Genomic DNA, 65408 nt, shown 5'->3' on the forward strand with positions numbered 1-65408 from the left:
AGATATAATCAGCTAAAGCTGATAGTATTTCTTTCCTAATGAAATAAAGTCTAAAATATATCTTGACTAAGTGATCTGTCATGTCCTCTATCAGTATATAATGGACACTGATCGAATGAGTTTATTCTCCACCTTTTTACTTTTTTCAAAATACAACTTTATTCTAAATATTTTATTTCTACATTCTTTCTCGAAATTTAATGTTTTGTCTTGAAACAATGACTTTATTCTTAAAATTTAATGAGTTATCAACATTGTATTTCGACTTTCTCAAAAAACTGAGTTTAATCTCGCATTATAATGACTAATCTCAAGAAAAAAACAGGTTAACTGATATTTCCTGTTATTAGCCCCTCTTTAAAGTCTAGGGGTAAGAAGAGGCAAAAAGAGAACTTGCCATCTCCAGGTCCTAGGGCAAATACAATAATGCTCAATACCACAAGATTCAAAAATAACAAGATTTATTAAACAAATGGTAGGAATTAACAAAGAGACTTCAGGAGGGGAGAGGCCAAAATAAACTAAATTACTCTTAAAGTGAAGGGATAACTTACCTACCAAAAGAAAATGAAATAAAAATACAAACAATTCCCTAACTCCCTTTCTGCATAAACAGGAGAAAATGATTCTTTAATAAAATAAAGGCATCCAACTCCCTACAGAACTAGAAAGAAAAGATTTAGAGTAACAAGAAAATTAAAGCAACACAATAGAATAACTGATGTTAACAAATAACTCTTAAATTAACTGAAAAACTCAGTACTGCTCAGATTACACTCAAGTCTCAGGATTGCAAAAATTAGCTGAAACACTAGACAGCTCAGGTAAACCAGACAACTGAAGCCCACTTAAATACACCCGTTAGCTGAAACACTTCACAGCTCTTTACCTGAACACTACAGGCAAAACAATATACACAAAAGAACAGCGCTGGGACCAGACGATGGCAGCATCTCTCAGAGGAAGCCTCAGTCTCTCTCCTGGACCGGAAGTCTTCAGATTCATTTGTACTCCACCTAACGAGCTGCAGCAGGATTCAGGTGGCGCTCATGAGCCTGTCAGGCAGACAGTAGGAGGAGCAAGAGCAGCATAGGAAAAACACAGAGCACACATGGAGAAAACAAACAAAAAAGATACAATTCATAAAAAAAAGAATTTTTCATAGCAAAAAAGAAATAAATAAGATAAATTCCTACGTCCCTATGGACGTAACATCCAAAAACTCAAAAATCAAAACGGGTCAAATTGACCCACAACAGCACATGAGGGTTCAGCAGGAGAATCTCTGCATCTGCTTATGGAGATTCAATAAAGTGAACTTTTCACACAAAAATAGTTGCTCTTAACTGTATATTATATTATTTTATTTACATGCGACTGTAAATGTGGTGAAAGAGAAGATTATAATTTCTAATCAAAAAGCATTAGACTTTCTAGACCAGAGCAAGTGAAGGAACAAAATGATGTTAACTGGTAAAAATGTTTAGATGGACCAAATAAATGAATCTATATCATTTACATGCTATACTTGACAATCACATTTATGATTAATTTAATCATTATGGATGAGTTTAATCCAAACATTATTATATTTGTAGGCCTGATACTGAAGATTTCTGCTGACAGACTCATCTGAGCTTCTTCCTCCTGTTCCTCCTTTAAATAACACAAAACCATCATCTGAATATTAAAGCAACATTAATCATTCAATATCACATGTTTCTGATACTCATGCTAACACACATGCTGCTTTATTTAACTGTAAATCTGAGTCTCTTCCACCTGTATGAAACACATTTACACATTAATCACACATTTATTTCTCCTAATAGACGCAGTAGAGACTCTTCTGTGGATCATCTGATGGTCACTGATCCTCTCATGATCATTTCACAGATTTAAACTGATGTAAACGATCCATCAGGGATGTTTGGTGATTAAAATACACTGTAAGGAGGAACAGAAGAGAAAACAATCAGTGTTCAGTGGAACAAACTGCAAATTACTTATAATTAATGTTTTTTGAGTAAAAAGAAGTTACATTAAATTCCTGTAATCAGATTAATTACTGACTTTACATGATCTTGCAGAGATTTTTCTCAAACAATATTTGAGTTTTAAATACATTTAAAACATGAATGACTTTTCAAACTGAAATGATTCACTTCTACTGACACAGTTAATAAAGCAGGTGTTGTTGAATAAAGCTTTATATTTTGTTCTCACACAAACCCTTTATTGCATTAAAGCTTAAAGATAATTTCCTTCATGAATATCTGAAAGGTTTGTTCTTATATCAGAGGTGATGAAGATCTTTAATATCACAGTGATGTTTCCTCACCTCAGGACACAGTTTGAGTCTCGTAGCACGTCACGGAGCCGCTGCTTTGAGTTTCCGATCGTATTGATACTCAGATCAAGATATTTTAAAAACTGCAGTGCTTTTGATTTAGTCAAAGACTGAGTTAAAGAAGAAACATCTCTAATGCCACACCGCTGTAGACTAGAAACAAACAGAGGAAGAGAGATTATCTTACAAACAAATCATTAAAGTGAAGAATTTTACTCAAATATAATGTGAACTCAGACTCTTCATGAGATATTGAGTATAAAGTGTTTGTTTAAACTGTTAAAGTGTTAACTAATAGTATTTCTGAATCTTTCTTCAGATGGAGAAACACAGAAAGTGCAGCGCTATAAATAATGTGACTTGAGTCCAGTTGTGTTAAACTAAACAGTGAACTTTAATCACACTGTAACTGCTGTACAGTATAATGATACTAACTATAGTTTCTCCAGCTTGGATTGTGGGTTCATCAGTAGATCACTGAGGTTTTTCACTCCAGAGTCTCCTAGTTTATTATAGCTCAGGTTCAGCTCTCTCAGGTGTGATGGGTTTGATTTCAGAGCTGAAGTCAGGATGAGACACTGTTCCTCTGTAATACTGCAATCACACAGACTGAAGAGAGAAAGAGAAAATTACTCAAATCCATGTTCAGTTCATGTGTGAGTTAAATGAATCATTAATAAATGTCATACAGTCACTAATACACCAGCAAAATCATGGAAACTTCATGATATGAACAAACCAAGACAGGAGCATTTGAGGACACTAGTTACAATCCAGGTCTGGATCCGTCCTCACTCCACAAATAAGTGAATTTATCACTGCAGATTAATATATAGGATCAATATAGAAACAATAGAAAAGTTCATATTTAAATGGACAGATTTCACATTTTCAACATAAGAAAATCTTATACATGAATCAATTTATTTTAAGTCATTTAAAGTGTAGTTTACAACCTCTAAATACACATTTTGCTCAATAAATGAAGATTTAGTGAAAGTAGCATTAGTCCAGTATAACTGTAACTCTGTCAGAATAATCTACTGTCATTTGTTACGCTGTTTTTAGTCTGTTCTCACTTCTGTATTGTTTAAAAGATAAGATTTGACAGATTTCAGCATATGAAACTATTTTATATCCACAAAGTTTAATGCTCTTTCTACTGATACACATAACAAGCTGTTAACTAATAGTATTTCTGAATCTTTCTTCAGATGGAGAAACACAGAAAGTGCAGCGCTATAAATGATGTGACTTGAGTCCAGTTGTCTTAAACTAAACAGTGAACTTTAATCACACTGTAACTGCTGTACAGTATAATGATACTAACTCTAGTTTCTCCAGCTTGGATTGTGGGTTCATCAGTAGATCACTGAGGTTTTTCACTCCAGAGTCTCCTAGTTTATTCATGCTCAGGTTCAGCTCTCTCAGGTGTGATGGGTTTGATTTCAGAGCTGAAGTCAGAGCAGAACAACCTTCATCTGTCATATCACAGCGGCTTAACCTGCATTAGCAGAGAGAGAGAAATTTTTCTATTTTGAAAAAGACTTTATTATTTACATTAAGCACTTTAAAAAATATCCACTGTCTACATTAGTGGAAGAGAAAAACATATCAACAACAGAACATAGACTATGGAATAAATAAATTAAAACAGTAATTGTGACTTTTGTCTCACAATTGTGTGAAACTTTATTTCTCACAGTTCTTTGCTTGCGTTTCCTTTCATTGCGACTGACCATCAGGATTGCTGCTTCGTTATTATTGTACATAAAATGGAAGACATCATAAAGGATTATTTTTAGCGCGGATTTACCAATAAAGAAATTTTGATTTTACTGGAGGAGACACATAACATAAAGATTATTCTCCAGACATTAGAGAGAACATTAATATGCATGTTTCCACAGTAACCTTGTGCATAAGTACAGCATTTCAAGGAGAAAAAACAGCTTTTACTGCCATCTAGTGGGCTTAATACTAAAACACCAATACTGCAAATACTGTAATTCTGCAAATTAGAGTGGAAGTATTTGGTGAATAAAAGTTGTTTTTAACAGAATGGATACACTAATGAGTTTGACAAGTTTTGAGCAAATGTGTTGTGATTACACAATAATATCAATATAATAGTAATAATAATAAGAATCAGCTGTGGCGGAGGCTGAAGTGGCACATTTTATACAGCAACAGCTTCAGACTTCAGGACGGCAGCACGGCTGTTGGATGCACCAGAAATGTTACAGACAGAGAAACTGTCCGTCAGTTATTTGTGAGAAAAAAAGCAGAATTCTGAGATAAAAAGTCACAATTAATCTTTTTATTTTTTATTTAGTGGCGGAAACGGGCTTCCATAATAGACCCTCATTTTTACACCATTTCATTTAAAATGTGAGAAGATAATCCATGGAACTGAAATGAATTTTATGAAATCAAAATAATTTTACTGTAACTAAAACATAGCATTAATATTTTGATCTGATCCCAGTTCTAGTTTTTCTACTCATATAAATCGTTAACTTTGACCTATAATAAAATGTAAACATTGACAAATAAACCTCTTCTAACATATTTAAAACCAACAGTAAATACGTCTGTAGAAAAAGATTTATTAAAACTATAAAATAAATTTTGTAATAAACTAAAACTTTTTAATCTAAAACAATCGATATAAACTGCTATTGTAAAGTCTCCATTGTACGTCCCCAACTCTTGTACTTAAAATTAGCTTATAAAATGATGTCCAATCTGGTTTATCATCATCACACAGAAACATTACATCATGGTGTGTCAACCCTCTTATCAAGCACCTTTTTGTTAAAAACCAGGAGCCTCATTTATAAAACTTTGTGTAGAATTCATCCTAAAAGTGTACGTACGCACAAAAGATAGATTCTGCACACAAAAAAACAATCTGATGGTAACACTTTACTTGAAGGGGTGTGCATAAGACTGACATGACACATTCATAATCATGACATGACACGTGTCATGAATATGAAGGAGGTTTTATGAATGTTTATGACAACTGTCATTAAGTGTCATTCGCTCAATTATGTCATTTTTAATGCAAAGATGACATTGTTTGAGATGTCCGAGTTATGACAACTTGACATAAACCAACACATCATAACCTGTCAGGTTATGACATTATTTAGCTTTATGGGTTAACATTTACATTAAACTGTCATGTGGTTGGTTTTGACATTGGCTGTCATGAGGCCATTATAATAGTGTCATAAATATGTATCTTGAGCTAAAGTACAGTGGTACAAATTGAACTTGTCATTAAAATGTCATTAAGTGACAATACTCTGACAAATAATTGTATAACAGCGTCATGACTATTTTTCATTTCATGTTTTTTTTTGTTTTGTTTGTTTTTTTGTTTTTTGTTCTTTTAAGTTTCCTCCAACAGAAGGTCAGATAATAGACAATTTCAAATTTCGTAAAAAAGATGACACTGTTATAAAATAATGGTAACACTTTATTTTAGGGTCTTTTACTAGTTGCTTATTACTTTTAGCATGCATATTACTAAAATATTGGCTATTTATTAGTACTTATAAAGCACATATTAATGCCTTATTCTGCATGATCTTATTCTACATTCTTAAACCTACCCAATACCTAAACCTAACAATTAACTATAATAAGCAGTAAATTAAGAGTTTATTGAGGGAAAAGTCATAGTTAAACATTTATATATGTGTTCCCTATACTGAAATGTTACCAAAATAATGTAATGTAATGTTAACCCATAAAGCTAAGTAGTTTTTTAAGTTTGATAATTAATCTGCTATGTCATTTTTATGACAGGTTATGATGTGTTGGTTTATGTCAAGTTGTCATAACAAAGACATCTCAAACAATGTCATCTTTACATTAAAAATGACATAATTGAGCAAATGACATTTAATGACAGTTGTCATAAACATGCATAAAACCTCCTTCATATTCATGACATGTGTCAAGTCAAGATTATGAAGGTGTCATGTCAGTCTTATGATGGTGAGTAATAATTTCTTTAAATTAACCTGTTTGAGATCAAATTAATGCTAGAATTTCTGCTATAAATTATGGACATGGCATTAGACAACTAATTCTCATTTTCCTCAGTTATTTTGATTTATTTCCAGATTAAATCAAATGCTTGTTCTGACATACTAGAGCACGTACGCACATGCGCACTCTCCAAAAACAGTGCTTTAAATCTCTTGACAAACTAAAATATATAATTAACATTTGTATATATTCAAAATAAAAGATATACATTGTACTTAAAGGTGCTCTAAGTGATGTCAAGCATTTTTAGGCCAAAACATTTTTTGTCACATACAGCAAACATCTCCTCACTATCCACTAGCTGCCTGTCCCCTGAACACACTGTAAAAAAACGCGGTGTAGTCGCCACAAGCTCCAAAAACGGCAACAAAAACAAACTGGTGCAGCCTGGACCACTTAACATAATAAACATTCTCCAGTTTATTATGTTTGTAGTTACATTATGTCGTGAGATATACATCGAGTTTTTTTGTTTTAGTAGGCTACAACTGTTTTGACTTTATTTTAGTTCGTTTGAGAAGATAACTTGTATAAATGTATCAGTGGTTGCATAATAAAAGTTTCAGTTGTGATTGTGTCATTCCCTATTGCTTTCTCAGATAGCCTGCATAACTTTAACCAGACATTATTATTTTTAAAACACATTGAGAGTTATCAATGTGTTTTAATTAATTATCGCCTCAATTATCACCCCTCAAGAACAGCTGCAGCGCTTTACAACTATAGGACAGGAAGAGCTAAATAAACTTATCACTGCGTCTAAACCAACAACCAGATCCAATATCTAGATCCAATACCCACTAAACTACTGAAAGAGTTGTTACCTGTAGCAGAAGAGCCTCTTCAAAATATTATCAACTCGTCTTTATCTCTAGGTCACGTCCCAAGACCGTTCAAGCTAGCAGTTATTAAGCCTCTCATTAAGAAACCACAATTAGATCCAAATGTATTAGCAAATTACAGTATACAGACCCATTTCAAATCTTCCATTTATGTCTAAAATACTAGAAAAAGTGGTGTCGGTCCAATTGTGCTGCTTCTTGCAAAAAAACGCTATCTATGAAAAATTTCAGTCAGGATTCAGGTCTCATCATAGCACAGAAACTGCGCTCGTTAAAAATTACAAACGACTTACTTCTAGCTTCTGACCAAGGCTGTGTCTCAATACTAGTGTTACTTGATCTCAGTGCTGCGTTCGACACTATAGATCATAAAATACTCCTAGATCGACTACAAAATTACACTGGTATTCAGGGCCAGGCATTACAGTGGTTTATGTCGTACCTATCAGACCGTCACAATTTTGTCTATTTAAACGGGGAAAAATCTAAGACAACAATAGTAAACCATGGAGTGCCGCAAGGATCTGTGTTAGGCCCTCTGCTATTTTCAATATACATGCTGCCACTCGGCAATATTACAGTGGGTACGGAAAGTATTCAGACCCCCTTAAATTTTTCACTCTTTGTTATATTGCAGCCATTTGCTAAAATCATTTAAGTCATTTAAGAAATATCACATGGTCCTAAGTATTCAGACCCTTTGCTGTGACACTCATATATTTAACTCAGGTGCTGTCCATTTCTTCTGATCATCCTTGATGGTTCTACACCTTCATTTGAGTCCAGCTGTGTTTGATTATACTGATTGGACTTGATTAGGAAAGCCACACACCTGTCTATATAAGACCTTACAGCTCACAGTGCATGTCAGAGCAAATGAGAATCATGAGGTCAAAGGAACTGCCTGAAGAGCTCAGAGACAGAATTGTGGCAAGGCACAAATCTGACCAAGGTTACAAAAACATTTCTGCTGCACTTAAGGTTCCTAAGAGCACAGTGGCCTCCATAATCCTTAAATGGAAGACGTTTGGGACGACCAGAACCCTTCCTAGAGCTGGCCGTCCGGCCAAACTGAGCTATCAGGGGAGAAGAGCCTTGGTGAGAGAGGTAAAGAAGAACCCAAAGATCACTGTGGCTGAGCTCCAGAGATGCAGTCGGGAGATGGGAGAAAGTTGTAGAAAGTCAACCATCACTGCAGCCCTCCACCAGTCGGGGCTTTATGGCAGAGTGGCCCGACGGAAGCCTCTCCTTGTCACAGATCCCTTGTCTCCAGAACTCCAATTCCCATGATCCTCCTGTTCTCCACACCTGCACTCACTTCCCTTGTCATCTCCCCATCATCACTCATCATCATCACCTGGACTTCCTCGTTTGCACTCCCTATGTATATATGGACTCACTCCCTTCACTCCTTGTCTGTTCTTATATGTTATTCTATGTGTTGATGTTGGATCTCTTCGTTGTATCAATAAACCCATCAATTGTGGATAAGTCCGTGAAAGCTTCATCTTTTCAACACCAACCGTAACAGAAGAACAGACCCATACCGCTGGACCTCCACAATTCAAGAGATGAGTATCTACCTGATCCCCGAGCATCAAGTGTCTCTCCAGGCGGACGAAAGTCTTTGCCGTTTGCGGCAGGGTGGCAGGCCGTTGGAGAGGTATGTGGAGGAGTTTTTGGAGGTTTCCAATTTGGTGAGCTGGACCGATGCCTGTATTAACGTTGTGTTTCTGATGGGACTGGACCGGGACGTAATTCGTTATAACGAACCAGCCTGTAATTTCTCCTTAGTCGATTCTCTAAATTTAATTCTCTCCTTAAATGGTTCTAACTTTGAAGTCAGTAAAATTCAAAGGAACCAGAGTCCCAGTCCAGCCCCATCAGCAACGTATCAGGCATCGCCAGCTCACCTCACCCCAGAACCCTGCACATACCGCTTCAACGGTCCTGCCCACTCCTGGCCGCCAGCCGCCGCCGAGCCATCAGCTCCAGCCGCCGCCGAGCCCTCAGCTCCAGTCTCGGCCGCCGAGCCTTCCGCTCCAGTCTCGGCCGCCGAGCCCTCCGCTCCAGTCTCGGCCGCCGAGCCCTCCGCTCCAGTCTCGGCCGCCGAGCCCTCCGCTCCAGTCTCGGCCGCCGAGCCCTCCGCTCCAGTCTCGGCCGCCGAGCCTTCCGCTCCAGTCTCGGCCGCCGAGCCAGCCGCTCCACGCGCCACCAAGCCAGCACCATGCTCCTCCACCCACATTTCCACGATATTTCTGGGACCCCTCAAGATGATCCTAAACCTCCCCAAGTATTTTTTGGGGGGGGGCCAAGTACCCGTGGGTGGGGGACATGTGGGGGACACACATGTGGGTGGGGCTTTGCCATGGCCGCCCAAGGCTCCTGACCCGCCATAGCTGCCCACTGCACCTGACCCGCCATGGCTGCCCACTGCACCTGACCCGTCGTGGCTGCCCACTGCACCTGACCCGCCGTGGCTGCCCGCTGCACCTGACCCGCCGTGGCTGCCCGCTGCACCTGACCTGCCGTGGCTGCCCGCTGCACCTGACCCGCCGTGGCTGCCCGCTGCACCTGATCCGCCGTGGCTGCCCGCTGCACCTGACCCGCCATGGCTGACCTCCACTCCTACCCATGCCTCTCCCTGCACCGGCATGAGGTCTCCAGGGCGCCCACCCCCCCTCCCCGGTGTTCCATCTACGGCCTGAGGTCACGCCTACCGGGAGGTACTGTCACAGATCCCTTGTCTCCAGAACTCCAATTCCCATGATCCTCCTGTTCTCCACACCTGCACTCACTTCCCTCATCATCTCCCCATCATCACTCATCATCATCACCTGGACTTCCTCGTTTGCACTCCCTATATATATGGACTCACTCCCTTCACTCCTTGTCTGTTCTTATATGTTATTCTATGTGTTGATGTTGGATCTCTTCGTTGTATCAATAAACCCATCAGTTGTGGATAAGTCAGTGAAAGCTTCATCTTTTCAACACCAACCGTAACACTCCTCAGTGCAAGACACATGAAAGCCCACATGGAGTTTGCTAAGATGGTGAGAAATAAGATTCTCTGGTCTGATGAGACCAAGATAGAACTTTTTGGCCTTAATTCTAAGCAGTATGTGTGGAGAAAACCAGGCACTGCTCATCACCTGTCCAATACAGTCCCAACAGTGAAGCATGGTGGTGGCAGCATCATGCTGTGGGGGTGTTTTTCAGCTGCAGGGACAGGACGACTGGTTGCGATCGAGGGAAAGATGAATGCGGCCAAGTACAGGGATATCCTGCACGAAAACCTTCTCCAGAGTGCTCAGGACCTCAGACTGGGCCGAAGGTTTACCTTCTAACAATGACCCTAAGCACACAGCTAAAATAATGAAGGAGTGGCTTCACAACAACTCCGGGACTGTTCTTGAATGGCCCAGCCAGAGCCCTGACTTAAACCCAATTGAGCATCTCTGGAGAGACCTAAAAATGGCTGTCCACCAACGTTTACCATCCAACCTGACAGAACTGGAGAGGATCTGCAAGGAGGAATGGCAGAGGATCCCCAAATCCAGGTGTGAAAAACTTGTTGCATCTTTCCCAAAAAGACTCATGGCTGTATTAGATCAAAAGGGTGCTTCTGCTAAATACTGAGCAAAGGGTCTGAATACTTAGGACCATGTGATATTTCAGTTTTTCTTTTTTAATAAATCTGCAAAAATGTCAACAATTCTGTGTTTTTCTGTTAATATGGGGTGCTGTGTGTACATTAATGAGGAAAAAAATGAACTTAAATGATTTTAGCAAATGGCTGCAATATAACAAAGAGTGAAAAATTTAAGGGGGTCTGAATACTTTCCGTACCCACTGTATAAGAAAACATGGAATTAGTTTCCACTGCTATGCTGATGATACTCAGTTATATATTTCAACACAACCAGATGAAATCTCTAAATTATCCAATCTGACAGAATTAAAGAAGTAAAACATTGGATGACTAGTAATTTTCTTCTATTAAATTCAGATAAGACTGAAATTTTACTTATTGGGCCAAAAACCTGTACACAGAATCTCTCAGACTACAATCTGCATTTAGAAGGATGTACTGTTACTCCATCCTCGACAGTTAAAGACCTGGTGTTATATTAGACAGCAACTTGTCCTTTGAAAATCATATTTCATATGTTACAAAAACAGCCTTCTTACACCTAAGGAACATTGCTAAGATACGGAATATGTTATCTATTTGTGATGCAGAAAAGTTAGTTCATGCTTTCATGATGTCTCGACTAGATTACTGTAATGCATTATTAGCTGGTTGTCCTGCTTCCTCAATAAACAAGCTACAATTAGTACAAAATGCAGCTGCTAGAGTTCTTACCAGCTCAAGAAAATATGATCATATAACACCAATTTTATCATCTCTACACTGGTTACCCATTAAGTTCCATATCGATTATAAAGTATTGCTAATGACCTATAAGGCTCTAAATCAGTGGTTCTCAACCTTTTTTGGGCCAGCGCCCCCTATCCATTATCCAGGTCCTTTACCGCCCCCCAAACACACACACAAAAACAAAAAGGATAAATGTCTTTATTGAAAGTATACTGATAATTATTCTGTATTAATAATAATAATGTGTATAATTCACATCTGTGTTTTCTTCTTCTTATTATTATTATTAGTAGTAATATTAAATCCGTAACTTTTTGTATTTAAAATGTAGGCTACCAAATTTATATAATCGGTGAGTAGCCAACATCATGAATCCATTTTCCAAACTGTGTTTTTGTCTTATCCTGAATCACTACTACACACCTAATAAGAGTTTATATTGGGACTATTAGACTGGTTCGAGTCGGCACCGCTGCAGAGTACAGTACCTGCAGTACCAAGACGCCTGCAGTTTAGTTTATTTACCGCTAGAGCTTCAAAAGTTACGGACTGCAGCTTTTTTAAATTCATTAAAAAGCATGTCACTGAAAGCCAAATAACAGATTTGATTTGACTGAACAGTGGCAGGCAGACCTTAAGTTGTGCCGGGACAAGCCGAAACCTCCGAAATCTGATCCGGCACCTCATTTGGGGGATCCCCCTCTCATAAGACCAAAAGTGGTCCATGCCATGTTTTGTGTTTTCCGACACATACGCAACATATAAAGCAGTGGCTGTCAATTTTTTTTTAAAGAACGACATTTTTTAATTGACGCGACCAAACCAAGTCAAAACAAGCATAAGAATACTAAAATATATAATATACATAAAATGTATAATATACTTATACAGAACAAGAATAAAAACTTATAAGTAGCTATAAACAAGCCCAAACGAATTAATTTGAGGCAATACTGAAAGAAAAAACCGGTGTTCTCAAGCAGCCTCTCGTTCGGCACGAATTCAAATGTTTCCATATTAGCAATGTATGTGGATGCTGTACTTTTATTTATTATGTCAAATAGGATTTGTACTTCACTCCCGTTTCAATATCAACAAAAAAAATCATCCTCTTCACATGAGCAAAAATGTATTTGGCAGGACCAGTTTCAGCGGTGGTCACGCTGAACGGCACAGATAGGATACTATGGAGTAGGCTATGTAAAATGAGCAGTGTAATTTTTATATGTTTTTGGCTGCCGGTATTTTATTTTGATAATGAACAGGCTGCGATGTCAAGTTTGCAAAGAACAAGTTGAGTGCGCACGCGAGGCGCCGGCGCGATCACTTCAACTGTTTCCTTATACCAGCAGAAACAACTTAAATACTCCGTAATTTACAGATATGAGTAAGACATTATTCGATACTACAAAGTTTACTTTTATACACTCACACTAAAAACAGAACATTGTGCTTTTGCAAAATAAAGAAAACAGGATGCGCTTTTTGCCATCTCAGTTTCCTTTCCTTGAACTTGTTTGTGGAGCGCCGCGCTGATACACCCACTGTAAATGTTTCTCTTTGTGAGGTTTGGTTTGGAGTGGCTGAAATGCATCTTTAAGCACAACTGCCAGCCAGCATGGAGAGCTTCTTGAGACTCCAGAGACACCAGCAGCTTCAAATACCTGTTTGCTGCTCAACACTGGCTTTTTTTATAGCTGCCCTTTTAATACAATAAATTTTTTTGATAGGAACTTTCCTTAATAAGCCTTTATCTGACCGAGTTCTGCCGTGCTCTAAATCACTCACAAATTTTATGATAATTCGATAATCTCCCTTCAGTTTCACACAATATTAGTTGTTTTCATGCCTTTTGCACAACATTGCACCATTTCATGCTTTTCATCTTCAGAAAGATCTTTCTTCCTCCCCATATTGCATGAGAACTGTGACTTGCTTAATAATGTGGAACAACCTCTACACTGTTAAATGTCGCTGTAGATTTTGCAGCACAGTACTGTAAAAACCTACAGTACAGTACCATATTTCTATATTACAGTAAAATACTGTAATTTATATTGCATTCTGGGTAATTTTGATTGAGCGGGAATATTTTACAGTACATTTTAGTGTTGCTGTAACCCTGCTGTAACCTGGCTGTAATATACCAGGCAATTATACAGGATTGCTGTAAATAACGCGCCACCTGACGTCACATCACACAGACAGAAGAACACGGCCGCTGGTGACTGGAGAAGCAGAACGGTGTGTTTCTGGAAGTTTGGTAAGTTAATTTTACTATTAGGTTTTTACAAAGTGTATCGTTTTTATTCTGGAATGAAACTGCACATTTAGCCAGCGAATGTTGCTAGCTGTAGTCGAAAACACAGTTATTAGATGTGTACGCGCTGTTTTGCCCCGCTGCTCTCCTGAAATTTTAAAATCTAACTCAGTGAATTAGCTTCGGGTTTATTTCTACCAAACTCGATGTCGATGATTGTTGGAACCGTGGAAAGACGAACCGAAACGGGTTTGGTGAGTTTTAATTTGTTTCTGTCGAGTTTGAACGAAGTTTGTTTTACTAATGCGCGCGAGGTTGGAATCTGCTGGGAGATCGATAGACGGCCGTTTGTGTTTAAACAAAAAGGATCTTGCGATTAAAAAAAAGTATATTCCTGTGGGGATCTTTTCCATAATGTTGTCCGATTCGAGCCTGTCAGTGAGAAAAACAAGCACTTTTATAGTCGTACACTGACGGTGCACACAAGCTCAAACGTAGTTAACTTATATTTGTCGTCCACTGACGGCTGCAGCGGCCGCGGTCTTCAGTTAACGTTAGTGCTTAGGCACAAAAACATGGAAAAAGATGGCCCAGATCGAAAATACTTAAGTTTCACTTGAAACGTACTGTAAATGGGTGGTTTGGGGTCAGAGAGATTGGCTATTGTTAACTTGGCCAGATTATTACTGCATCTGTTTGGGCAAGAAGACCCTGTTCTGTAGCATAGTGACTGTAATGACAATAAACGATTATGATTATTAAAAAAAATATGAATTGGGGTATAAATTACCTTTATCACCGTTTATAATTATCTATTAGACAACAAAGCAAGTATAATGCATGCCATGGCAATATATTCAGCAAGGTCAAGGATAATATTTTACTAACCTAGATGTATTATTGAAGTAGGCCTATATGAAATGCATGTGGCAACAGTGTATGTGTTAGCCTATCCCCAACAAGCAACATCAATGAATAAACATTTATTTTGATTTCTTCCAGCAGTGTGGTCCACTTGTCTTTGCATCCTGGGAAGTGCATTGCTTTCACAAGGAAGCGTATTTGTAAGTATTAGCCATAATAATACAACCTTTTACACTTTAAAAATAAGTTGCATTTTGTTTTGCTACAGAATTTTCATTTGACATTTCTATCTTACACTGTCTGTTCATCTTTATTGGTGCTGTGGATAACAGTTTTTGTAATATGTGTATTTGTGTTTGTGCCTTGACTTTGTTACAGTTTTGGCATTGAAGGAAAGAAATGTACTGCCCGACAGGGAGTGAGCAGAAGATCAGGACGGTGGTGCAGAGTGATGGCCATCAACCCACATGTCAACAGCTTCGTTCGGTCCTTTGTGTTTAAATGGAAGACTTCACACTGAGGGACTGTGGCCTGTTTGCAGCCATCCACGTGCCCTTCAGTTAGGGGTGAATCTTGTGAGACACTTGTTGTTTTTGCTCACTTTTTAAGATAAATCAAATTTCTGATGTACTGTACCAAGACCGTTGCTGATGGGGCGAAAGATGGTGACAATTCTGAAATGTTTTGAAATGTTTAAATATATTGATTGAATAAAAATACATTTTTTAAATTTACTCTGGTTTGCCTTTTGATTTGTAATGTTATTCTGTAGTATAGTACTATTGTAATATTACTAACTATAGTATGTATATAACTATATAATACAATATAGTAAAATACAGTAAAAATTGATCAAATTACAAAATACTGTAAAAATACAGTAAAATACTGTTATGTAGTTATACAGTACTGTTCTTTGTACTGTAAAATTGCATTACAGTACATTGCTGTAAAGTGAAATACAGTACATTGCTGGCAACCCTGCTGCCAGTACTGTACTGTAAAAATACAGGGAAATTGTTAACAGTGTAAGTAGGGTTTCCATAGATCTGGCAAATTATTTTGTCTGAGATTGACACCAGTTATCTAAAAAGACATGGATAAATAAACAAACAAACATTTTCTTAGAAAAACTAAAATCTGAATGTTTATTGTACTGAAATCTTACTGATATGTCAATTGCATAATAATTTGGAACACAGTGTAGACATATGAGACTGTTTATTGACATCTTTAAAACATAGTTTAATAAAGCCGGCATTTAAAAACAATTTGACAGGTTTTTTTTATCCATTTGAAAATATAGTTAAAATATGCTATTATAAACTCGTAGGGGCAACAAATCAACTTCCGACTCTCTTCCATGCCACTCAGAGTATGGGCTGTACAGTCATTTCAGCGCTAATGTGTGCACTTTTTTTACAGTCTATGGTGTGCACTTAGGTTTTATTACGCATTTAGGAGAGTATTGCAAGAAGTTGCTTACATTAATCTTACTTTCGAGTTAATACAATCATGATTTTTCATGAAAAATTATGTTATAATTATAGGCTTAAATACCTTGGTATCAGCTTGTTATCATCAATGGTATAATTAATTCAATTCAAATTTATTTGGTTTGTCATGATTAATTTGTGTCCATAATCAGTAAAATAAAAATAAAAAAATCTTCTAACAAGAATAAACACATATGAACAATTATATTAAATTATTATTTTAGGCTATTATTAATTATTTTTAACTAAATTATCCAAGCAGCGTTTTGCGCTCAGGTGTGATAGCGAAATTAGCCTACAGAATATATTTAAATTAATTATCCATCAAATTGTCATTTTCTCCTTACAGTCTTGCGAGTTAACAATAATGCCCAGTAAATTACTTTGTGAACAAAGAAAACATTTTGGCATTAGGCATTAAAAATGTAAAAGTTTTACCATTATAAATAGAATTTAGTTTCATTAATTTTAAAATTCGTCACTGGAGTGAATGGGAACATGATTTATTGAAAATATTTGAAAATAAAAGTGGTTCTTAAGTCAATACTTTTTTAATGGCTTGACAACTTTCCATTCCTCCGCTGGTTCAGTGCTGGATTCAAGCCACCACCGGATTGTTGTCAGCGCGAAACACATTTTTGTGCACGTGAATTCTTGCCAGCGCTTGAGCGCTGGTCTATGACTAGAAAAAAAGAATCGTTGCAAAAGATACGATACATAGCCTAACATGTTGCGTTAAACTGTTAGATTTTAGAATGTTGTAGGCAATTCTTTTGCAAGTAATTACAAGTTTAATCTTGTCTTGCCTGGATCTTTGGTGTAAACTCGTGAACGCCCCCCAAGAACACCTGAACGCCCCCCTTTTAAAAATCTTGCTTCCAACGCCCCCCGTTGTTCTCTCAACGCCCCCTGGGGGGGCGGTACCCAGGGCCGGGTTAGGGGTGGGGGTGGGGGGTTTTGTGCTGGGGGCTAGGAGGGGCAGTGCCCCCCCAGATTTCTCTTGTGCCCCTCCAACATCCCCAGGATACTCGTTTTTTTGTGATAGCACAAAAAATGTAAAAAATATATCAACACTAATTTAGTTACATACGCAAATTACTAGAGACATTGTGCGGTTGTATTTTTCATCCTTTTACAGTTCTCCCTCACAGACACGCTCAGCTCTTCAGGTGCTCACACCATGCTAGAATTGCCATAATTACAAGATTTCAACTTGTAAAAAAAATTCATGTCCTCATCCACATCCTTTTTATAAGAAGTTTTCCAAGACTTTTGCACACCTTATCTGATCACTTCTCAAGACAGCCATTGACAATCATATGAGCAGATGACATGCAGCTCCTTTATAAATGTGCTCTAGTCTCTATTTAAACACATTGTTAATACATTACTACTACACGATCATGGAACATTTGAGAATTTAGCTTGGAATTTTAAAATTGTGATTTCCAAGTCATGAAAAATCTTGAAAATTAATAAATTAAAAACAAAAAAATATATAGATGTAACTATTCTAGTAAAATATAAAATAGTTTTGCTCAGTTATGTTCAGCTCTAAAATATTCTATCAGCATATTGCACTATTTGTTGAATAGTAGCCTATTATTTGATGTGATAACAACTTTAAGAATCTGCAAAATATCAATAATTTAAAAAATAAATAAGTGAGATCAAAAATATTTTTTTCATTTAGCACTGCAACAAAAATGTATTATTATGAGATGTTTACATATAGTCCAAAATATATAATATCTGCCTTTACACAAATTAAGCAGTTCAAAAGTTTACATACACTTAATTTATTCTCAGTACTGTGTGTCATTAATTTACGACTGTTTTTATAATTTTCTTTATGATAAGATCCATGTTTGGGACTCTTCTCATACCTAACTGTTACAAATGGTGAAAACATTTACTGATACTCCAGAAGGAAACAATGCATCAAAATTCAGGGGGTATAAACATTTGCACAGGATGGTTGGAGGGTAAATTGTTTTTATTTTGTCTTTTTGAAAGTGTTTTATGAAGCTTTTGTAGGACAGAACTAAAAAAAAAGTAGATCTTTAAATAAAATAAGAAATTTCAAGTCTTATGCAGTCAGAATTTCCAGTCATCCTGTTCATAGGTTTACAACCCACTGGCTCTCTTATTGTGTTGTTTTCTTGGGCATCAGTGAATGTTTGTAGCTTTTGATCATCCAGGTAACAATACACACTATTAAGAATCAAGCATATAAACTTTTGAACTAGATCTTTTGTGTAAATTCAGTTATTATTATGTCTTGTGGTTTTTATTTTTATATAGCCAAAATAACTGAGCACAACTCTACAGAAATTAACCAAAAATATAGGGGGGAAAACACAAAAAAGGAAAGAATCATGCAACCAGGTCTTCTAATGGTTTAAATTTCTTCAATAAACCAAGTTTTCTTCCACTTTTAAATTTGACCATTCTTAAAGATTTAGAGTAAATCCAAATCATAAACCTATGAACCATAAATCATATTATGCTGCCCCACCAAGTTTTCGAAATGCCCCCCCAGTCACGCAATCCTAGAACCGGGCCTGGCGGTACCGCCCCGTTGAGAAACACTACTCTAAATGGTTTAGCTCCTGTGTACTTAACCGATCTTCTATCGCCCTACAATCCTTCACACTCTTTAAGATCACAAAACTCTGGACTTCTGGTTGTACCTAGGATATCTAAGTCCACTAAAGGAGGGAGAGCGTTTTCACATTTGGCTCCTAAACTCTGGAATAGCCTTCCTGATAATGTTCGGGGCTCAGACTCACTCACCCAGTTTAAATCTAGATTAAAGACACATCTCTTTAGTCAAGCGTTCACATAACTCAGCTCATGTCAAATCACTTGCATGTGACTATCTTTGCTTAATGTTATGATCAGAAGCTACGCTAATTATTCTCCATTTGCTTTTCTGTGTGATGAGAGAGTACATCAGCTTCAGTTTGGATCCAGACCTCAGATGACCAACACTTATGAAGAGACGGCGCCAACTCCTGCGAGGACTTCAGAAGACGCAATCATCTGGATCAACATGCACATTCCAAATTTCTCCATATCCTAATTATTGTTAATATGTAATTCATTTTTCCAGGAGCTCATTGCTTCTACCTTCAAGTAAATTGCTTACAGTGTTTGTAAATTAATTGCCTAAATTATTACATTATTTGCTAACTGCATTCTCCTTAAATTGTAATGTTGACATGCATAGGCGCCGATTTATGTTTCTGCCCAGTAACACCCGCCCCACCCCTTTTTTTAAATGTTATAGTTTCATTCTTACAGCTACATTACAATATTAGTATCGTACTACTATTATATTATAGAAAAAATCCGCACTTAGGTTTCGTATTCCCCATTGGTCTTGTGGTAGAATTTGTATTAATAGAGTCAGAGGTTCACCCGTGCTCTATTTATCCGCGGTTCGAATCCGTCCTCGCATAGTTTTTTTTTTCTCATTAAAGTCAAAGAAGTTTATTTATGATTGTATATCAATAACAGGGACAAATTTGTGTGCATTTTGATAGTGACTTCGCTGGAAAGAAGAGTCTGGCGAATCGCCATAGATTGACGCGCATGTATGAAGACTGTACACGAGGATGTTTCATTTGAATTCGACCCAAAACAAGCACATTCTTTTCATGAGTGTTGTCGTGCTCTCGCTGAAATCTGATGATCAGTAACGTTACCTGAAGGTAGCCTACACTGTGTTATTTCGTCATTGAAAGTCAGGTGGTTAAAAGCTGCTGGCAACTTTAAATCCAGGAAAAATCAGTTTCCTGGTTTAAATCAGTTTATGCGTGGTTATTGAAAAAACAAAAAACTTAAGTCACTGAAATAAAGCAAAAAAAAAAATAATATTAAAACTTCTGGGTATTGGAGGTTGTAGACTAGAGTTTTTGCTTCAAAATGAGGTAAAAATTATGCTGCCTGCTTGTTCATATAAAACAATAGAGAGATTTAAATTTTCTAAAACATCTTTGGTCAAGAAACACAGTATGCGTGGAGGCGTGAATCATGATGAATAATGGGTGTTTCTCACCTGAGAAGACAAAAGAATCGCATATAGAGCTCTAATGACCTGCATAAATAATGAGCTCTTTCAGTCAGGTAGGCTGTGAAAAAACCCTCTGTGATCATGTCTCAAGCTCATCATATGGTGTATATCAAACATACAGAAAAAACAGCAATACTGAGAAATATTATTACAATTTAAAATAATGGTATTCTATTATATTCTTTAAAATATAATGCATTTCTGTGATGCAAAGTGTCTGAACAATTATGTTACCTCTATGGCATTTCATATAGGCTTTTAGCTTAAAAGCATGCACATTTGGAGAAATATTGATGGATTCTCATATGTTTTCAATTTTCTATAAAGAGGAGTAATATTTATTCAATATTTGTCATCACTATGAGTGTTGGATACTGTTTTCAATTCATACTTGCAGCCGGAGGGCGCTCTGTGCACTTTTAGTCCACAAATTAATCTAAAGAAGAACAGGAACTAACGGCATGTCTTCTAGAGGTCGCTAACTATGGCTTTAACATCCAGATAAACACTTTTCAAGACAATAAATACACGATTGAGACGATGAATGCATGCATTGACTCAGAATTTGCGTCTGAATAGTGCTGGCTCCGTGGGCGTGGTCGCATTAGCGGATAATGAGCTGAATCACGGACTTCTGACATGGCTCTCTTTTCATACAGATGACATAAACACAGTATTTTTGTTTTCGATTTGACTTACACGATTTAAAACCTGACATTTCAACGTTTTTTAGACAGAAGTCTCGTTTTTTTGTGATTAGTATTCACTAAGTTACAGTTCATTTTCTGAGAACTATCAGATTGGACTTCGTTCAGAGGGAGACAAGAGATCACGCATCATGTTAGTTTTCTTTATTTTACAAAAAGCACAACATTTTGTTTTTACTCTGAGTGTACACAAATAAAAGAAGATATTCCACAGATTAAAATGGTGTATAGCTCTTAATTGTATGTGCAACATTGATGGAGTATTTTGAGTCTCTTTTACACTGGTAAGAAAAAAACCGCGGTGGTCACGCCGGCGTGACTGCCAACCCGAGGGAGTTAAAATAACGTCATAGAAACGGCCTTAAACAATATTAAAAAAATAAGGATATTTTCTGATAGCTGCAATCAATTTTTTACTTGTTAAAATCCATGGAGAATATCTCATAATTTTCCATGGGATCGGCACCTATGTTGACATGCATTCTCTGTAAAGCTGCTTTGAAATGATATGTATTGTGAAAAGCGCTATAAAAATAAATGTGAATTGAATTGAATTGAATACTTTGAAAAAAATTAAGACAGATTTTCCAGAACTTAAAAACATACTGAAAACATCATCTAACATGGGTAGAATTAAAAGAATCAGATTTCATTAGGAATATTTTTGCTTTCACAGTAATCCGATTGAAGTTTCAGTTCATCAGAAGTGAGTCTTTTTTTCTCCATTTTTCTGGCAAATGAAAAGCAAATCGTCTTGACTTAATCTTTAGAGTCAGACTCAAAGCAACTCTTTCCATATTCTCAAAGTCTGGTCCTGTCAAATTAACTAAACTCCCTGTTGTACATATTCTGGAAGCCACAAGTGTTTCAGTGAGTCCAGGAATTGTACAGTCATTGTGTGTTAAATCAAAGCGTGCTCCACATATTAGCAGTATTATATTAGGAGCCAGTGAAGAGATTTAGGGTGCGTTCACACTTGCCATGTTTGGTTCGATTAAAACGAACCCTGGTGCGTTTGCTCTGTTAGTGCGGTTCATTTGAGCATGTGTGAACGCTGCCATCCGAACCCTGGTGCGCACCAAACAAGCGGAGACCGCTGTAAAGATGGGTCTCAGGGTGCTTTCACACCTGTCTCATTTAGTTCAGTTGAATCGTACTAGAGTTCGTTTCCCCCTTTGGCGCGGTTCATTTGGGCAGGTGTGAAAGCAGCAATCGCACTCGGGTACACACCAAAAGCGGACCAAAGGGTGTTTTCACACCTATGGACTGTTTGTTTTGTTCCGAAACAGGGACTAAATTTCTTACAATGTTGCATTTTCTTCTTGGTTCGGTTCGCTTTCACATGGCAACATTTCCAAGCGTACCAAACGTTTATGGAAGTCACATGCGAGTACAACTGTCATCTTACTGGACAGAGTTTTCTCAGCATCTCCATAAATAATGATTGACATGTTCGCTCCATGAGCTTATCGTGTCTGTATTTGTAAATGTTGAGACGTGCGCAAACACTATATTAATGTAGCCATCATTCCTGCTGTTAAATGATATACTACATTCATATTAATGCTGTGGCAAATACAAACGCACACACTCTCTCTGGATGTTGTTGTCTAGTAGGCTGTGTCAGTGTGTCGAGACCATATATGAATGTTATAATGAAGCAGAGCGGGGAAAAGACTTCGACAGGACAGCATTCTCACACGGAGAAGTGCAATTACACAACATTTGGAAGACAGGAAGATGAGACTCTAAAAAGGACAGAATCCTCACGCATATCGGTTTTTCTTGTCACAGTCGTGAGTTTGCCCATGACAGGCATCAGACGCTCATCTCCATGCAACAGATCGTTTGTGTGACGGATGGATTCACGCCACTGTTTTGACTCCTTTACACATTTTATAAGCTCTTCACGAGTTCCCAGCTGGCCATTATTTAATTTTTTTATTTAATTTATTACATTGGGTTCCTCCAGAATGTATTATTTTTACCCAAAGAAGGAGGACAAGGATTAATACATCTTAAAAGTAGAACAGCAGCTTTTCATTTACAGTTTTTGCAAAGAATTCTTAATGGTTCAGTAACTTCCAGCTGGAAAGTTCCGGCTGGAACCATCATATTCAGGCTACACACACACACACACGAGCGCATTTACCTCAGCACACAGCATTGTTGTGATGTTCAGTAAGTTCTCAAAATAGGCAATACGTCATAAAATCCGACCAATTACGTTGTGAATGTATCCCTGTGCCTTTAGGTTCGGTATCTTTTGGTTTGGTGATAAAATTGACAATCTGAATGCTAATCGGACCAAGACTAAATGTTTTTTTTTTTCTTTTTTGGTCCGGACCAAATGAACGAAACAAACCGAACTACAAGTGTGAACGTACCCTTAAAATGTCCTTCTCTTTGTAATTTGAACATATTCCGCACTAAAAACATCCTGATAAAAAAGGCATTCCATTGATATTCAGCTTTTACAAGTCGATAAAGAAAAGATTTCTGTCCATTTTCAAATTTCTGTGATTTTGTAATATTTTACACGCAACTACTTTCCAGCTGGAAGTTACTGAACCATTAAGAATTCTTTGCAAAAACTGTAAATGAAAAACTGCTGTTCTACTTTTAAGATGTATTAATCCTTGTCCTCCTTCTTTGGGTAAAAATAATACATTCTGGAGGAACCCAATGCAATAAAAAATTAAATAATGTTGCTGTTCATGTTTGCCAGCACAGGACATTTCACAAATCCAGATCAGACGATGTTCCACGGTCATGTCCGGAATAAAGAGTAGCCTATCCATGTCACACAGTACAGTTAGGCTGATATTATATGACCCGTGATATAAGATTTTGGCCATACTACCCATCCAAATCATTCATCCCGGTATCATCGTCAGTAGGCTACACTATTTCGGACACCACAAGGTGTCACTGTGGCCTCAATGCTTCGCTCTCACCTAAGCTGAGCTCGATTGCTATGTCTGATGTAAACCACGCCCTCCTCATTACCCTACAGACAAAAGAAATGTAAAAATAAAGAAATGTAAAAATAAAGAAATATAGGAATGAACACATTTGGAAATGAACAAATATAGAAATAAATAAATGAATAAATGTGTAAATAAATAAAAAAATAAATGTGGAAAAAAATTTATATAAAGAGAAATAAGGATATAAATGTCTTTTTTTTTCTTTTCTATGTATATTTATGTATTTTTACTTTTTTAGATTTATTTATTTTTAATTTTGGCACACTTGGGATTCTATAATATGGGAGGCGTACATATTAATGAATGTGACTGTTGTGTCAAAGTCTTATGTTGAGATTCGCCTGTTTTTCAGTGGTGTTTTTCACGCACGAGATTTACATAAGAAGGAGGAAACAATGGTGTTTGAGGCTCACTGTATGTCATTTCCATGTACAGAACTCTTATTATTCAACTATGCCAAGGTAAATTCAATTTTAAATTCTAGGGCACCTTTAATGCATTAACTAACATTAAATAATGAGAACTTATTATAAAGTGTTACCTGTTGTTCTTTATAATTCTTTTGCACTTTAATCTGTTTGAAACATTTTACATTTAAACCCGGTATACTATGACAACACTTTTTTTGCAACTTATTTCAATATCGTAATAATACCGTATACCGTGATAAAAGCTTCAGCCATTATTGCAACATGAAAATTTGATACCGTCACATGCCTAGGCTGGGCATTGAAACAAATTTCACATTGCCATATTGAATAACATGCTAAAACCTAGTCCGAGAGTTGTCATGATTGAAATATATTTAAAAGTAAAAAAATCTAAAAAAAAATCTTCTGTTGTAACACAACTTACCTCAATATCTCCAATTTACACTTTATATTCTTCAGTCCAGCGCAGAGCTGCTTCACTCCTGAATCCTGCAGTTTATTATAATTCATGTTCAGCTCTTTCAGATTAGTATCTGATCCCAGAACTGTAGCCAGAGCTGAACAGCTTTTGTCTGTTAAGTTACAATTATTCAACCTACAAGACAAATAAATTACAATCACAGAATTAGATGGAATTTTTTTTATATACAAATATAAAATATATTTTCCATTATTTAATATAAATATATACTGTATATATAAATTCCATCTTGTATATTATTGATTTGTGATATTTATGACATTGTTGAAAAGTGTTTTGCTCTTCAGAAATTTAAGTTACACTGTGTACATTATCGATTCTATATATTGAGTTGTGGATTCTGAGTTATTTACTTCATTTAATACCTGTGTAGCACAACCAGGTGATTGTCATTAGACTAATTAATTGCTGCTCAAAATGGACTCTGAATGTGTTTGTTACTCACACCCTGACAAAGGCAAAATAAGCGGCAATGTGTAGGTGTGCAGACTGTGCACTTGTCATCTGTTTTAATATTTAGCCATGATGAAATAAAAGCTTTTTAAAGGCCTTTGTAGCGATTCTGTACAGTTATTAATCAATTTATGGGTTAGATATATGAATATAATAAATCATAAACCTTTATGATTAATTATGATGCATATACCGACCCAAGGGGGAATTAAACATATATTGTGAATTAATTACAACTAATTATAATCAAGTACATATATGATTAGTTCTGTTTTAATAATTATTTAGAGAAACTATCAGTTTGTCCAGCAAACCGTAGCTCCTCATAGAATACTACAACGATTATACGGCTAAATAACCTATACACAAGTAGATAACAGATATATACAAAGCGAAAGTAAAGGCAGGAAAGAGAGAGATCATCAAAGAATGGCAAATTACAACAGTTAACCCTTTGAGAGCCAGCACAGAAATCAGTTTAACGAATTTCAATGAAATTAATACTTGCATATAGGTTCACGTCAGTATGCAGTAGCATTTCAGTGTGCGGCTTGGATTGCTGGGTCCTTTCCGAGAGGGTTTCCTTCCGGCGGGTTTTTCAAACGAGGTTTACTGAAGAGCAATATAACGTGAAAATAAAGAAGAGAGTCCATCTCCGGGGGATGGAGCGGGTCGAAAACTTGGCGACAGGACTTGTGCAACGAAGAGACGCGTGTCATGGTGTTTTAAAGACAACAGACCAGAACGCCTCCTTGATAACGTCCGCCAATGATAGTGTTGCAATTTTGGCGGTTTTCCACTTTCCTTTGTCCTGTCTCGCGGCTTGATTTGCATAATTTATGGTATATCAAATCGGGTGTACTTTCTTCATAGTACTATTAAAAATTGAACGATGCATTTGACAGCAATGCAACATACATTAGTGAATAGCTCGGACCCAGAGCTTTACGGAGAGTTCAAACTCAACAGGTGTCCCACATCATCTAAAGAAGATACACTTTATACTCTAATACTATCGTTTAACATGAAAACTAACCTACTACAGTCATTTCTACGCTTCTACACTAGTAACACATACATGCAACAAGCACTACAATGGCAGATACATTCATATTTGCAGGTACAATCATATTTGTGCATACGGTCTTTATGCAGGTCTTTGTGTGTGTGTCTGTGGGTGCGTGTATTTTCTCTTTTATTGCTGTTTGGAATGCGGCCCTAGCTCATAGTAACCTGATCCGTGGTGTCCGCATCCCCTTTGAAGTCGCGAAGGAGATGTTCAGGAATCTATCGAAATAGTCATAAAAAGAGTCTCGTGATCCATTAGTGTCCGCCAGGCCGGAGCCAATGTGAGATTTACAAACCAAAGTTTCCTGAATTGAAAGTTTCCTTGAAATGCAGTTTATGGCGGGATCTGCTCATTTTCGAAACTGTGCAGACCCTACACCTTGGACCATCCTTAATTTTACGAGTTGAACTATCCCTTGCACTCAAAGAGTACGAGACGGAACTCATACCCCGCACAACACTTCTTTTTACATTTTTTTGCTTTGAGATATATATATATATATATATATATAAAATCTGCTGGATGGCCTGGGGCCAGCGTGGAGACGACCCTTGGGACAGTTGACGGAAAGGTCACTTGCCCGATTGGGCCAGTGCTGCATCGTCTACGTACGATGATATCTAATTGTTGTTTTAACAATCTGAAATTATCGAGTATGTCCCTCACTTTACAAAAAAACTAAACAAAAACACACCCATAGAGTGTGCGTATTCACTACATAATGTAGTCTCGGTTAGATGAGTGTGCATACGAATTTATACAGCATAATTTTACTGCGTGATCTAGTCTATAAAAATTCATTTAGAATGCCCCCAAAATTCAAGATAATGTATGTCTTTTATTTTATATCATTTAATACAGTTAACCAACATGAAAAGTGCTGTTTTTATTCTCCAAATATCAGCATGTTTACAAATGTGATATTGATTTTATTCAACAATAAACAAAAAGTTAATAATAAGTGAAAATATGACTTTAAAAAGGTAAAAAAATATATTTAAACTTATTGGAAAAGACAATTTGTCACTGCTGTAAACTGACCACCACACATAATATGAAGAATATCCGAAAACTTTAGGAGTCAGCGGTCCATGGCAGTCCTTAATGTACCAGCACAATAACACGTGTTTGGATGTGTGGACCGCGAGTTGGAAAAGGTTGGGAACCACTGATCTATGTATTGCAATAGATTGTTTTGCCCCCTAAAATTAAAACTACAGAACTAAAACTATTATGAAATTAAGCTTTAAAAATAACATTTTATTGGGAGATATAGTGTAACAACTGATAATATGTATTTTAAGTAGTCTGTTATACCCTAGATGAGACAAAAACGTGACTAAACATTAATGGACTTACAGAGCTCTTCTGGAGGTTTTGATGACTGCCAATAATCTAATGAGACACTCATCTGATTTCTGGAATTTCTGAAGATCAAACTCCTCCAGCTCTTCCTCTGATGTCAACAACACAAAGGCCAAAGCAGACCACTGGGCAGGTGAAAGGTCACCAGATGAGAGACTTCCTTTGCTAAGGTGGGTCTGGATCTCCTTCACCAGAGTTTGGTCGTTCAGTTCATTCAGACAGTAGAACAGATTGATGGATCTCTCTGCAGGCAGATTATCTTCTAATTTCTGCTTGATGTACTGAACTATTTCCTTGTTGCTCTGGTCATTGTCATCTTGCTGTGATAACAGACCCCGTAAGAGTCGTCGATTGGACTGGAGCGACAGACCGAGGAGGAAGCGAAGGAAAAGGTCCAGGTGTCCATTGTCACTCTCGAGCGCCTTGTCCACTGCAGTCTTGAGAAAATCAATCATGGTTTCATTTTTGTTTTTCTGTTCTGTAGACTCATGATCAAACACTCTTGTCTTGTTGATGTCTAGAAACAGATGTGCATAAAGGGCTGCAATAAACTCTTGAATGCTCAAGTGAACAAAGCAGTACATGGTACCAAGAGTGATCCCCGTTTCCTCCTTAAAGATCTGGGTACACATGCCTGTGTACACTGATGCCTTATAGACGTCAATACCACAGGCTTCCAGGTCTGTGTCATAGAAGATCACATTGTTTCTTTCCAGCTGATGAAAGGCCAGTTTCCCCAGTGAAAGGATGGCGTCTTTATCCCAGGAAACATCTGGTGTGTATTCTCCATCATACTTTCGGCGGCTCTGCTGGATCTGAAAGCGGAGAAAGTGTGTGTACATTTGTGTCAGAGTCTTGGGAGTGTCTTCAGTGTTTGATTCCTGCTGTGTTTTAGAGATCTCATCAGCCTGATTGATTTTCACATCATTATTTCTTTTTTCCTCCAGAATGTTCTGGAGAACAGTGGCTGAAATCCAGCAGAAGACTGGGATGTGGCACATGATAAAGAGACTTTTTGATTGTTTAACATGACCAATGATTGTGTTGGCCTGATTCTGATCCGTGAATCTTTTTTTGAAGTACTCCTTCTTTTGTGCGTCACTGAATCCTCGTATCTCTGTCAGCCGGTCGATACAGTCAGGAGGAATCTTACTGGCAGCTGCTGGTCTGGTGGTGATCCAGATGAGAGCAGAAGGAAGCAGATTTCCCTTCATGAGGTTCGTTAGGAGAACATCCAGAGAGGCTGGTGACGATACATCACGCCACGTCTCATTACAATCAAACTTCAGAGGAAGGCGACACTCATCCAATCCATCAAGGATGAACAGGACTTTGAATTGATTCCTTCTTGTAAGGTTCAGTCCTTTTGTCTCTGGGAAAAACTGAGTTATAAGGTCCATCAAACTTAGTGTTTCTTTCTCTTTTAAGTTCATCTCTCTGAATGGAAGAGGAAATATGAATCTGATATCTTGATTTTCTTTTCCTTCAGCCCAGTCCAGAACAAACTTTTGCACAGAGACTGATTTTCCGATGCCAGCGACTCCTTTTGTCAGCACAGTTCGGATCTCCTTGCCTTGTTCAGGAGCTTCAAACAATTGTGTGCATTTAACCTGTATCTCTTGGGATTCATGACGCCTGGAAGCAACTTCAATCTGTCTGACCTCATGTTCAGTATTGACCTGTTCATTGCCACCCTGAGTGATATAGAGATCTGTGTAGATGTTATTCAGAAGTGTGGAGTCACCTTGCTTCGCAATTCCTTCAGACACACATTGATACTTCTTCTTTAGGTCACATTTTAGCTGATGAACGAAGAGCAGCTCATCTAAACACAGGAACAAAAAATAGATAGTTTTAGTCTGAGTTTTCTCTCCTACATTTATAAGTGTCAATCAGACAGATGGTCATGAGTCTCTGACCTTCTAGAGCATCAGCAGCTTCATCTTGCTTCATCTCTCTCAGGTAATGTAGTGTGAGATCAAGAGCTGCTGCTTTGGTACTGCATCTATTCTCATTAAAGTCCTTCACAAAGTGTTGTGTGTTCTCTTTTTGTAATATTTTCTTAAACTTTTTCAGTTCTTTCATCAGAAACATGATTATTTTGCTCTCAAGGTCCTACAAAGTAAGAAAAAAAAGGTACAGAACAACACAACTTAACCAAATCCACATCCATATGTGTTTCAATCTATTTAGATATTAAAAATATTTGTAAAAGAAACCAGTTAAAAACCATAAATTTCAATTAGTTGCCATTTAACACACAAAAAGTACAAAAACAACTTTTTTTTAAATTAACATTTTATTTTATTATTGTCATAATTATCAGCTGGAGTGCCATAGATAGCCACCAGAGGGCAATCCATCCCAGATTATTGCCTGCACTGATCAACCATGATTGCTTACACCTGTGTCTGATCACCTCATTATCCTTGTGTTTCTATGTCTATATAAACCTGATTCATTCAGTCACTCATGGATAGACCTTGCATGTCTGTATGTACTGCACTTTTGAGCCACTTTATCTTGGTTTTCCCCATGTTCTGGGGCCCATTTCAGAAAGGAGGTTAAGTGAAAACTCTGAGTATGTTAACTCTGAAATGAGGGAAACTCTGGGTTTTCTGTTTCAGAAAGGGAGGTATGTCAAACCCGAGAAAGCAGAGTAAGTCAAGCCCGTTTCTGAAAGTGAGGTAACTTATACTCAGAGTCAGTTACCATGGTAACTTACTCTGTGAACCTAACCTGGTCGGGAGCAGGTTTTCTTCGGTAAACCCGGAGTTTCCTTCGGTCTCCTCCCCCTTTTTAAAGTGCAAGTGATGTTTAAATAGTTAACTCATTCATTCACACTGCAAAAATGAGTATTTTTCATCCTATTTCAAGTACAAATATCTAAAAATTCTTAAATCAAGATGGATTTTCTATATAAGAAAATGATATAAGATATTTAGTCTTGTTTTCTGGGGGATCTAAATTAAGTGCATTTTACTTAAGTAAAATTATCAATATCTGCCAGTGTGGTCATAAAAATAATCTTAATGCAAACGGAAAGTATCGGAGTGTCTACCCAGGTGAAAAATAAGTGCAGTAAAATACACTTTATTTTAGTACACTTCCATAATGTACTTAAAGTGCTCTATTTTCGTGCACTTATTTTGTACTTAATATACTAAAAGCTAAAAATCTATTTAAGTAGTAGTGGTATTTAGTATACTTTTGTATATACTGAAGTACAGATATACATTGAATTAGTGTATTTATAGTGTATAACTTTGACACTTTTATTTAGCACCAAAATAATGTACTACAAATGTCTTGCTTGTATTTAAGTTTTTTTTTTTTTTGTAATGCACTCAAGTATACTTTTTTTTTCTCCTGGGTATTACTAAATGCAAATTTACAGTAGCTCCGCCCACCAATGTCAAACCAGGTTAAAATTGACCCATGTTCAAATGGCTGCAGTGGTGTAGTGTAGTGTGTTGGGTGCGAAGAATTAACTTGTGATGTGATTGACTTGGTTCGAATCCGCCTTTTGCCGAATTTTCCCTTTCCCTCGCTATTTTCCCTTTTCCCATCATATATCACATCAGAAAGGCATTTATTTTCAATAAAAATTAAGAAAATTTTCTAAAAGTGGAAGTAAATTGCCTAACGAGTGTTTAATAACGATAAAATCATTTACACTCTTATTATTGCATCCTGCATTATTTTTTTCTTCTTTTTTTTTTTGCATGTGGGATACCATGAAAATAAATATTAGTTCAATAACTTACCATTCTACCAGTTTTCACCTTTGATATTATAACAGTGATAAGAATTAAACTTGCATTGACTCAGAAGTATGCGGTTGTTCTTTTGTCATGTGCTGTTGCCATGGTGAATCGTAAGCACCATTGCTCCATTGATGATGGCTTTTCATAGTCATGGTGCACGCGCTTAACTCTGATCAACCTACTCAGAGTCGACTGAACTAACTCAAATCAGCTGTTCTGAAACTGAAAACTCAGAGTTTCCCATCTCAGAGTAAGTAAACTCAGAGTTCAAGTTTCAACTCAGAGTTGGTTGAACCTCCTTATTGAAACGGGCCCCTGGCTTTTCTTGGATTGTTTTTGTTTGGACTGCCTGTGATTTGACCCTTGCCTGGCTGTTTGACTATGATTGCGGATTACCCACTAATAAACACTACATTTGGATCCTCAACCTTCATGCCACAGAGCAGTTCATTACAATTATAGTATTTTTGCAAGACATGTTTAGTATCCTATTTGTTTGTTAAAAACATTTATGAAAATGAGTTTTCCTACCTGGAAGATCTTTCGGAGTTTGTCATTGAAACTCTTGTGTTTCCTGTGAGTCTGAACATCTGAGTCTAATGTCTCATATTGAAGCCTGTTAGTAAATAAAATAAAATATTGCATTTTCAGTCAAAGTATTAGAGAAATATTTGCAAACTTTTTTTAAAGAAAGAAAACATTAGCTATGTAAGTTCATGCTGTTAAGTGTATAAGTATATTGACGTCTGCATTGACAAGTATTTTATTTTAATATGTTGTGCAGCCGATATGTCAGCACACTAAAATTAAAGGTGAATTACAAAATATATAATTATAACTCAAATCATTTCAATGATTTTGCTGAGGCTCCCTTTAGGTATTTATAGCACTGTTTTTTGCAAATTGGAATGATAAAGTTTCATGATAAACATAACTCTAAAAAACACATGAAATACCTTTTGTTAGTTGATGGTTTTCTCTCACTGAAATATGGTCCTTTCTCTTTTGACCGGTCACTCTTCAGAGACACAGAGCTGGACACATGTGAACCTGATCTTTCACTAATAACACAAAGAGCAGAAAGATAAAACACTTTACTACAGGAGATACTTCAGGTTTCATGTTTAATTAAGCCCAGTTTAACACAAAGAAATTCCTGATCCAAGACCTGAATAACTGGCCAGATTAAAACAAATTAAATCTCTTGAGTAAATAAACACTGTTGACAGCAGTAGCCAGATGATTATCATAGAGACTAACATACATAAAATACTAAAACTAAAAATCTCATCTAGTATCTGTAATACTGAATAATTTAACAGTGTGCAGTATTTTACAAATATCTAATTATTTAGATTGTAAAAGTGTGGTGATTTCTGGTGTTTATTCTTCATCATTTCCAGCTATTTGTTTTTTATTGTTTTTATTTTATTATTTTTCTTGTTTTAGTAATTCCCAGTGGCCATCAAGTGTGATGTTAAAATGATTTGTTCACAGTCCCAAAACATCTACAGTCATGTACAGGTGCTGGTCATATAATTAGAATATCGTGAAAAAGTTCATTTTTTTATTGTAAATTATTTTAAAAAATGAAACTTTCATTTATACTAGATTCCCTACATGTAAAGTAAAACATTTCAAAAGTTTTTTTTTTTTTTTTTTTTTTAATTTGTTGATTAGAGCATACTAATAAGCTAATAAGTCCAAAATCCAGTATCTCAAAATATTAGAATATTTACATTTGAGTTTCATTAAATGACCATCCCTACAGTATAAATTCCGGGTATCTCTTGTTCTTTGAAACCACACTAATGGGGAAGACTGCTGACTTGGCAATGGTCCAGGAGACAATCATTGACACCCTCCACAAAGAGAGTAAGTGACAGAAGGTCATTACTGAATGGGGTGGCTGTTTACAGAGTGATGTATTAAAGCATATTAAATGCAAAGTTGACTGGAAGGAAGAAATTGGGTAGGCAAAGGTGCACAAGCAACAGGGATGACCGCAAGCTTGAGAATACTGTCAAGTAAAGCCGATTCAAACACTTGGGAGAGCTTCACAATGAGTCAAATTAAGCCGGAGTCAGCGCATCAAGAGTCACCACACTCAGACATCTTCAGGAAAAGGACTACCAAGCCACTTCTGAAACAGAAACAACGTCAGAAGCATCTTACCTGGGCTAAGGAGAAAAAGAACTGGACAGTGAACAGTGGTCAAAAGTCCTCTTTTCAGATAAAAGTAAATTTTGCATTTCATGTTGAAATCATGGTCCCAGAGTCTGAAGGAAGACTGGAGAGGCACAGAATCCAAGCTGCTTGAAGTCTAGTGTGAAGTTTCTGAAGTCAGTAATGATTTGGGGGCCGTGACGTCTGCTGGTGTTGGTCCATTGTGTTTTATCAAGTGCAAAGTCAATGCAGCTATCTTCCAGGAGGTTTTGGAGCACTTTATGCTTCCATCTGCTGACAAGCTTTATGGAGATGCTGATTTCCTTTTCCAGCAGGACTTTAGCACCTGCCCACAGTGCAAAAACCACTTCCAAGTGGTTTGCTGACCATGATATTACTGTGCTTTATTGGCCAGCCAACATGCCTGACCCCTGAATCTATGGGATATTTTCAAGAGAAAGATGAGAAACAGTCGATCCAACAATATACAGATGATCTGAAGGCTCAATAGTGCCTCAGCAGCGCCACAGGCTGATCACTTCCATGTCACACTTCACTGATGCTGTAATTTGTGCTAGGAGCAAGTCACTTGCTGTAATATGTGCTGCCGACCAAGTATTGAGTGTACAAATGAACATACTTTAAAGAACTTGAACTTTTCTGTTTTGCAAATCCATTTTTTGATTGATCTTAGGAAATATTCTAATATTTTGAGATACTGGATTTTGGACTTTCATGAGCTGTACGCTCTAATCATCAAAATTTAAAAAAAAAAACTTTTGAAATGTTTTACTTTACATGTAGGGAATCTAGAATGTATGAAAGTTTCATTTTTAAAAATAATTTACAATAAAAAAAATGAACTTTTTCATGATATTCTAATTATATGACCAGCACCTGTAGAAGCTCTGTACGTTATTTAGTTATTAACTGTGACATTGTCTATAAAGCCCTGTTTGACATGTATATTTGACTTGTTCTAATTAAAGTTTCCTCATTATTTACATTCACTATCCACTAAACAAGCACCTTTAAACTGTAATGAAATACACTTTAATCAGGGTTTGTACAGGACTATATGGTACATTAAACATTTTGCTGAGGCTCCCTTTAGGTATTTATAGCACTGTTTTTTGCAAATTGGAATGATAAAGTTTCATGATAAACATAACTCTAAAAAACACATGAAATACCTTTTGTTAGTTGATGGTTTTCTCTCACTGAAGTTTGGTCCTTTCTCTTTTGACCGGTCACTCTTCAGAGACACAGAGCTGGACACATGTGAACCTGATCTTTCACTAATGACACAAAGAGCAGAAAGATAAAACACTACAGGAGATACTTCAGGATTCATGTTTAATTAGGCCCAATTTAACACAAAGAAATTCCTGATCCAAGACCTGAATAACTGGCCAGATTAAAACAAATTAAATCTCTTGAGTAAATAAACACTGTTGACAGCAGTAGCCAGATGATTATCATACAGACTAACATACATAAAATACTAAAACTAAAAATCTCATCTAGTATCTGTAATACTGAATAATTTAACAGTGTGCAGTATTTTACAAATATCTAATTATTTAGATTGTAAAAGTGTGGTGATTTCTGGTGTTTATTCATCATTTCCAGCTATTTGTTTTTTATTTTATTATTTTTCTTGTTTTAGTAATTCCCAGTGGCCATCAAGTGTGATGTTAAAATGATTTGTTCACAGTCCCAAAACATCTACAGTCATGTACAGGCGCTGGTCATATAATTAGAATATCGTGTAAAAGTTCATTTTTTAATTGTAAATTATTTTAAAAAATGAAACTTTCATTTATACTAGATTCCCTACATGTAAAGTAAAACATTTCAAAAGTTTTTTTTTTTTTTTTTTTTTTTAATTTGTTGATTAGAGCATACAGCTAATAAGTCCAAAATCCAGTATCTCAAAATATTAGAATATTTACATTTGAGTTTCATTAAATGACCATCCCTACAGTATAAATTCTGGGTATCTCTTGTTCTTTGAAACCACACTAATGGGAAGACTGCTGACTTGGCAATGGTCCAGGAGACAATCATTGACACCCTCCACAAAGAGAGTAAGTCACAGAAGGCCATTACTGAATGGGGTGGCTGTTTACAGAGTGATGTATCAAAGCATATTAAATGCAAAGTTGACTGGAAGGAAGAAATTGGGTAGGCAAAGGTGCACAAGCAACAGGGATGACCGCAAGCTTGAGAATACTGTCAAGTAAAGCCGATTAAAACACTTGGGAGAGCTTCACAATGAGTCAAATTAAGCCGGAGTCAGCGCATCAAGAGTCACCACACTCAGACATCTTCAGGAAAAGGACTACAAAGCCACTTCTGAAACAGAAACAACGTCAGAAGCATCTTACCTGGGCTAAGGAGAAAAAGAACTGGACAGTGAACAGTGGTCGAAAGTCCTCTTTTCAGATAAAAGTAAATTTTGCATTTCATGTTGAAATCATGGTCCCAGAGTCTGAAGGAAGACTGGAGAGGCACAGAATCCAAGCTGCTTGAAGTCTAGTGTGAAGTTTCTGAAGTCAGTAATGATTTGGGGGGCCGTGACGTCTGCTGGTGTTGGTCCATTGTGTTTTATCAAGTGCAAAGTCAATGCAGCTATCTTCCAGGAGGTTTTGGAGCACTTTATGCTTCCATCTGCTGACAAGCTTTATGGAGATGCTGATTTCCTTTTCCAGCAGGACTTTAGCACCTGCCCACAGTGCAAAAACCACTTCCAAGTGGTTTGCTGACCATGATATTACTGTGCTTTATTGGCCAGCCAACATGCCTGACCCCTGAATCTATGGGATATTTTCAAGAGAAAGATGAGAAACAGTCGATCCAACAATATACAGATGATCTGAAGGCTCAATAGTGCCTCAGCAGCGCCACAGGCTGATCACTTCCATGTCACACTTCACTGATGCTGTAATTTGTGCTAGGAGCAAGTCACTTGCTGTAATATGTGCTGCCGACCAAGTATTGAGTGTACAAATGAACATACTTTAAAGAACTTGAACTTTTCTGTTTTGCAAATCCATTTTTTGATTGATCTTAGGAAATATTCTAATATTTTGAGATATTGGATTTTGGACTTTCATGAGCTGTACGCTCTAATCATCAAAATTTAAAAAAAAAACTTTTGAAATGTTTTACTTTACATGTAGGGAATCTAGAATGTATGAAAGTTTCATTTTTAAAAATAATTTACAATAAAAAAAATGAACTTTTTCATGATATTCTAATTATATGACCAGCACCTGTAGAAGCTCTGTACGTTATTTAGTTATTAACTGTGACATTGTCTATAAAGCCCTGTTTGACATGTATATTTGACTTGTTCTAATTAAAGTTTCCTCATTATTTACATTCACTATCCACTAAACAAGCACCTTTAAACTGTAATGAAATACACTTTAATCAGGGTTTGTACAGGACTATATGGTACATTAAACATTTTGCTGAGGCTCCCTTTAGGTATTTATAGCACTGTTTTTTGCAAATTGGAATGATAAAGTTTCATGATAAACATAACTCTAAAAAACACATGAAATACCTTTTGTTAGTTGATGGTTTTCTCTCACTGAAGTTTGGTCCTTTCTCTTTTGACCGGTCACTCTTCAGAGACACAGAGCTGGACACATGTGAACCTGATCTTTCACTAATGACACAAAGAGCAGAAAGATAAAACACTACAGGAGATACTTCAGGATTCATGTTTAATTAGGCCCAATTTAACACAAAGAAATTCCTGATCCAAGACCTGAATAACTGGCCAGATTAAAACAAATTAAATCTCTTGAGTAAATAAACACTGTTGACAGCAGTAGCCAGATGATTATCATACAGACTAACATACATAAAATACTAAAACTAAAAATCTCATCTAGTATCTGTAATACTGAATAATTTAACAGTGTGCAGTATTTTACAAATATCTAATTATTTAGATTGTAAAAGTGTGGTGATTTCTGGTGTTTATTCATCATTTCCAGCTATTTGTTTTTTATTTTATTATTTTTCTTGTTTTAGTAATTCCCAGTGGCCATCAAGTGTGATGTTAAAATGATTTGTTCACAGTCCCAAAACATCTACAGTCATGTACAGGTGCTGGTCATATAATTAGAATATCGTGTAAAAGTTCATTTTTTAATTGTAAATTATTTTAAAAAATGAAACTTTCATTTATACTAGATTCCCTACATGTAAAGTAAAACATTTCAAAAGTTTTTTTTTTTTTTTTTTTTAATTTGTTGATTAGAGCATACAGCTAATAAGTCCAAAATCCAGTATCTCAAAATATTAGAATATTTACATTTGAGTTTCATTAAATGACCATCCCTACAGTATAAATTCTGGGTATCTCTTGTTCTTTGAAACCACACTAATGGGGAAGACTGCTGACTTGGCAATGGTCCAGGAGACAATCATTGACACCCTCCACAAAGAGAGTAAGTGACAGAAGGTCATTACTGAATGGGGTGGCTGTTTACAGAGTGATGTATCAAAGCATATTAAATGCAAAGTTGACTGGAAGGAAGAAATTGGGTAGGCAAAGGTGCACAAGCAACAGGGATGACCGCAAGCTTGAGAATACTGTCAAGTAAAGCCGATTAAAACACTTGGGAGAGCTTCACAATGAGTCAAATTAAGCCGGAGTCAGCGCATCAAGAGTCACCACACTCAGACATCTTCAGGAAAAGGACTACAAAGCCACTTCTGAAACAGAAACAACGTCAGAAGCATCTTACCTGGGCTAAGGAGAAAAAGAACTGGACAGTGAACAGTGGTCGAAAGTCCTCTTTTCAGATAAAAGTAAATTTTGCATTTCATGTTGAAATCATGGTCCCAGAGTCTGAAGGAAGACTGGAGAGGCACAGAATCCAAGCTGCTTGAAGTCTAGTGTGAAATTTCTGAAGTCAGTAATGATTTGGGGGGCCGTGACATCTGCTGGTGTTGGTCCATTGTGTTTTATCAAGTGCAAAGTCAATGCAGCCATCTTCCAGGAGATTTTGGAGCACTTTATGCTTCCATCTGCTGACAAGCTTTATGGAGATGCTGATTTCCTTTTCCAGCAGGACTTTAGCACCTGCCCACAGTGCAAAAACCACTTCCAAGTGGTTTGCTGACCATGATATTACTGTGCTTTATTGGCCAGCCAACATGCCTGACCCCTGAATCTATGGGATATTTTCAAGAGAAAGATGAGAAACAGTCGATCCAACAATATGAAGATGATCTGAAGGCTCAATAGTGCCTCAGCAGTGCCACAGGCTGATCACTTCCATGCCACACTTCACTGATGCTGAAATTTGTGCTAGGAGCAAGTCATTTGCTGTAATATGTGCTGCCGACCAAGTATTGAGTGTACAAATGAACATACTTTAAAGAACTTGAACTTTTCTGTTTTGAAAATCCACTTTTTGATTGATCTTAGGAAATATTCTAATATTTTGAGATACTGGATTTTGGACTTTCATGAGCTGTACGCTCTAATCATCAAATTTAAAAAAAAAAAAAAAAAAAAAAAAAAAAAAAACTTTTGAAATGTTTTACTTTACATGTAGGGAATCTAAAATATATGAAAGTTTCATTTTTAAAAAATAATTTACAATAAAAAAATGAACTTTTTCACGATATTCTAATTATATGACCAGCACCTGTAGAAGCTCTGTACGTTATTTAGTTATTAACTGTGACATTGTCTATAAAGCCCTGTTTGACATGTATATTTGACTTGTTCTAATTAAAGTTTCCTCATTATTTACATTCACTATCCACTAAACGAGCACCTTTAAACTGTAATGAAATACACTTTAATCAAGGTTTGTACAGGACTATATGGTACATTAAACATATTTAACTGTGATAAATGTTCCTGTAAATTAAATACGAAACCAGTTTCAAGACATTTTAACCTGTAGCAATCTAGAAACATTCATAGGAAGTTGTAAATTGTTTTGCACAGCATTAGACATGTCAATGGTGAGAGAAAACACTCCTTGTTGATCAGGCTGTTCTTTACAGGACAAACCTGAAACTCCAGTAGTGTTTAAAATGATTGTGTGAAAACAGACGCAGTCTTACCTCTGTTTCTCTGAGAGACTCATCTTAGAGAGAGAGTCCTTTCCTCGCTCCTCTGACATTACTGCAGATAAACTGACACTGAAAACAGCTCAGCTCTGGTGTCTCTGTGTCGCTGAAGACCATCAGATGCTCAGCATGACCTGGACATGACAATGAGTGACTGAGATTAATATCAGGATACTTCAGAGGGAGAAATGATGAGGAAAAATAACAACTCATGATCAATGTTGAGTTAATAAAAAATAAAATATGCAACAACTATGTTAAATATTAATGTTGTTAATATGCGTTTATGTCTTCAAAGTAACCATAAACTGCCATTCAATTTTTGGTTTTGGTGAGAAACATTAACATTTTCAACACTAGTTCACAAACTCTAGTTCACAAGTATGGTTAAAATATGAGGATGTTTGTTGCTTTATCAAGGTATCCAATATCCATGTAAAACAGCATCCTGCATGGTAAAAATGTGTTTGGATTGAAAAAACAGTCATTCTGCCCAGAACATATAGATCATATGTAGAACAGACTATTTCAATTGAGCTGGTAACTTTATCCATGTTGGTTTTGAAATTTTATTTTGATGATGAATACTGAATTACTCAGGTAAATTATATAGGCATTTCAAAATGGTGAAATTAGACAAAAGTTAGTTTGCATCCCTGATTATTTTGTCGGTAGTTTAACATTTCTACAGTTGTGAAATATTAAATGTTTAGATCTGATTTGATTGGTCATCTCAAATATTCTGACAGTGACATCAGACCGCTGAGGCTCAGATGAGAAGATCTGCTGCTGTGTAATAATACAGCACTAAATTACAGTTAATATTATATTAGGTGATAATTTCACAACCTTTATTATATAGATTCACCTCAGAAAAATACAGAGGGCGGACCTCCGGGAATCTCATGAATATTCATATTTGCTCCGCCTTCTGAAACTAAATCTTCAAACACTGGCTCTGATTCAAAACATTCCCTAACTGGAAATACTGGATTCTCCAAAAAATGCTTTCGACTTCACATTATCACAAAACAACATCCTAAAACTGGAAATAAACCTTTTTAGAAAAAGCATTAATTTCTACAAACCTAATGTCCATAAGACTGTTTGTTTTAGTAATTCCTGGCTGTTTCTTGATCGTTTGTTATAATTTACAACAGGTATAAGTTATAACTTATGTTAGGCTATAACTGAACATATCATGTTAATAATCATAATCATAATCACACGAACTCATATGAAATCCGTTCATATTCCTCAAATAACTGTAATGGTGTCAGTATTAAAGCTTACTTCAGCAGTACAGACGGTCTTGTCCTGCAGGAACAGAATCCAGAAGTCTCTGAAACACTTTCAGTTTGAGACTCACCTGTGCTCCTGTTTGTCACGTGATTCAATCTGTGTTAAAGAGATTCTGCTTCATCTTCTGCTGTTTTCATCTGAAGAAAGCAGTGTCACGTGGTACACCTGTCAAGTCAAGTCAAGTCACCTTCATTTATATAGCGCTTTTTACAATGCAGATTGTGTCAAAGCAGCTTTACATTGATAATTGGTATATAATTTTTCCTTTTAAAGAATAGTGTCAATGCAGGCAGATCAAAAGCACTGTTGAATAAATGTCAAGAATACTGTTGAATATCAAATGTCAAGTTAAATTAAATTAAATTAAATTAGGGCTGCACGATTAATCGTATTTTATCACGATAACGATATCTGCTTCTCTCGATTGATTTTAAATAATCGTCACGATATTGGCCCGCTCTATGAAAATGAACATAATTTGGAAATATTGGAAGTAATATTAGGAATTTCGCTGTTTTATCTTTTGAAGTTCCTAAAGGTTTTACCAGTTTTCATAATGTTGATCAGCTAGAAATGATTTTTCTTTGCTTTACGAATTTGCCGGGCAATTTGAATCTAGTTTGTCTTATTGCAAACGAATTGTGTTGCTTTAAAATCTAATGTGAATACATATTACAAAGCGCTCACCAAAACCATGTTTTGTATTGATTTACCATCTAACGAAGTTATCATAGTTGGTTAAATTTAAGTCTTTGTGCCACCTACAGGCCTTTTGGGTGAAGTGTAGGTTGGTAAAGAACTTGCAAAATAGCCATAGTTACATTACTCTTTTGATAGAATAAACATGATTAATAATCGTGATTATAATTTTGAGGAACTGTGGCACTGGCTGTCGTGCCGATGATGTCTTCACAATGGATGATCTAGTCGACTCGATCTCTGCTGATACAGGGCTGCGTTGTGGTCGTGTCAAGGCGCCGGTCCTCGGTCTCATCTGGATACGGCCCCGAATCCGGTTGGCTACGGTAAACCTCGGGATAAACAGAAAGACTAATATTGGCGTAGATGCCATTCTTCTTCTGATGTAACAAGTACATCTGGTGTTATAGGAAGTGTTCCCGGTTCCGGCTGAACTAATTTATGCAGCCTAATAATCCTTTAACGGATTTTAAAATATAAATATATAATGTGTTATGTGTATGCCAGGTTAAAGAGATGCGTTTTTAGTCTAGATTTAAACTGACAGAGTGTGTCTGCATCCCGAACAATGCTAGGAAGATTGTTCCACAGTTTAGGTGCCAAATAGGAGAAGGATCTACCACCTGCAGTTGATTTCGATATTCTAGGTATTATCAGCTGGCCTGAATTCTGAGATCGCAATAAACGTGAAGGACTATAATGCATTAAGAGCTCGCTCAGGTACTGGGGGGCTAAACCATTTAGTGCTTTGTAAGTAATTAGCAAGATTTTAAAATCTATACGATGTTTAACAGGAAGCCAATGCAGTGACGACAGAACTGGGCTAATATGGTCATACTTCCTGGTTCTAGTAAGAACTCTAGCTGCTGCATTTTGTACGAGCTGTAGTTTATTTATCAAGCGGGAGGAACAACCACCCAGTAGAGCGTTACAGTAATCTAGCCTTGAGGTCATGAACGCATGAACTAACTGTTCTGCATTCTTCATTGAGAGCATATGTCATAGTTTAGATATATTTTTAAGATGGAAGAATGCGGTTTTACAGATGCTAGTAACATGGCCTTCAAATGAAAGATTGGTATCAAAGAGCACACCCAGGTTCCTAGCTGACGATGAAGACTTAACAGAGCAGCCATCAAGTGTTAGACAATATTCTAGGTTATTACGTGAAGAAGTTTTTGGTCCAAAAATTAGAATCTCTGTTTTTTCTGAATTTAGTAGTAGGAAATTACTGGTCATCCAGTTTTTTATATCAGCTATACATTCTGTTAATTTTGTGAATTGGTGATTTTCGTCAGGGCGTGAAGAAATATAGAGCTGAGTATCATCAGCGTAACAATGAAAACTAACGCCATGCTTCCTAATGATATCTCCCAAGGGCAGCATGTACAGAGTGAAAAGCAACGGTCCTAGTACTGAGCCTTGCGGTACTCCATATTGAACTTGTGATCGATATGACATCTCATCGTTTACTACTACAAACTGACAACGGTCAGATAAGTATGATTTGAACCATGCCAATGCAATTCCACTAATGCCAACATAGTTTTCAAGTCTATTTAAGAGAATATTGTGATCAATAGTGTCAAATGCAGCACTAAGATCCAGTAACACTAATAGAGAGATACAACCACAATCTGATGATAAGAGCAAATCATTAGTAACTCTGATGAGAGCAGTCTCAGTACTATGGTACTGTCTAAATCCTGACTGGAAATCCTCACAGATATTATTTCTTTCTAAAAAGGAACATAATTGCGATGAAACTGCCTTTTCTAGTATTTTTGACAGAAAAGTAAGATTTGAGATTGGCCTATAATTGACTAATTCTTTAGGATCTAGTTGTGGTTTTTTAATAAGAGGTTTAATAATAGCCAGCTTGAAAGTTTTTGGTACGTATCCTAATGACAAAGATGAATTAATGATTTTAAGAAGAGGATCTATGACCTCTGGAAGCATCTCTTTCAATAGCTTAGTCGGTATAGGGTCTAACATACATGTGGTTGATTTTGATGATTTAACAAGTTTAGACAATTCTTCCTCTCCTAAAGCAGTAAATGAAATGAATTTTTCCTCAGGGACACTACAATGCAATGTCTGACACGATACTGTAGTAGACGGTTGCATGGTTATGATTTTCTCTCTAATATTATCAATCTTGCAAGTAAAGAAGTTCATAAAGTCATTACTGCTGTGCTCTTTGGAAACATCAGAAGTTGAAGCTTTATTTCTTGTTAATTTAGCCACTGTATCAAATAAATACCTAGGGTTGTGTTTATTTTCTTCTAAGAGTTTTGAAAAATAGGCAGATCTAGCAGTTTTTAAGGCCTTTCTGTACTCAATCATTTTCTCTCTCCACGAAATGTGACTTACAAGTGAGGAATACAACAAGCGTGTCATCATGACGAGGCAAATAGACACAAGAAGTGCTCACAATACAAGTTTTAGGCAGTGCTCAGAGTATCATAAGATACAACAGAGAGGGATTAGAGGAAGAGAAAGGATAGGAATAAGAAGTTTTTTTTTTTTATGATGAGGTTAAGTGCTCACGAAAGAGATGAGTTTTCAGATGTCTTTTGAATATTGCCAGGGATTCTGCATTCCGGATGAAGGCAGGAAGATCGTTCCACCAGCAAGGAATAGTGAATGAGAATTTCCTGGAGAGTGTGACTTCATGCCTCTCTGTGATGGTACCACAAGCCTTCGCTCCTTTAATGAGCATAGGCTTCTGGTAGGAGTGTAGACTCGTAAGAGTGAGTGGAAGTACGAGGGTGCTGAGCCTGTGGTAGATCTGTAAGCGAGCGTCAAAGCCTTGAATGAAGAGAGGCGTGACATGGGCTCTTTTGGGCTTGTTAAAGACGAGATGTGCTGCAGCATTCTGAATCATTTGTAGAGGCTTGATTGTGCATGATGGCAGTCCAGCTAGAAGAGCATTGCAGTAATCAAGCCTAGAAATGACCAGGGCCATGTTCTGTTAGAAAGGGCATAATTTTCCTGATGTTGTAAAGTGCAAATCTGCATGACCGAGCTGTCTTCGCAATTTTGTCTTTGAAGGTCAGTTGGTCATCAAGGATTTCTGGCCAAATTTGATGGGGTAATTGAGGATGTACCTAGCTGGATGCTGAAATCATGTTTTAGAGTCGGATTGGCAGGGAAGACGAGAAGCTCAGTCTTAGCCAGGTTGAGCTGTAGATGATATTCCTTCATCCATGCTGAGATGTCTGGCAGACAGCTTGAGATTCATGCAGCTACTGTGGGATCATCTGGTTGGAATGAAAGGAAGAGTTGTGTGTCATCAGCTTAGCAATGGTAGGAGAAACCATGTGCTTGAATGACCAAGTGAAGTAGTGTAAATGGAAAAAAGGAGGGGTCCAAGAACTGAACCCTGAGGAACCCCTGTGGTCAGTTGATGAGCTTTGGATACCTCCCCTCTCCAGGCAACCCTGAAAGACCTTCCTGTGAGATAGGATTCAAACCAGAGAAGTGGAGTACCTGTGATGCCCAGTGATGAGAGGGTGGACAGAAGAATCTGATGATTCACAGTGTCAGAGGCAGCAGAAAGATCAAGCAGAATGAGCACTGAGGAATTGGAATTAGCCTTTGCAATTCGCAAGGATTTAGTGACTGACAGCAGTGCAGTCTCGGTCGAGTGACCACTCTTGAAACCAGATTGATTGACGTCCAATTGGTTGCTCTGTGAGAGGAAAGATGACACCTGGTTGAAAACAACTCGTTCAAGTGTTTTTCCTATGAATGATAGAAGAGAAATAGGTCTGTAGCTGTCTACAAAAGATGTGTTTAGTGTGTGTTTTTTAAGCAGTGGGGTTAGCCGAGCCTGCTTGAATGTGTTGGGGAAAGTGCCAGTGTGGAGAGATGTGTTGATAATGTGTGCAAGTGCTGGTAAAAGTGTGGGAGCGATGGCTTGTAAAAGGTGTGGGAAAAGGGGATGGGCAGGTGATGGGATGACTGGAGAGGAGAAGTTTGGATACTTCTGCTTCAGTGAGGGGGGAGAATGAAGAGAGGAGGTGTGTGGATGTGTGTGTGGTTGGTCTGAGTTCCTGTGTGTGTGGAGCAGAGAACTGACTGCTGATGGTAGATGTTTTGTCAGTGAAAAAATTAGCAAAATTATCAGCAGTTAGGGAGGAGGTGGGTGGTGGTGGAGGGGGACAGAGGAGAGAGTTGAATGTTTTGAAGAGTGTGCGTGTGTTTGAAGCGCTGTTGATTTTGTTGTGGAAATAGGAGGATTTAGCAGCATGAATTTCATCAGAAAAGGATGAGAGCAGAGATTGAAAGCTACTTAGGTCAGATTGGTCTTTTGATTTGTGCCACTTCCTCTCTGCAGCCCTGAGTTTGGTCCGATGTTCACAAAGAACATCAGATAACCAGGGATTTGAGGGAGTAGCACGTGCAGGCCTGGATGACAGAGGACAGATACTATTTAGAGAAAAAGTTAAGGTGGAACATAAAGTGTCTGTTGCTGTATTCACATCCAGAGATGAGAATTGTGTGGGTGAGGGAAGGGAGGATGATACAGCAGAGGAAAGATGAGAAGGAGAAAGAGTGCGCAGGTCTCGTCTGAAGGTAACTGGTAGAGGGGTTGGTGGTGACCAAATGGGAAGTTGTAGATTAAAAGTGATGAAGAAATGATCGGAAATATGCAGAGGTTTGACCAAAATGTTGTCAGTGATGCAGTTGCGTGTGTAAATGAGGTCAAGTTGGTTGCCAGATTTGTGTGTACTTGTGATGATGAGCCGATTGAGATCGAATGAGGCTAGAAGAGAGTGGAAGTCTGAAGCATAAGGCTTTTCAAGATGAATGTTGAAATCGCCAAAAACTACAAGTGGGCTACCATCCTCTGGGTATGAGGACAGCAGCATGTCCAGTTCCTCTACAAAGGTACTCAGTTGGCCTGGGGGGCGATACATTACCACAATATGAACTTTAACAGGAATTGAGATTGTAATAGCATGAAACTCAAATGAATTGTTGTTGCAAAGAGTGGAATGGGTGGAGTATTTCCAATTGTCCCCCACCCCTCCCAGACTGGCGAGGGGTATGAGAGAAAGTGAAGTTGTTAGAGAGAGCAGCAGGGGTTGCTGAGTCCTCTGGATGAATCCAGGTCTCAGTCAAGCCCAAGATAGTAAGAGAAGAATTAGTAGCAAAGGCTGGAATGAAGTCAGCTTTGTTAACTGCTGACTGACAATTCCATAGACACACAGAGACAGAGAGCGGAGTATTAGTATTAGAAGAGGAGTAAATAGGGCGCAGGTTAGAGACATTGCGCAGCCTTTTACGTGTGTTAGTGGAGCATTGCCAAGAGACAACAGGAATGTGTTGAAAGCACATGCTGAGGAAAAGTGTGAAAGAAATGAAGAAACTTAAGTGCCTACCGGTGTCGTTGCTCGGTGGAGTCGCATGTCTTTAACCGAGTCGGTCTTCACACGAGGAGGCTGAACGCTTCCGCGACAGCGCGCACACGCAATGATATACTGCTTATTAACACGTGATTGAAAACAGCTCGGTCCACCTTGCAAATTAGCACTGCAAAAGCTTAAACCCGTGAATGGGTGCAAAGCGAAACTAAACTTTGTTCAAGTGTGGACAATAACACCAATCAAGTCTGTTAACGCAGCTGTTATTCTAACACGTACAATAAATATACTATTATAGTCAATGTGGGAAAAAAGGACAAGTGCAGATCGGAAAAAAGAATCCTTCCTAGCAGCAAATAATAAACTAAGCAAATGACCCAAAACAGATATTAAGCAAAACACTTACGCGATTTTGCCGTCACCACTGCCAGCTCGCTAGTCCTGCGTCTCAAACTGTTCCCTAGCTTCATAGCTTGTGTATCAGTGTAAATGAATGTGGGCGACTCCCTGATCAGTGAACTAGGGAGCTGATTGAGACACACGCTATGGGTGCTCTGTTTGGTTTTTTGTTTTTTTTGTTTTCTTTTACATTCAAGGAATATTGTGGAGAATAATTATTTCATAAATATGTTTATTTTCCGGTTCTGATCTCTCATATGTCATATATATGCCATTTAATATCTGCATTTTTATCTTCTTTAACTTTATGAATATCATAAATATATTTATTTACACTACCGTTAAGCACAAGCGCCACATACTGGCAGGGAGTGAATTTGCACGGTGCTTGGGTAGGTTGGTAATAAACGTGTGCGATATTCGTCCCGGTGTGTACAGGCCTTTAAAGTGGTTTTCCTTCATCTGCCGTTAGTCCCTCAGCTCACCATCGGTGTCACCAAACTGCTCTGTCTCCAAAATGTTCGTAAAACATGGGTCAGAGTTTGCATGGAAGTGCACAAATTTTCCAGTCAAGTTTGTTTTTATAAATCACAACTTACATTCAGCCAAAGGAAAGCCCACTTTAAAGTAGACTACGTGTGTTGAATTTGAATTGTTCGATAAACAATTGTTTGAGGCGTTGCTTCGGCAATGATTCTGTCAGTAATAAGTCAACCATCACAACAATCCTGCTCCCGCTGTAAGCGCGCATATCTTACACACACAACCACACACACACACACACACACACACACACACACGAGCGTACACGCTCTGAGTGACATCGTTTCCATCAATCAGTTCAGTTTATCAACAGTGTCTGTATTAGGGGTGTTTCCTCCGAGGAGGCAAGGGAGGCAGTGCCTCCTCAAAAAAATAGGATGAGAAATTAATCCATATTACATATAAAACAACACAAACATTACAACTTATGACATTAAAAAGAGCGTCATGCCTCCCTTTGCTCTCATAGGAAACCATAGAAAATCATCAGACCCCTGTCATGCGGTGGGTCATGCGGTGGGTTTTGTGGGGGGTAATTGAGAATGAATGGGGGAAAGTCACGTGAGAGGAGGCAATGTCTCCATTGTGCTATGATTGGATGTAATTGGTTATGATTGAAAATGATTGGTTTGTGCGATAAATCCTGCCTCTTGTTGACGTGCGCGTTCCGCGCGTCAGTTTGACGGAACAAATGATGTCGTCAAGTTGACTATTAAAAAGAAAAACATCAATACACAAATAAAATATATTGTTTAAATTATTATTGCCTTTAGTTATTATTTTGGAATGAATGTAGAAATGCTTAAAACACTAACTTGATGAGATTGACTTGCTTTTGATAAAAAGAACATTACACTGTTAATGTAAAATTACAAAATAGAATTGTATTTGGTTGCTTTTTTGATGAAATGTAAAGTAATGTTCATTTAACAAGGAAGATGTGTCAACACTAAGAATAATGCATGAATTTACATTGATTCATAAGTAAATAAAAAATGTGCCTCCTCATTTCAGAACACCACTGCACGCCACTGGTCTGTATGTTGCATAAAAGAAGCTTGCACACTCTGTAAACAGCCCCAAAATGGACGAGGAGCAAGACGGAACAAGTGAAGGAGACACTGAATGAAAATGTATTTGATAATATTTACAGGGTTACCCCTAAAAACTACTTTAACTTTCTGACACTGCTTGTGGACTAATTTTTTACATTTGATGTTCTTTTGCACTTTAATCTGTTTGAGACATTTGTTTGCTTTATACGTTGTGTATTTTTTTAAAAGTAGGCCACACTGTTATATTTAAGGTTCTTTTTGTTGTGTTATAAAAATACTAATCAACCATGTAAAGCTTGAAATAATATAGACCTAATAGTCAGAAAATAATTGTTTTATAAACAGAACAGTTTTTTTAACCTTTAGACAAAATATAAAATAAAAGAAGTTTGCATGTGCTTTGTGTTTTGTCATAGTTGGATTTTACCATGATTTTATGGCCCTAATTATATGATATGGTGAGAGTATGGAGGGGGAAAACAGCTTAATTTTATTCAGAAGCCAAAAATGAGCAAAAATTGCAGTTTGCTGCAGTTATTTATAAAAATGTAAATCAATGAGATCTGTGTAACAGTACAGCAGACTACTTACATAAAATGCATATTAATATAATTTGTCATTCTATATCTCTTATAATATGTCTTGGTAAGAAGATGCTTATTTTTATGATGAAAGCTCTAATTTTTATTGTGGGGGGCAAAACACAATGCAATACAATAGGCATACAATGATGATTGATAGATGAACAAATAAATGTTCCTCAAAGCCTGTTGTATTATATTCAGAGATGTATAAAGTACTAGAGACCGAGACTTGAGTAAAAGTACAAGTGCTCTATCAAAAAAGTGACTTGAGTAGAAGTTGAAGTGCTCTTGAAGCACCACACTTAAGTAGAAGTACTAAAGTATTCAAAATTTTTTGTACTTAAGTATTGCAAGTAGTTTATTTTAAAATTTACTACTCAAGTACTGAAAGTAAAAGTACAAGTATTGTGTTATGTAGTTATTAAAGAAAGTAGTCAAAAGTTTGAACATCATATTGTTTTTTATTATTTCAAATGATAAACCTAAAGGACAATCACAATTCCTTTGGCTGTAACTTTTTGTAAACAAAAACAGATTAAGTGTGATTAAGTACCACTTGAGATGCAGACAAGTTGAGATGCTTTGTTTTGTTGTCAGCACTTTGATTTCATTACCAAAAAGTTTATTTTGACTAATAGTCTAATTTTCTACCATATACAATTGAATAAAATTAACAGCTAGCTAACAACAACTTGCTTTGCACTTTTTTTCTGTTTTCACCTCACTCCAGTCTAAACTAGGCTAAATTATGTTTTTAGGTAATTTTTCTACACATTGTCATATAAATAACCTGAAAATACTGTACCACTCTTACTAAAAAAATGGGGTAAGCACACTTATATTCTCATTTCAAGAGGTGTTCTTAGTAAATGATTTGTTTGTAACACTTTATAATATGGTTTGATTTGTTAACACTACATTAGTTAATGTATTAGACTAATAACCAACATGAACTAACCATGGTCAATACATTTGTTACTGTATTTATTAATCTTTGTTAATCTTAGTTAATAAAAATACAGCTGTTCATTGTTTGTATATGTTACTTCACAGTGCACATTAACTATGTAAACAAATAGAGAGCAATTTGAGAGCAAGACAGCGCTCGTGTTGTTTTAAGACGGTGAATGCGCGCGCGCGGCCGGGGCGCTCTCTCTCTCTCTCTCGCTGCTCGTTCTTATATGCGCCCTGACAAGTGCAGCAGTCATTCTATTCTACATCACTCACCGAACAAATAAGGCTTTGGCAGCCGCCAAAAACATTTCAGTGCAGGAAAACTCCTGCATTAGTTATGTCAGTGTAAATCTATACTACCCTTAACCTATAAAACACTACTACACTATAAAAACGGGCGTGTGATTAAGCAGCACCAAAGGAGACATGCTCTACGATTTATTTTTGGCAACAGTAGGCTGTCATAAAATAAGAGAAAGTTGACATTAGTGATGGGTCAAAAATACCATTCAACGCGCTGCGTGACAGCCTTTATGATAGCCAGCTAGTTAACGTTAAGTGAACACCGCAGTATGTCGCTAGTTAGCAAAAGGGCTTAACTTACTGATGGTGTAAGGTGGTGTTTTTGGTTCGTCCATCTTTTTCGCTGATCAAAAGGCAGAACGGGAGCACGCGCAGTCTTCTTAATCGCTTGATTCGCTCGATGTGCCAGCTTCATCAAACCTGCCATCCACCGTTCTGGCAGTGATAATTTGGGTTTGGAATGGAATGATTCGTAACATTTTTATAATTGTAACGAGTAACGATGCAGCACATAAAAAAATATCGGAGTAAAAGTATTAAACTCATCGAAAATATGTACTGAAGTAAAAGTGGAAGTAGGAGAAAAAAATAATACTCTAGTAAAGTACAGATACCGCATTTTAGTACTTAAGTACAGTAGTGAAGTAGTTCTACTTCGTTACTATACATCTCTGATTATATTTGATACATAAAATATACAAAACAGAGCAATTACAATTATAATATACAATTACAGAGCCCAGTGGTTCTTGAGCTCAGAAAAGTAATACAAATGTTAGAAGAATATTGACTCTGGTATATTTTCCCTAAAAAAAACGACACAAGAAATGCCGCAAATATTGCCGCAAATTTTGAGAAAAGCTGCAGCAAAATCAGTCATTTTGGGCCGCAGAAAACAGAAAAAAGTCCCGCGAAATCCTGGAGGGACTGACTTTTTGTTTTCAAATTCAGTTTAGTTTTAACCCTCTACCGCACGCATTATGATAAATCTATAAAAAAAAATATTTGACTCTTTTTCTTTTCTTAGAATGGCTTAACTTAAAGTGCTGTAAAAAAAATTTTGGAAAAAAATATTATTTTATTAATTTGCTTTCAGCAACTACATACAAGAGACGGCAGTCTGTCAGATATCGCGTCACAGAAAAAAAATTGCATGTCATGTGACTTAACCAAAGCACATCATTGGCTAAACTAAGGTCTTCTCTTACCAACAAAAAAAACTAGAATGTTCTCTTAAAGAGACGGTGGCAAGGAAACGAACACAAAGTGTATGTTGCCATATGGCAACACTATGCGGTAGAGGGTTAATTAGTTTTTAAAGAGGGTTTGCTCGTTTAGTTTAGTTTTTATTTTTTGAAAATGCTTAGTTTTAGTTTAGTTTTTATTAGTTTTAGTGTTAGTTTTCGTCTTTTTTTGTAATTTGGGTTATTTGTCAGAGGCAAGATTCAAAAAGGTCAGAAAAAGTACTGTGTAATAATAACAAAAATATCATACAATTTTAGAAAATATTTATTCAAAAATAAAACCAGTACATAAAATGTACATATGGGCACAAATATGTAAACAGTCTCAACACTCCGCAGTAAGTGCAAAATGTGTAAGTGACGTGTGCCAGTAAAAAAATTAAAAAGCAAACAGACTAAAGAAGACATACATGAACCGCGTGTGTTCAACCCATTTTTGAGCCACAACAAGACATTTCTGTCAGACTGTACAATTTTATGTCAGATTGTACAGTTGTACAACCACAGCTGTACTATTTTCACACCCTATACTAATTTACCCTATACAATAGCCTACTCATCTGGATTGAAGCAGCAAACATTCAGTGTAAGAGTAAACAAATGACATAACATTAATATTTGAATCACAGCTTTTGTATTTGTAAATGTCGAGACGGGTGTAAACAGTATATTAATGTAGCCATCATTCCTGCTGTTAAATGATATACTACATTCATATTAATTCTGCGGCAAATACAAACACACACGCTCTCTCTGGATGTTGTTGTCTAGTAGGCTGTGTGAGTGTGTCAAGACCATATATGAATGTTATAATGAAGCAGAGCGGGGAAAAGGCTTCGTCGGGACAGCATTCTCACACGGAGAAGTGCAATTACATAACAGAGGCACTCGTTGGTTTTCAGCTATGGTAAATAATGTGCTTACTCACAGAATCAAAAACTATCACTTTATATATCACATTTCCCGTTGATATTTCCAAATTATATCATTTGGTTCGTTGGTCCGTTAACTGGGTCAGATTGATTTCACATCTCAAGCGAACCGCTCCAGGGTTCGTTTGAAAGCGTACCAACACTTGTTCAGTCTACTTCCAAATGAACTCTGGTGCGGTTCGAATGATATATGAATGCAACACTGACCAAAGACATGTAAACGAATCAAAAACAGGAAGATGAGACCCTAAAAAGGACAGAATCTTCATGCATGTTGGTTTTTCTCGTCATAGTCACAAGTTTGCCCATGACAGGCATCAGACGCGCGTCTCCACGCAGCAGATTGTTTGTGTGTGACGGATGGATTCCCACAGCTGTTTTGACTACTTTACACATTTTATAAGTTCTTCACGAGTTCCCAGCTGGCCAAAATACCATCACATGCAGGCTACACACACACACACAACGAGCGCATTTACCTCAGCACAGTGCTTTGCTTTGGATGTTCGGTAAGTTCCGTCCCAAAATAGGCAATACGTCATAAAATATGACCAATCATGTTGTGAATGTATCCCTGTGCCTTTAGGTTCAGTATCTTTTGGTTCGGTGATCTGAATGCTAATCGGACCAGGACTAGGCCTACATTTTTTTTTGTTGTTGTTGTTTTTTTGGTCTGGACCAAATGAACGAAACAAACCGAACTACAAGTGTGAACGCACCCTTAAAATGTCCTTCTCTTTGTAATTTGAACATATTCCACACAAAAAACATCCTGATAAAAAGGCATTCCATTGATATTCAGCTTTGACAAGTCCATAAAGAAAGATTTCTGTCCATTTTCAAATTTTCGTGATTTTGTAATATTTACATGCAACTACTTTCCAGCTGGAAGTTACTGAACCATTAAGAATTCTGTGCAAAAACTGCAAACGAAAACCTGCTCTTATACTTTTAAGATGTATTAATTCTTGTCCTCCTTCTTTGGGTAAAAATAATACATTCTGGAGGAACCCAATGTAATAAAAAATTAAATGAAAAATTAAATAATGTTGCTGTTCATGTTTGCCAGCACAGGACATTTCACAAATCCAGATCAGACGATGTTCCACAGCCATGTCTGGAATAAAGAGTAGCCTATCCATGTCACACAGTACAGTTAGGGTTATATTACAGGTCCTTCTCAAAAAATTAGCATATTGTGATAAAAGTTCATTATTTTCCATAATGTAATGATAAAAATTAAACTTTCATATATTTTAGATTCATTGCACACCAACTGAAATATTTCAGGTCTTTTATTGTTTTAATACTGATGATTTTGGCATACAGCTCATGAAAACCCAAAATTCCTATCTCAAAAAATTAGCATATCATGAAAAGGTTCTCTAAAAGAGCTATTAACCTAATCATCTGAATCAACTAATTAACTCTAAACACCTGCAAAAGATTCCTGAGGCTTTTAAAAACTCCCAGCCTGGTTCATTACTCAAAACCGCAATCATGGGTAAACTGCCGACCTGACTGCTGTCCAGAAGGCCATCATTGACACCCTCAAGTGAGAGGGTAAGACACAGAAAGAAATTTCTGAACGAATAGGCTGTTCCCAGAGTGCTGTATCAAGGCACCTCAGTGGGAAGTCTGTGGGAAGGAAAAAGTGTGGCAAAAAACGCTGCACAACGAGAAGAGGTGACCGGACCCTGAGGATGATTGTGGAGAAGGACCGATTCCAGACCTTGGGGGACCTGCGGAAGCAGTGGACTGAGTCTGGAGTACAAACATCCAGAGCCACCGTGCACAGGCGTGTGCAGGAAATGGGCTACAGGTGCCGCATTCCCCAGGTCAAGCCACTTTTGAACCAGAAACAGCGGCAGAAGCGCCTGACCTGGGCTACAGAGAAGCAGCACTGGACTGTTGCTCAGTGGTCCAAAGTACTTCGGAAATCAAGGTGCCAGAGTCTGGAGGAAGACTGGGGAGAAGGAAATGCCAAAATGCCTGAAGTCCGGTGTCAAGTACCCACAGTCAGTGATGGTCTTGGGTGCCATGTCAGCTGCTGGTGTTGGTCCACTGTGTTTTATCAAGGGCAGGGTCAATGCAGCTAGCTATCAGGAGATTTTGGAGCACTTCATGCTTCCATCTGCTGAAAAGCTTTATGGAGATGAAGATTTCGTTTTTCAGCACGACATGGCACCTGCTCACAGTGCCAAAACCACTGGTAAATGGTTTACTGACCATGGTATTACTGTGCTCAATTGGCCTGTCAACTCTCCTGACCTGAACCCCATAGAGAATCTGTGGGATATTGTGAAGAGAAAGTTGAGAGACACAAGACCCAACACTCTGGATGAGCTTAAGGCTGCTATCGAAGCATCCTGGGCCTCCATAACACCTCAGCAGTGCCACAGGCTGATTGCCTCCATGCCACGCCGCATTGAAGCAGTCATTTCTGCAAAAGGATTCCCGATCAAGTATTGAGTGCATAACTGAACATAATTATTTGAAGGTTGACTTTTTTTGTATTAAAAACACTTTTCTTTTATTGGTCGGATGAAATATGCTAATTTTTTATGTTAATTTTTTATGTTTAATATGTTAATTTTGGGTTTTCATGAGCTGTATGCCAAAATCATCAGTATTAAAACAATAAAAGACCTGAAATATTTCAGTTGGTGTGCAATGAATCTAAAATATATGAAAGTTTAATTTTTATCATTACATTATGAAAATAATGAACTTTTATCACAATATGCTAATTTTTTGAGAAGGACCTGTATATGACCCGTGATATAAGATTTTGGCCATACTACCCATCCAAATCATTCATCCCAGGATCATCGTCAGTAAGCTACACTATTTCGGACACCACAAGGTGTCACTGTGGCCTCAACGCTTCGCTCTCGCCTAAGCTGAGCTCGATTGCTATGTCTGAGGTAAACCACGCCCTCCTCATTACCCTACAGACAAGAAATGTAAAAATAAAGAAATATAGGAATGAATAAATTTGGAAATGAACAAATATTGAAATAAATAAATGATTAAATGTGGAAATAATTAAAAAAATAAATGTGGAAAAAATAAAAATATTGATAAATAAGAAATAAATGTATGAATATTTTTTTTTCTTTTCTATATTTATTTATTTTTACTTTTTTACATTTATTTATTTTTAATTTTGGCAAACTTGGGATTCCATAATATGGGAGGAGTACATATTAATGATCCCGCCTGTTGTGTCATAGTCAGTGTTATGTTGAGATTCGCCTGTTTTTCAGTGGTGTTTTTCACGCACGAGATTTACATATGAAGGAGGAAACAATGGTATTTGAGGCTCACTGTATGTCATTTCCATGTACTCTTGTTATTCAACTACGTCAAGGTAAATTCAATTTTAAATTCTAGGGCAGGGGTTCCCAAACTTTTTTATTCCAGGACCCACCTAGACAAGTACAATCAATCTCAAGACCCACCATAATATTTTTATGGGGGAAAACGCATCCTCATTTACAGAACCGTTTTTATTTTCCTTGTCATAAGAATAAAATATGCAGTTGATTGCAATACTAAAAGGCTTATAAGAAACACAGAGATATAACCATTCAAATGTCAAAACAGCAGCCGTATGGTTATGTTAAAGCAGAACTAAGTAACTTTTTTTACCTTCATAAATAGTTTTCTAAGTCCTTACAATGGTTAATTGACTTGTAGTGGTGTGTTTGAGGCGTGCACTAACCCCCTCTGGCATGTCTACGCTATAATCCAGCACTTGCAAGTTGAGCTGCGCCGACCCGACACAATCTCGCCTCATGTTCACATTCACGCTAGAGTGACAAAATACTTTACAGTAATTCAATATACACATAGCGACCTCACTTTATAAGACAATTTCGAAAATTACCCACCTCCATCGAGATTTCTTGTACTGTATTTGCAAAACTACTGCGCTGGTGAGCGTTGTAGTCATTGTAGTCCAGAGCTGCGCTTGGAGTATTTATGACAGTGTGATTCACTGAAGGAACCTGTAGGGGGAGCTTGGCAAATCTTGCTGAGTTCCGCTTTAAGACACTGCGTGGCCGCGGTCACTGAATGCTGTGTGTACGTTACTGACTAAACGAAAATTAAGCTGCAGCCAAGTGACTTTGTGCGACCCACCTTTTCTTACAGTGCAACCCACAATCGGGTCCCGACCCACAGTTTGAAAACCCCTGTACTAGGGCACCTTTAATGCATTAAGTAATGTTAAATAATGAGAACATATTATAAAGTGCTACCTGTTGTTCTTTATAATTTTTTTGCACTTTAATCTGTTTGAAACATTTTACTTTATATTTTTTGTGTATTGCATTATGGCATTTAAATGTTCCTTAAAGACTTCTTTTTGTTATAAGGAAAACAGTTCTTAAACCTGATATATTATGACAACACTTTTTTTGCAACTTATTTCAATATCGTATTAATACCATAAACATGGCTGTACAACATCGTCTGATCTGGATTTGTGAAATGTCCTGTGCTGGCAAACATGAACAGCATTTTTTTATTTAATTTATTTAATTCTCAACAGGTATGCTGCTGGGGGGCAGCATACCTGTTGAGGACAAAAATAGGATAAATAAGATGATCAAGAGGGCTGATACGATTACTGGTCTTAATCCAGACTAACTTGAGGTCATTGTGGAGAAGAGGACAAGGTCAAAATTAAAAATCATTTTGCTTTTTGAAGGCCATCCACTACACAACATTTTTAAAGAAGCTCATTCAGTGAGCGATTGATAATGCCTCGGTGCTCTAGTGAACGAATGAGAAGGTCTTTTGTCCCTGCAGCGGTCAGATATTTCAATGAACACCGTTAATTTTTTTAATTGTGAAACTGTATCATGTCTCACTGGTCCTTAATCATGTATTCATTGTGTCTTAATTTATCTGTGTGTTAACTGTGTGCTGAGTTTGTTGGTTGTATTGTCGAAGTTGGTGGCAAATCAAAATTCCCTAACGGGATTAATAAAGTTTTTCATTCATTCATTCATTCATTCATACTGTATACCGTAATAAAAGCTTCAGTCATTATCACAATATGACAATTTGATACCATCACATGCCTAGGCTGGGCATTGACACAAATTTCACATTGCCATATTCAATTACATGCTAAAACCTAGTCCGAGAGTTGTCATGATTGAAATATATTTAAAAGTGAAAAAATCTAAAAACATATCTTCTGTTGTAACAACTTACCTCAATATCTCCAATTTACACTTTATATTCTTCAGTCCAGTGCAGAGCTGCTTCACTCCTGAATCCTGCAGTTTATTGTTATTCATGTTCAGCTCTTTCAGATTAGTATCTGATCCCAGAATTGTAGCCAGAGCTGAACAGCTTTTGTCTGTTAAGTTACAATTATTCAACCTACAAGACAAATAAATTACAATCAGAATTAGATGGAACTTGTTTTATATACAAATATATATATATATATATATATATATTCCATTATTTAATATAAACAGACATTGTTGAAAAGTGTTTTGTTCTTCAGAAATTTAAGTTACACTATGTACATTATCGATTATTTATATTGAGTTGTGGATTCTGAGTTATATACTATACTTCATTCAATACCTGTGTAACACAACCAGGTGATCGTCATTAGACTAATTAATTGCTGCTTAAAATGGACTCTGAGTGTGTTTGTTACTCACACCCTGATGAAGGCAAAATCAGCGGTAACGTGATGTGCAGATGTGCAGACTGTGCACTTGTCATCTGTTTTAATATTTAGCCATGATGAAATAAAGCCTTTTTAAAGACCTTGGACCATCCTTAATTTTACAAGTTGAACTATCCCTTGCACCCAAAACCACCGAGACGGAACTCATTCCCCATGCAGCACTTCTTTTGCATTTTTTTTCTTTGAGATTATATAAATATCACGGTTCATGGGTTCACTGATTCACCCTCGTGTGGCTGTTTGAGTGTGTGCGTGAGGATTTGTGTGGGTGTTACCTTGTTTATGACTGATTTTTGATCTGTGCCAGCTGTGTCTTGTTTCAGAATCCTATTTAATGTGTGTGCCAACGTGTCGTGTTTGTCAGATCGTTGCAGGCTGTCCTGGTGTGTGTTCGCTCCCTTCCTTTGTGTCTTCCCAGATTTTGGATTCACTGGACTGTTCGTGTGTTGCCCTGCTTTCTGGGCTGGATTATTCCTCGGTCTCTGGTACCCATTGCAGCCCTGCATCACCCAGCTCACCACCTTCGGTTTCTTGCCTGCCTACGTTCTCTTGTTTATTGTTCTGTGAAACATCTGTCAATAAACCTGTATTTACTCACATTTAGATCTTCTGTACTTCTTTGTCGCAGTCGTGACAGAACGATCTGACCACCATGGATCCAGCGAGATCGTCCGACTTACAGGAATATCTGAATAAGAATGCCCAGTGCATGGACCAGTAAGATGAACAGGTATTGGCTACAGCTTGGGCCGTACAGGCTTTGGTGATGCAGATGACCGAGCTAACTACCCAAGTTCAACATCTGTCATCGGCCACTGCGCCAGCCACACTGTCCGTTTCCCACCCACCAGTGAACATCAACAACCAACACGAGCCACGTATCCCTACACCGGAGAGGTATGCTGGAGAACCGAATCTGTGTAGATAATTTTTAACGAAATGTTCAATTTTTTTTCTCTCTGCAACCTATAACGTTTTCTTCGAAGGAATCTAAGGTGGCGTTTGTCATGACGCTGCTGTCAGACGTAAAATTCCGGACTTTGGCAGCGGAGTGTAAGTGGAACGAGGAGGCGCAATGGGATATGTTCCTGCATGGGCTGGCTGACCATGTGCAACAGGAGATCTACACCTTGGAGTTACCAGTAAAGCTCGACGGATTGATTGAGCTGGTGTTACGAGTGGATGCCCGTTTACAAGAACGTGTGGATCATATGCGGCCAACGTCAAGGTTCGACTATACGGAGGACACTGGTGCCAGCGGGTGTAACATGGTCAGTCATCCGGTCGAACACAAGCCCATGCAGGTGGGTAGAGCTTGGCTCTCCCGGGAGGAGAGAGAACATTGGAGAGAGAGAGAGGACTGTGCATGTACTGTGGTAAAGCTGGACATTTCCTGAGAGAATGCCCCGTAAAAGGTCAAGCCTGGCAGTAGTAGGGAGGTTACTGTCGGGTGGCTTAACCATGGAGAAATCCTCATCAGCGTCTCTCCTTCCGGTGAGACTGCAATGGGTATCGGGGTATCACAGTTGCCAGGCTCTGGTTGACTCAGGAGTGGATGGAAACCTCCTGGACTATTCTTTGGCTAAACATTTACGGATCCCGATATTTCCACTTAACCAGACTATCTCAGTACACGCTCTCAACGGTCAAGAATTGCCGACCACCACGCACACAACGGGATCTTTGACACTCATCACATCCGGTAATCACACAGAACAGACTTTTTTTTTATCTCCAGGTCTCTGCTGGTGCCCGTCGTACTGGGTCATCTGTGGCTGGTCAAACACAGACCCAGGATCGATTGGGGCCAGGGTTCTGTGGTGGAATGGAGTAATCACTGTCACGCCTCTTGTCTGTTGTCTTGTTCTTCTGTGTCTCGTTCTGTGTTACAGGAGGAGTCGGTGAACCTGTCAAATGTGCCAGAGAACTACCTCGACCTGAAGGAAGTGTTCAGTAAGTCCCGGGCTGCTTCTCTTCCTCCGCATCGTCCCTATGACTGTTCTATAGAGTTATTGCCAGGTACTTCTCAGCCCAAAGGCAAGTTATATTCACTTTCTAATCCAGAAAGGGAGATCATGGAAAATATATTTCTGATTCTTTGGCAGCTGGACTCATCTGCCCTTCCTTGTCTCCGGTGGAGGCAGTTTTTTTTTGTGGGTAAGAATGCAGATGGTTCACTGCGGCCGTGCATTGATTACAGAGGACTGAACAACATCACGGTAAAGAACACTTATCCTTTACCGTTGATGTCTTCTGCCTTTGAACAGTTGCAGGGAGCGTCTCTTTTCACAAAATTAAATCTGTGCAACGCTTATCATTTGGTCCACATAAGGGAGGGGGATAAGTAGAAAATGGCATTTAATACCCCCTTTAATACCCCCAGAGGGCACTATGAATACTTGGTTATGCCATTCGACCTTTCCAACTCGCCCGCTGTTTTCCAAGCACTCGTCAATGACGTGTTGAGAGACATGGTCGATCAGTTCATTTATGTCTACAGGGACAACATATTGATATTTCTTCCTCCCTCCAGTGGCGCCCCCAGGAAATTTTAAATGGGGGTGGCCAGACGAGGTCATATCAAATCTTGGGGTGTCAAAAAAAAAATAAATATATAAATAAATATATATATATATATATATATATATGTTAAAACAGGGTGCGATTTTTGGGGGGGATGTTTTTTTTTGGGGGGTCTTTTTTTGGGGGGGGGTTCCCCACACACTCTTAATTTCTGACAGGAATACAAACCATTAAAAACAATCGGTAGTGATCTTTTGAATAGAATATCGAGAGACAAACTTCTACATTCAATCGCGTTTGCTCCCATTTATTTTAGATCACAGTGCATACACGTACACTTATAGTCCAAAAGTGCATTTACCTCAGATTTCTTTAGATAGAATAGAACCAGGGCCGTACGCATAAGTTTCATAATAATAATAATAATAATAATATATCTTATTTGTACTGCACTTTACATTTGAAACAAATCTCAAAGTGCTACAGTTAAGATCATTTAAGGAGGATAAAATACTAATAGATTTAATAGTTTAAAAGTCATAAGTTCTCCTAAAAAGAAATGTTTTTAGTCCTTTTTTAAAAGTCTCAATAGTTTGAGGTGCCCTCAGATGGTCGGGGAGGGCATTCCAAATCCGAGGAGTGGCAGAACAGAAAGCCCGATCACCCATAGTGCTGAGCTTTGTCTTGGGGAGAAGGAGGCGGTTTAAGTTTGTTGAACGGAGTGATCGAGTTGTAGTCGAGGGTGTGAGTAGTTCTTTCAGATGGGGGGGGGGCATTTCCATAGATGCACTGGTGGGTTAGAAGAGAGACCTTATATTCAATCCTGGCGGAAACAGGAAGCCAGTGAAGTGAATGGAGAATGGGTGTGATGTGATCGTATTTTCAAACTCTCATCAGGATCCTAGCAGCACTATTCTGAACATACTGCAGTCTCTGCAAGCTTTTGTTAGGGATCCCGATGAGAAGTGCGTTACAGTAATCCAGTCTGGAGGAGACAAAGGTGTGGACCAGTTTTTCAGCGTCTGCTAAGGTTAACGTTGGATGGAGTTTTGCAATATTTCTAAGATGGTAGAAAGATGTCTTGCAGAGGTTTTTGATATGGGCTTCAAAGCGGAGTTGTGGGTCAAATCTTACACCAAGATTGGTGACAGTTGTGGAGAGGGGAATGTCATGACCAGAGATAGTTATTCCAGTTATGGAGGAAGACTGGGTTTGATGTGGTGTGCCAACAAGAATTGCCTCAGTTTTAGAGCTGTTTAAGTGGAGGAAGTTGTGCTTCATCCACAGCCTTATCTCCTCCAGACAGACAGCGAGTGTTGAAGGCGGAGATGATGTTGGTGAAATTACAGGGGTGTGTGTTTCTGATTTCATGTACAGTTGTGTGTCATCATCATAGCAGTGAAATGAGACTCCATAGCGGCTAATGACATGGCCAAGGGGGATGATGTAAATGATAAAGAGAATGGGGCCAAGGACTGACCCCTGAGGGACCCCGCAGGTAACTGTGTGTTGCCGGGACCTTGCACTTCCAAGTGAAATGTACTCTGTTCTGTTAGTGAGGTACGATTTAAACCAGTTAAGAGCAGTGCCAGTGAGTCCAGTGGTTTGATGCAGCCGGTTAAGGAGTATGCCATGATCCACTGTATCGAATGCAGCAGACAGATCGAGGAGTATGAGGAGGGATGGTGAGCCTGCATCAGCTGTCATCCGTAGGTCGTTTGTGACTCTAACCAGGGCTGTTTCCGTACTGTGTGCAGAACGGAAACCAGACTGAAATTTTTTGAAAAGATTGTTGTATTTGAGATGAGGTGGGAAGCTACAACTTTTTCCAGTACTTTGGAGAAGAATGGGAAATTGGAAATGGGCCTGTAATTTGCAAGCACATCTGGGTCAAGGGTAGGTTTTTTGAGAAGTGGTCTGATTATGGCAGTTTTTAGAGCAGATGGTACATTTCCAGACTGGAGAGAGTGTTTTATTATAGTGGTAATCAGAGGACTTAGGACAGAGGTGTTTACTTTCACTAGAGCTGTAGGAAAAGGGTCGAGGGCACAGGTGGTAGGTTTCATCCTTTTAATTATCGTCTCAACCTCTTGCTGTGAGATTTCTGGAAAACGATGTAGGGGCTCCAAAATTGCAGGCTGTGAGTCGATAGTCAGGGTGGATAGTGATGAGGATCCAGGAAAGGTTGAGTGAATTGAGTCTATTTTTGTTTTGAAAAAGTCCAGGAACTTATTACAGTGCTCTTCTGTAGTTTCTGTAAGTGAGGGGGTTTGTGGATTGAGTAGATGATTTATGGTGGAGAACAACTGTTTGGAGTTTCCGGGATTTTTGATTTCTGATGACATTTGAGTAGAAATTTGACCGTGCTTCCATAAGTGACTTTGAGTAGTCCTTTCGGTGTTCCCGAAAAGCAAGCTTGTGCACAATGAGACCTGTGGTTTTGAATCTCCTCTCAATGGCACGCCCAGCTGCCTTCATTTTTCGTAGTTCACCGGTATACCATGGTGCTGATCGGGTGAAAGTGACTGTTCTGGTTTTGACCGGGGCATGAAGATCCAGAATGCTTCTGAGGGTGTTATTATAATAGTCCACAGAGTCCATGGGTGGTAGACAGTTTACAGAAAGGAGATGCTGGAGATCGGATGCCATAGTCTCTTGGTTGATGTTTTTCAGATTTCTGAAGCAAATTTGGCGTTTGGGCTTGATGAGGCTGGACAGTAAAGACATCGTCATAGAGATGGCCTTATGATCAGAAACTCCCAGATCATACACCAGAAGATTGCTGAAATAAACAGAGTTTGTAATGACTAGATCGAGAGTGTGGCCCCTGGTATGAGTGGGGGCATCGACAAGTTGTGTCAGATTAAAACAGTCGAGTAATTGGAGAAATTCTGCTGCAAAACGGCAGGTTGAAGAGTTGACATGAATATTCATATCTCAAAGTACGATGATATTAGCAGACATTGTACAGAAAGTTGAAAGAAGATTGGACATCTCTGGGATGAATGATGGGTTTGGTTTGGGTGGCCGGTGAATAAGAAGTATCATAGTGGAAAGAGGGTGCTTACATTTAAATGCAAGGCATTCAAATGAAGACAGCTCAGGCAGGGTTATCGGGGACAAGATCAGATCACTTCGGTGGATGACAGCCAGACCACCACCACGCCCTGTGCTGCGGGCTTTCTGTAAATAGCAGTAACCAGGGGGACAGGTCTCATTTAAAACTGAATAAACATCTGGTTGTTGCCAGGTTTCTGTAAGGCACATCATATCCAAACACTTTTCTAGAATATGATCATGTATGAGGTATGTGATTTGTTTGTGATGGATTGTGCATTAAAAAGTTCAATCTTGATATTCGTTGCAACAGTGTGTCTCTGTATTGGCCGAAGTAGACTGCCGAAGTAGATCCACTCCATGTTTTCTCTGGTTTCCATCCAAGTCAGTGCGTAGCGTTGTCATGGAAACTCCAGCGTCCTAGGAGTGACGGCGCCCTGATGACGTCAAGTCAAGTCAAGTCAAGTCAAGTCAAGTCACCCTTATTTATATAGCGCTTTTTACAATGCAGATTGTGTCAAAGCAGCTTTACATTGATAATTGGTATATAATTTTCCTTTTAAAGAAGAGGGTCAATGCAGGCAGATCAAAAGCACTGTTGAATAAATTTCAAGAATACTGTTGAATATCAAATGTCAAGTCAAATTAAATTAGATTAAATTAGGGCTGCACAATTAATCGTATTTTAATCACGATAACGATATCTGCTTCTCCCGATTGATTTTAAATAATCGTCACAATATTGGCCCACTCTATGAAAATAAACATAATTTGGAAATATTGGAAGTAATATTAGGAATTTCGCTGTTTTATCTTTTGAAGTTCCTAAAGGTTTTACCA

The 65408-nt window shown here is 37.7% G+C and overlaps 1 protein-coding gene and 1 long non-coding RNA gene across 2 annotated transcripts; one reads left to right on the forward strand and one right to left on the reverse strand.

Annotated features, from left to right (window-relative positions):
* Positions 1–444: 444 nt before the first annotated feature.
* On the reverse strand, positions 445–39896 carry LOC125259489 (NLR family CARD domain-containing protein 3-like). The gene is made up of 12 exons (XM_048177139.1): positions 39874–39896; positions 37343–37447; positions 34962–35066; positions 32559–32663; positions 32134–32218; positions 29755–29950; positions 27830–29660; positions 24892–25062; positions 3681–3854; positions 2786–2959; positions 2342–2503; positions 445–1947 (listed from the first exon to the last, which is right to left on the reverse strand). Exons 1-12 carry the CDS (start codon positions 39894–39896, stop codon positions 1938–1940), a joined length of 3141 nt encoding a protein of 1046 aa, XP_048033096.1. The 3' UTR covers positions 445–1937.
* Positions 14453–15499, forward strand: LOC125258713. The gene is made up of 2 exons (XR_007182673.1): positions 14453–14965; positions 15144–15499. It is a non-coding gene; the product is annotated as an uncharacterized LOC125258713 (long non-coding RNA).
* Positions 39897–65408: the final 25512 nt, after the last annotated feature.

This window comes from Megalobrama amblycephala, linkage group LG23, assembly GCF_018812025.1.
Source record: "Megalobrama amblycephala isolate DHTTF-2021 linkage group LG23, ASM1881202v1, whole genome shotgun sequence".
NCBI lineage: Eukaryota > Metazoa > Chordata > Actinopteri > Cypriniformes > Xenocyprididae > Megalobrama > Megalobrama amblycephala.

What these genes read in the sequence shown, in the direction of transcription:
- LOC125259489 (XM_048177139.1), bottom strand. Translation starts at nt 39,896, where the DNA reads ATGAGTCTCTCAGAGAAACAGAG. An exon ending in AACTCCGAAAGATCTTCCAG is followed by an intron (nt 29,951 to 32,133) that starts GTAGGAAAACTC and finishes CTTACTTTGTAG; the next exon opens with GACCTTGAGAGCAAAATAAT. An exon ending in AAAACCTCCAGAAGAGCTCT is followed by an intron (nt 25,063 to 27,829) that starts GTAAGTCCATTA and finishes TTTGTCTTGTAG; the next exon opens with GTTGAATAATTGTAACTTAA.